The sequence below is a fragment of the Henckelia pumila genome, chromosome 4 (genome assembly GCF_033568475.1).
Source record: "Henckelia pumila isolate YLH828 chromosome 4, ASM3356847v2, whole genome shotgun sequence".
Lineage (NCBI taxonomy): Eukaryota > Viridiplantae > Streptophyta > Magnoliopsida > Lamiales > Gesneriaceae > Henckelia > Henckelia pumila.
Genome location: NC_133123.1, coordinates 75,915,064 through 75,976,011, shown reverse-complemented (window position 1 = coordinate 75,976,011; position 60,948 = coordinate 75,915,064). Strand labels below are relative to the sequence as shown.

The 60,948-nt window shown below is 33.9% G+C and overlaps 2 protein-coding genes across 9 annotated transcripts; one reads left to right on the top strand and one right to left on the bottom strand.

Annotated features, from left to right (window-relative positions):
- Positions 1-438: 438 nt before the first annotated feature.
- Positions 439-4,991, bottom strand: LOC140864708 (coatomer subunit beta-1-like). 8 transcript variants are annotated; one of them, XM_073269028.1, is made up of 7 exons: positions 4,512-4,989; positions 2,804-4,170; positions 2,525-2,579; positions 1,426-1,522; positions 1,283-1,321; positions 893-1,040; positions 439-707 (listed from the first exon to the last, which is right to left on the bottom strand). In XM_073269028.1, exon 2 carries the CDS (start codon positions 3,946-3,948, stop codon positions 2,881-2,883), a length of 1,068 nt encoding a protein of 355 aa, XP_073125129.1. In that variant the 5' UTR covers positions 3,949-4,170; positions 4,512-4,989; the 3' UTR covers positions 439-707; positions 893-1,040; positions 1,283-1,321; positions 1,426-1,522; positions 2,525-2,579; positions 2,804-2,880. The 8 variants fall into 8 exon arrangements, with proteins under 8 accessions (XP_073125129.1, XP_073125125.1, XP_073125127.1 ...); XM_073269024.1 differs by having other exon boundaries at positions 1,283-1,522; XM_073269026.1 differs by having other exon boundaries at positions 893-1,321.
- A 40,147-nt stretch (positions 4,992-45,138) lies between these two features.
- On the top strand, positions 45,139-47,564 carry LOC140861268 (uncharacterized). The gene is made up of 2 exons (XM_073264277.1): positions 45,139-45,306; positions 47,031-47,564. The coding sequence occupies exons 1-2, from the start codon at positions 45,139-45,141 to the stop codon at positions 47,562-47,564; spliced, it is 702 nt and encodes a 233-aa protein (XP_073120378.1).
- The last annotated feature ends 13,384 nt before the right edge of the window (positions 47,565-60,948 follow it).

The window sequence follows — 60,948 nt, the reverse complement described above, 5'->3', positions numbered from 1 at the left end:
AAAAAACGTAGTCTTTGGAAGGATGGAAGTCTGTATGTGGTTGTGTTTATTGGTTTTAAATAGATTATTTATTAATTATATAAAATGTCATCATTATTTGCAATTATATTTTCGAGGAAATGCGTATTATGTCACCTATGCGGATAAGAAGTGCGAATGAAAGTTATGTCTTCATACGAAATGATGAAATTTGTAAAAAAAAAAAAAAATTACCACAAGAACATTAAAACTTACTGTCACATCTCTAAAACTTACTGTCACATCTCAGTACGAGTCTGCTTTGATGTACATGAAACAGTGAGAAACTTTACCCATGTTAGAATTTATTATACAGGCATACAGACCTCAATCCTTCCAAAGACTACGTCTTCTTCACGATGGATTTCAATAAAATTTCGAACCGTCACTAGCTTTGAAACTTGGAGAAAAAATCGCATATTATACTTTCGAAAAAATGTAGATAAAAAATAAAAGCTTGGTTGAATGTCACGTTTCAATCATACAAAAATGTGATTAAAAAAAAAGGAAAATAAAACCAATAGATCTTGTAAACACACCATATGTCTAACTACCGCCGTCCATAAAATGGTATTCACACTTCCCTTGGGCAAATGAAGCAACGGTAATTGGATAGCAAGGGAGGAAACATATATAGCTGCAAAAACAGAGTTGGAAGAAATAAACTCTAACACTGCTTCGCGAGTTACCTACCAAGAAACAAAATTTCAAATCATTAGCTCATTAGAACAAAATGTCAAATCATTAACCCATTAGAACAAGCTCATTAGAACAAAATGTCAAATCATTAGCCCATTAGAACAAAATAAACAAAACTCTGATTGCCAAAAACAAAACTCTGATTGCCAAGGAAAAAAAGGGATCAAAAGTTTACTATGTCAGGATTGCTGAAATATTAACTATGCGATTCTTGAAAACGTTCCAAGAGCAAAATATGTAGCAAGGAAATATCCAGTCCAGCCAATACGTTGGAATGAAGGTATAACAACATTTTTCACCCCATCGATGACAATCCTTGGTTTCTGAAATTCATTTAAAGAAACTTAATTTCCAAAAAAAAAAACATGCAAAATTTTTTAAAAAAAACATCTAAACACAATCATTGGAATTAGTCACACAGAAAATAAAGTTTACCAGTAAACTCAGAGACAAAACTATTTGGTGTTTCCGCTTAGAGAAAAAATGAGTAGAGCTAAATAGTAAACAAAGTATTATGCACAATAATTAGAAATAGTTACACATAAAGGAAATTTTCTGACGGTACCGATGAAACCGGTGACATATATAAGTCTCCTTTCTGCACCTTGAAATGAGATTAATTACAAGCATAATAATTAGAGCTAAATAGTAAACAAAATATCCATCTAGTTAAAATCATTAGAATCAGTCCTCAAAACAGGACAATACCATTGAACTTGGAGACAGTTTAGAAGCCCGCACATATAATTGGCTTCTCAATTTCAAATTCTGCCGCTTGGATTACAGCCACATGAAACAATTAGAACTGGGAATTAAACAAAATATCATTGGAATTAGTTACACAAAAAACAAAAGTTTCCACAATGTCGTATGAATTACACGAAATAATTAGAACTAAATAATAAACAAAATATCATCTAGGCACAATCATTTGAATTATTTACACAAAAAAGAAAAGTTTCCAAGGAATATCAGTGAAACTGTTGACAAGTTGGAACCCCATGAAGAGAGTTGGCCTCTCATGCCTCTCGTTTGTTGCTTGAAATGAGGTTTATTACATGAGAAATTGGACGAAGTGGAGCCTAAATAGATCAAAAAAATTTAGTGCTTAATTATTACACATGATCCTTCCCCGCCACCTTGAAATTTCAACGCTAATATAGCTCGCCCCTCTCGTTTAATTAGTGCTCACGAAATTTAAAAATCCGTTACTAATTCTGACACCGTATACCCAATCTGCACTGGTTAGTTGCTAAACCTGTGCACACTTTCAATCAGAATTTACACGATCAATCACAATTCGATATCAAATATGTATAACATATCCAACCACAAAAATAAAACGTAACAATATCAAAATATATAGATAATTAATTATTTAAATGTCAACCAAATGCATTCTAGTTGAGTTTAACTCATTCTACTTGAGTTTAACTCGTACACCAAAATTAATCTAATATTTTTATATTTATCCATGCAACAAAATGATCGGAGTGTTCCTACTTTAACCTTCCTTCTTTGAAAAGCCAAATGGTCACAATCGGAGTTTTAATTTTTGAAAAAATAACAAGACAGAGAATTCAGGACAATAGCTAGCTGATTGTTGCCCAGTCCTGAAGGACCAAATATTCAAAGTTGAAACAAATACAAAAACATCTCTAAATATATAAAATTATCTCAATAAAATAGCTGAAACAAAAAGGAAGCAATCTTATTCAATTTTTCATCATTTTCTTCTCCAAAATCTTAAACTTATAATTTCTAGCAATCTCCTAAACAAGAATAAGAGATTTGATAAATCATATACCTGAATGTGCAGACTGCAGTACTTATGATATCTGCATTAGTTTCCCCAAGCAAACCTGAAAATTCCAAATAAAATTCAAAATCTTCAAAGTTCTAAAGCAAAATGCTAAGAGAGAAAACAAAAACATAATATTAAGAATAAAACTTCAATTCATATATTCGACCAACAATAACGAACCACGATGCCATAATTTGAATTCAAGATCACAAAATTAGTATTAACACGACTCAAACAAAAAAACTTCACGAAAAAAAATCACGAATAAGACTCAAACCAGACCTCTCTGCTTGAAGATTTCGAACATTGTAGGGACCTTCCCTCCAGATAGGGATGTAAAAGAGCCGAGCCGAACAGTCTCATGCTCGAGCTCGGCACGTTAAGTATATGTCAAGCAATCTTGATATAATTGATACCCTTAACTTTGCATTGGTTTCAATTATTTCTCTAACAAAAACAATCATGTCCATAGCAGAAGCAACATTGCTATCTCCCAAGAAATCCATCAACAGATGGACAACTGTGCTGGCCACTTCAGGGAACTTTATGGCGCAAGAATGTATGGCTTGAATGAGCATTTGGCAGTACTCAACACCCTTTTCAAGATCCCCTCCTTGAGTCTTCATAACTTCCTTTTTCAAAATCAGGACAACCTCATTCACGTTTCTAGGTGTAATCAATTCAAGAACAATATCAAGTGTCTTTCTTTGAATATCAAGGTTAGGACTCGAGAGTGCCCTGAGAACATCCATTATCATATCAACCATAATGTCCCTGTGGGAAGCCTTCAGCTCATTAAGCCGATCAAGCACGATAAGCTTTACATTGTTGTCACTCTGCGACATAAGAAGCTGGCAATATGTATTAGCCGCAGCCCGAATTGCTGTTGGCGCAGATGACAATGATACAAGAGTCCCGGCACATTCATAAATAACGGCAGCGAAAGGGGCATTCAAAAGTGAGATTATGATTTTTATATACTTCCCTTTTTCTGCTTTATTAGTTCTACAAACTTTCCGAATCAACTCCAAGACAACCATCTGTAGCAGCTCTCCCCAGTCAGAAACTCTATCAACATTAGTCAAGAGGTAATTATTTGCTTGATCCTGCGCGCAATTAAAAAGCATCAAGAATGCATTCCGTTTTGCTGATGGACCTTGCTCAGACAAGAGAACCTTCTCGATCGTCTCAGGTGCGTCGACCAAGTGTTGCTCGCCTTGTGGGAGTTTATAAATCGGCATTATGGCGAGTATAGCATTTCGCCTGACATAAGGGTGACGATGTTCCAAATTCGAAAGAATGGATGGGATCAAAGGCTCAAAAATCTCAACCTCGTTCAACCTACAGAGAAACCTCAAAGTCACCCCACGAATGTATTCGTTGGGGTGCTGTAGATTATTCCTCAAATTCTGACAAATCAAGATCATCTCGGGTAAAACTCGGCCCTTAGCATCGGTTTTCTCGATGATTTCTAGGTAAAACAGTAAGAGTTTCTGAATGGTGTGATCATCACAGGGCAACACATATCGAACAATGGTGATGAACAATTGAGGTAGGGTTTCCCCATTAAGCAACTTTATCTCATTGGCAAGCGAAATGAACTAACAATGAGCACGATTTCTCCATTTCCGCCGCTGCCCTATTTCACCCTTTAAGCAAATAATGCAAATCAATCGCACGATGTGTAAAAATCGAAACTTTAAATTCACAAAACTAAAAACAAATCACGAGTAAACACTAGACGGGAAATTATCTTCAGCACTCGATAATCACCAAACGGAACGAAATCAAAATAAAAATCCCAAAATTTCAGATACGACCGGATCCAGCAATAAAATGAGAAGATGCCAAAGCAAAAATTGTTGAATTCATCACTTCCTGGTTAAAATTCACAATTCTAGATAGCTTTAACCCAAAAATATCAGATTTGAAAGCAAACATAGTCATTCAAGTGAGATTAAAATTCAGATCCAACGCCAAGAAATCTCACCTGAGAATAGAAGTGTTGAATAACAATCGGGCAGAAATCGAACGTTGATTTTAGATCTTTTAGTGTTGGGAGTGTTATTAAGCGTTTATTGACACAGATCGCCAAATCTTAGCCGTCGGATCCTAACATGTAAAACCGATTCCATGGGTGTTTATGGATGAACTCAAAAAGAAACAGCCCAGGAATGGGCTATGGGCAAACAAGCTCAACTGGGCTATGTCATTAATAAGCCCAACAATGGAATTTGGAAAGAGAAATAGACCCGAGACCAATTGAAATTATTGGGATCATGGAATGGAGGCTTGAGGCTAAGAACAAAATTAATAGGGTTAACAGATTAAGCAATTGGAAGAGGATGATTGACTTGGGAGGAGATGTAGTGAAGATTATTGCACAGGAGTGCGTTAATAATTTACCAAAATATATGGGCATTTTTTTACTTATGGGCCATTTTTTATTGTTGGCAAGAGGAATGGGCCCCTGGTCCGAATACAATATTTAGGGCTCTGAAGTTAAGGGGTGGGGTAGATGGCAGCCAAGTCAAAGGATCTCACAGCGGACAAGGCTCGGGAAGCAATATTGTGGGGTTGCGCATTGGAGAGTATGAGATCAGGAAGACGTTGGGAAGGATACTGGACCGATTGTTGCATCAAGCCCAAGGATGATATTGCGCGTGACGGAAGAGAAATGGACGAAGGTGGTAATTTCTCTACCATTTCTGCTTTTAAGGTGTTTCTGGAATCCATCTAGTAGAGCTCTCAATACTTGTATTAGGTTGGGCGAAGTTAAAAACTTGGTGGTAACATTGGGAGGCTTGATTAAGTGTTTGGAGTTGATGGATCAGGTGAGTAGATGCAGGTGGAGTTTCAATGGTTTTGTGTATAATGTTTTAATTGGTATGTTGCATGGGGCGAAAAAAGTGGATGATCCCAACAAGAAATGGGACAGAGGGAGGGAAGTTAAAAGTTTTGCTGAAGATAAAAAGGGATATTTCCCTATTATAATTGGATAATTTATGCTAACAAAACATGGGATAGGGAGAAAGAAATTTCCATCTTTGTTGAGGACATGATTGGAAACGTATGGACAATGTGTTCTCTAATATTGGAGAAAAACAATACACTAATTATAGAATGCAAAAAGGTAGTTGGATTCGGAGAAAAGGCTCAAGTGGTTGGCAACAATTATCTAAGAGTAGTGGAAACAATGCATAGAAAAAAAGACACGACTAAGGCTACATAAAAAAGAAACAGCTTCCAAGTCTTAGCCTTGAGGACAAGGCAAATTTTGAGGAGGGCGGTATTGTTACGGCCCAATATGTTATTGGGCCGGATTCAAACCAACAGGGAGATATAAGCCCATAGAAAAATCTAAGAACAATCTAGACGGTGGGTTACCTTGAATAAAATGCAAAGAAGTAGAATACGGAAAATTCATTCACGTTTAATATATTTTGTTCTTACTAGCTTGTGTTAAGGTTCTTACTAGCTTATGCTAAGGGCGAGGAGATTGAATTCATTCTTCTTGTAAAAGGATTGGATCCTTGGCTAGGAAAGTTCTCAGATTATATATATATATATTTCATATTTGGTATTAATAAATCTTTCTTTCTTCACCATTAGTTATTATTTGCATAATTGAACGTGTTAGGAGATTTAGATCCTAACATCCTGTTCATGATATAAATTCGATCGATAGAGAATTTTTTTAAAAAATTACCGAAATTTCGACATATATGAAGACGGTCTACGTACCTATATCAAACAAAGCGCCAACAAGGATATTCTCGGTTTCTACCACAAGGGCCAAAAGTCATGGCTTGCTTGGCTGTGTCCTCCAAGGCTAAGGGAGCAGGCCCAAGATAATATATATTTGATAAATTGGGGGTGGAAGTAAAATTGCGCATCAAGTAGCAATATATACATATTATATATAATTAGTATAATTATTCATGGGTTCGTTTTCGTGACATGAACGGATTTGGATCCTCCTCTATTTTAAAAACATAGCATTAATTAAAGCACATCATCTCATGGCATCTAATAACTTTTTAAATTTATCTGACAGACATTGTGTAAGATTCACGAAATTATCAACTGAAAAATGGGAAATTTAATAATAAAAATGTGACGAGGGAATGAGTGAAATGACATACACTATAACGCCAGTTATATAGTGTTGTTCCGAACCTCCTTCCTGCATCGCAAAGCACCAAAAATAGCCAGACTCGATATTTATGTGGCATGTCCAAAATTTTTGGCACATACTAATAATTCAAGTGCATGAAACATATATATAAATAAACTCACTACGAAAAAGTCCCTCAAATTTCTTCGGTCATACTCGCATTCCCTTCCTCCAAGATACTAATCATAACATGCAAGTAATAATAGTTCAGCATTCTTGTCACATTAATTAGATAAACATACTCATACAGATAGAAAAAAAAAGTAACATTATTTTACGTGTCTACTTAGCTCTTAATTCAGGTGATCTTTGAAGTATATTACAAAAATTCCAGTAAAACGAATTTTGAAATGACATCCATCTTGGTCGTATAATTTCGAATAAATTGATGAATTTGAAATCTATCGATCTAAATACAACCCAAAATTATTGTTGAAATTTGAATCCCAAATTAATGAAAAATCACACATACACCTTCATTGTTTTCTTTTCATTTTTAGGCCCTCCTCACACGCAATAAATTAATGTGTAGTTTTCTAAAAAAAAAAAAAAAAGCAAATGGAATAATTAAAGTTAATTAAAAACTATAAAGAAAAAAAGACTTTATCCACAAATCCAAAAAAATTTATCATTTATTCTATATTTTTGCTCTCCTAGGGAAAACTGTAGTTCATCATTTTGTGATTTTGGTCCTTTATGTTTTCATATTTTAGTTTTAGTCCTGTATGTTATGATTTTTGACAATTTTAGTATTTTTTTTTCTTCGATTTTTTTTCGAAAATGCTTACGTGACACTATACACTTCAGCTCCACATCAGCATTGCATTGGTGTCACATCAGCGTCACATCAAAAAAGGACTAAAATTACAAAAAAAAAAAAGATAACGAATTAAAACTGAAATCTAAAAATACAGAGGACCGAAAACGTAAAATGACAAACATACAGGACAAAACAACAATTTTTCCTAAAATTTACATAAAATGAAAATTATGACTAGAATGAGTTAATCTCAACTAGAATGCATTTGGTTGACATTTAAATAATGAATTATCTATATATTTTGATATTGTTACGTTTTATTTTTGTGGTTGGATATGTTATACATATTAGATATTGAATTGTGATTGATCATATAAATTCTGATTGAAAGTTTGTGCATAGGTTTAGCAACTAACCAGTGCAGATTGGGTATACGGTGTCAGAATTAGTAACAGATTTTTAAATTTCGTGACAATTAAGCACTAATTTTTTTTTGATCTATTTAGGTTCCACTTCGTCCAATTTCTCATGTAATAAATCTTATTTCAAGCAGCAAACGAGAGGCACGAGAGGCCAGCTCTCTTTATGGGGTTCCAACTTGTCAACAGTTTCACTGGTATTCCTTGGAAATTTTTCTTTTTTTGTGTTAATTCAAATGATTGTGCCTAGATGATATTTTGTTTATTATTTAGCTCTAATTATTTTGTGTAATTCATACGGCATTGTGGAAACTTTTGTTTTTTTTGTAACTAATTCCAATGATTGTGTTTGGATGAACATTTTGTTTACTTCTCAGCTCTAATTGTTTTCTATAATTCAAGATACAAAATTTGAAATTGAGAAGCCAATTATATGTGCAGGCTTCTAAAATGTCTCCAAGTTCACTGGTATTGTCCTGTTTTGGATACTAATTCTAATGATTTTTTTAAAAGGAAATACCGTCGGGCGGGAGGTTTAGGCAAACCCCTACCTGTATATAAACATAAATAAATAATACAAGGAAATCCTAAAGGAGGAGGGGGACTAGGAAAGACCTCCTCAAAAGGCCACACGTTGAAAATAGTTACATCCAAACAACTAGGGTATCAGACCAAGACAACCCTAGAAACTGAGTGAATATAGACAAAATATCAGTGACAACTAAAAAATCATAAGCAGAAGTCATCCTGAGTAGCAAAAGGACAGCAAAATCCACGACTCTAGCTAGGCAAATTCCAAACAGACACTGATGCGCGAATGTAGCGCTTTCAACATCCTGAGCTGGAGTAAAAGGTGATAGCTAAGCTATAGATATATCCCGAAAGTCACGATCAGCTGCAGAGTCACCGAACAAAATAGGTCGCCAGGAAAAAGGAAGAGCGGCCACCAACCAACACATCCGGAACAAAAAAGTAGCAGAGATATGGCATAGAGAGCCCAAACCATATCCTAAAAACAGAGTAGACAGGGAGACCAAAAAAAAAAGAAGACATGTGAATCCGCCACCGTCTACCACCATCCAAAAAAAAGAGCCAGACAAGGTAAAACCACAGTGAGCCTGACAAGTCTATCTCCCTGAAAAATCAACTCGGTCGGGGCAGGGAGACTAGCTAAATCCAAAAGACTACGGAAGGATGCTGGAGAGCTAAACCTGCAAAGAAAAATAGATATCTACATATATAAAAAAATGTCTAGGCGAAGCTAGAGCAAGAGAAGAAAAAGAAAGGAAGCCCAAAAGGAACGACCAAAAGCGAGTAAAAGGCTCTAAGAAAACCTAGATCTAAGGTAAGGAATCCCGAATAAATCAGAACGGGCCAAGGCAGCGATGTGAGTGGTTAGAGGAACACCAGTCTCTAACAAACACTGCCTATGGACATGAGCAAGCCGAGCTAGCGCATCCGATACCGAATTTCATTCCCTATAGATATGCGAGAAATGAACCGGCCTACCCGCACCAAACCATGCGTCCTTGACACAATATGGTCCAAATCCCAACGACACCTCCGAGATCAAAAAATCTAAATGGAAATCTGGGAGTCGGTCTCAATCCAAGGGGGAAAAAGGCTAATGATTGTGAATAGATGGATATTTTGTTTACTATTTATCTCTAATTATTTAGCTTGTAATTAATCTCATTTCAACATGCAAAAAGGATACTTATATATGTCACCAGTTTCATCGGTACTGTCAGAAAATTTTCTTTTATTTGTAACGTAATTTTAATGATTGTGTCTAATACTTTGTTTACTATTTAGCTCTACTCATTTTTCTCTCAGCAGAAATACAAAATAGTTTTGTCTCTTAGTTTACTGGTAAAATTTTATTTTCTGTGTGATTAATTCTAATGATTGTGCCTAGATGGTTTTTTTTATTCAAAAAAATTTAGCATGTTTTCTTTTAAAAAATAAGTTTCTTAAAATTAACTTCAGAAACCAAGAATTATCATCGATGGGGTGAAGAAATGTTGTTATACCTTCATTCTAGGGATGTAAATTTTTCCCGTGGGTTCCGGTACCCGTGGGGAAAATCCGAAATGAGGCAGGTTTAGAAGGGTGTTATAGGGTTCGGGGATTTTTTAAAATCACCGCAATGGATTTGGGTGGGTACGAGGATTCTATCCCCATCTCCAAACCCGTTCCGATAGATCCGATAAAAATAATAATAAATTAACATTAATAATAATAATAGTTTTAATTGCATTTAAAATATAGACTTGCATTTCACGTGTATACTGAAAACCTAATACCCAAATCGCATTTTTTTCGGTTCCTCTCTCATCTTGTCGCCCTCTTCGTTCATTCCCTACCACTCGCAATCTCCCAACCGATCGCCTTCTTCGTTTCTTTCTATTTTTAAGAATAAATTTAATATTTCAAGCAGAGCGGGAACGGGGACGAGGACGCGTTCGGGGATTCACCCCATCCCCGCGCCATTTCCATATTCATAGTGAGGACGGGGACGGGGATGTGGTTTCAATCCCCGTGGATTCAGGTTCGGGGATTCACCCCATCCCCCCCATTGATCAAACGATGCAGTGGATGGAAGTCGTCATAGCCATATGGACGGATCACGTTGATGGTGCAAGAGCAATTGCCAAACTTTGTTATGACGCGCTTGGGTTTGGAACTGCTCTGAATAGGTATTTGGTTGAAAAAATAAAATTGAATCATCGTTGTAAGGAGAGACCACTAAGATTTATTAAGTAATACTTCAAAAGATTTTTTAGCTTTAAAAAAGCACAGTCCTTATAAAATTTATTAAGTAATTATTTTATGGAAAAAAAAAACTAAACTAATATAAAATAAGGAAATCATAGAAAGAGACACTACTTTCTTACCACTAAATTAATGTTACTACCACTTTCTCAGGAAACTGCATAAACACCTTGCAATAATTTTTTCTATTTTCCAAGGAAAAAAAAGATAATTATCAAATATTATGATGTAATAAATTATTATAATCGAGTAAACAACTGCAAAAAATATTCTCACCTTTTGTTCATGATATTCTTTACAGCTGCCTACTTCAACATAGCAAGACAACAATACCTACAAAAATTATGACAATGTGACCAAAGCACCCGTGTGAAAAAAAATTATTAAACAAAATTTACATTATTAAAACTCCTAACCGTGGTTATATCAGAGTCCGGGTTAATCGACTTAAGACATGCAAAACTCTTTATATTTTCATCCTTTGGGATAGAATAGTTCTTAACCATGACTTTCAGCAGTCCTAAAATGTGCTGCAAAAAACCATTTATATTAACATCTTCGATATGCATGTATAATAAGTTCTAACATACGTAAAATTACTTAATGTTTCATGTATATCAAAGCACACTTGTACTGAGATGTGACAGTAACCTTTAATGTTCTTGTGGTAAAACGTTTTTTAACAAATTTCAATATTTTGTATGAAGACATAAATTTCATTCGAACTTCTTATCCGCATATGACATAATTCGCATTTCCTATGAAAATATAATTGCAAATAATGATTACATTTTAAATAATTAATAAATAATCCAATTAAAACCAATAAACACAACCATATATAGACCTCAATCCTTCCAAAGACTACATCTTCTTCACGATGGATTTCATTAAATCCCCAATCTTCACTACCTTTGAAACTTGGAGAAAAAACCCGCATATTATACTTCCGAAAAATTGTAGATAAAAAACAAAAGCTTGGTTAAATTTCGTTTTTCAATCATACTAAAGTGCGATAAAAAATAAAAATGAAACGGGTTTAAAAGGGTGTTATAGGGTTCAGGGATTTTTTAAAATCCCCACAATGGATTGGGGTGGGTACGAGGATGCTATCCTCATCTCTGGACTCGTTACGATAGACTCGATAATAATAATAAATTAATATTGTAACGCCCGGAATTATTTAATTTTAATCCGAGAATATGTAATTTGGGAATATTTAGAGTTTTGATTTAAATTCTAATATTCTTAAATTATTTAGGATTGAAATTGAATGAAATGAGAAATTGAGGACTGAATTGCAACTAGGCAAGACTTGGAGGGCTAAAGTGCAATTTTCAAAATTTTAAGTGATTGCTCAGCATGTATACGTGTGTTATGCTTAACATTTCGGACAATTGAAAGGATTTAGAACAGAGCAAATCGATTCCTTCTCATTTCTTTGAAATTGTAATTTTCAAATCGCCGTATCTTTTAATCCGGTTATCCGATTTCGATTCCGAAAGATGTTCTGGAATCCTTGCAAGAAGACCTTCGATTTGATGTAAGTTTTCTTTTAGTTCATCATGATTTGAAAATTCGAAAATGGCAGAGATCAGATGTGGTTATGAATTGTTGCTGTTGAGCTTGTATTCTTTGTTCTATCAAGTTCGGGTTGCAGGATGGCTATCGATTATGTTCTTATGATTTCATCTGTGTATTTGATAGTATATATGTTGATATGTTGAAGAATTAGTGCTGGTTTTGAATCATATACAGCTGGTATAATTATAGAATTGTTATAGTTGAGTTCGGGATTGCCGAGTTTATATCGTTACGCCGCCGAGTTTATGATTTGAGGCTGTTTTGCTATCTTGTATTGAGTTGTGAGGATAGTGAGTCCTAGCTGATGGTTGTAAGCTTTCTCAACTTTGTTTCAGATTTTGTTAAAGACCATTGAGCTCGAGAACGTCATCTTCGAACCGATAGAGTGTTGAAGTAAGGTTTGAAGTTAGTCTCCAATGGAGTTTGAATGGTTTTAAGTGCAGAGTTTGATACAAGTCTTGTGATTGTGTTGTTCAGATTTGGAGCTTGAACTCACCTTGGAATCATCTTAAACTTCACATTTGAAAGGTAAAAGTGAACTAGGATTCGATTGGGATTATAACTCGAGATGGTTTGTATCCAGTTCCCTAAATCATATACTTATTTGCTTATTTGATTTTATATGCTTTTATATGAATGGTTGAATGAGTCTTGATGTTAATGAATGCTATTTTGTTGATATATGATGCATTCATCTTGTAAGACTTGTTCTTTGATTTCGAAATGAACGAAAACGTTCGATTAGACGATTTGAGGGATTATATATGTATGGCCTGGGTGGTTGACTTATCCTAGCGTCTGATTTACATATATAGTGGCTTCAAAGTCTAGAGAAGCAAGATAAGTAGCCCCACCTCGATTGGAAGAGTCTGTGGTTAGTTATGATATCTTCTTCTCGGGATCCCAACCGATGAAATAAGAGAATTCGTTAGAGAACCTTGTTTTAAAACATGCATTGTATTTACTTTTATATCATGAATTTGATATATGCTTTGCTATGCATGTTTAGTTGCTTTTACTGGGAAATATATTTCTCACCGGAGTTATCCGGCTATTGTTGTGTTCTATGTGTCATGGCAATAGGCGGGAGTGGAACAGGGCAAAAGCGATCTTGAAGAACAAGGGATGAGATAATAGCGTGATGATCCGAGTTTAGATGGTTGTGAGCTGTCAATGTTGTGTTGAGTTCAAAGACATGAATATGTTGTAGTTACATATGCCAAGACTTATTGGCTATGAGGTTGTTGTCTTAATAATGTACACAAGATATGAGATGATGTATATTACTTCTTAGGACTTGACTTGATATTGTATACAATATTCCATGTTTGATATATGAGCCTAGTATGTTGATTTTAAGGCTTTGAGATGATCTATTTCTATCAACTTGTATCATGTTAGAATGCATGTTAGCTTATATTTTTGTATAGGCTATGTATGAGTTGATGTTAGATGAGAAATGAATGAAAGAACTTGAGTTTTCAGCAAAATGATCTGTGTTTTTTTTTCTGCTGGACAGATGCCCGCTCGATCGGGTGATTCCTATCGATCGAGCGAGACCTTTATTTCTAAGGCAGTGAGGTGAGCACATTAGGCTCGCTCGATCGGTGAATTTTGACCGATCGAGCGAGGCCAACATTGCTTTCACCCGAGAGTTGGGCTTCATGGCTCGCTCGATCGGGTGTTTTTCCCCGATCGAGCGAGGTGCTTTATTTTAAAAAAAAAAAATTTATTTTATTTAGTCTTTGATTTTTTGACTATTATTTACAATGATTTGATTAATGAGAGATTAGAACTCGGGTCGTCAAAAATATTATTAATTACTATTATTATTTTAATTACATTTAAAATATAGAAATGCATTTCACGTGTATACTGAAAACCTAATACGCAATCTTATTTTTTTTTGGTTTCTCTCTCATCCCGTCGCCCTCTTTGTTCCTTCCCTACCACTCAAAGTCTCCGAACCGGCCGCCTCCTTCGTTTATTCTATTTTTAAAAATAAATTTAATATTTCAAACAGGGCAGGGACGGGGACGAGGACGAGGACGGGTTCGGGGATTCACCCCATCCCAGCCCCATTGATCAAACGATGCAGTGGCTGGAAGTCGGCAAAGCCCTATGGACGGATCACGTTGATGGTGCAAGAGCAATTACCAAACTTTGTTATGACGCGCTTGGGTTTGGGATTGCTCCGAATTGGAATTTGGTTAAAAAAATAAAATTGAATCGTTGTTGTAAGGAGAGACTACTAAGATTTATTAAGTAATTCTTAAAAAAAATTAGCTTTAAAAAAGCACGTTCCTTATAAAATTTATTAAGTAATTATTTTATGGGAAAAAAAACTAAACTAAGCTATAATCAGGACAACATAGTAAGAGACACTACTTTCTTCCCACTACAGTAATGTAACTACTACTTTCTCAAGAAACTACATAAACATCTTGCAACAGTTTTTTCTATTTTCAAAGGAAAAAAAAGATAATTATCGAATATTATGATTTAATAAATTATTATAATCGAGTAAACAACTGCAAAAAATATTCTCACCTTTTGTTCATGATATTCTTTACAGCTGCCTACTTCAACATAGCAAGACAATAATACCTACAAAAATTATGACAATGTGACCAAAGCACTCGTGTGAAAAAAAATTATTAAAAAGAATTTACATTATTAAAACTCCTAACCGTGGTTATATCAGAGTCTGGGTTAATCGACTCAAGACATGCAAAACTCTTTATATTTTCATCATTTGGGATAGAATAGTTTTTAACCATGACTTTCAGCAGTCCTAAAATGTGCTGCAAAAAATCATTTATATTAACATCTTCGATATGCATGTATAATAAATTCTAACATACGTAAAATTACTCTCTGTTTCATTTCATCAAAGCACACTTGTACTGAGATGCGACGGTAACCTTTAATGTTCTTGAGGTAAAACTTTTTTTTACAAATTTTAATATTTTGATAGAAGACATAACTTCCATTCGAACTTCTTATCCGCATATGTGACATAATTCGCATTTCCTATGAAAATATAATTGCAAATAATGATTACATTTTATATAATGTGAGGACTCGGGCACTAATCTCTCAAATCATAACGATTTATACAAGATGAAATACTAAACATTTAATCCAATACATGAATTAAGATCAAGCAATCAAAGGCCTAAATTTTTTTTTTTTTTTAAAAATAACAAGGCCTCGCTCGATCGGTAAAAGTTCATCGATCGAGCGAGCACAAATTCAGCAACTTTCTACCCGAAGAAAACATGGCCTCGCTCGATCGGTTGAAGTTCACCGATCGAGCAAGAATGTTCTATGCAGAAAATTCAGAAACTGTTGTTGCTGTCTTATGAAAAATTTAAAGAGCTTGAAACATTCTAAGCATCTCAAATTCATAATAGAATGATCTAAAGGCAAGCTACAAGGTATAACCAAGCTAACATGAATCTCATACATGCTACTAGTTCCATGTATAAATCACATAATAGCATGCTAATAATTCTTAACACCTATCCAAGGGAATAAAAACATGTACATGCCAACTCCCCAAAAATAACATCAAGACTAGAAGCATAATTATACAAGAAACTTCAAATCCCCATCATAAGATGCTACAACAAGTAGAGTTCCAACTCTTCACATAAACAATCTCAAGTTTACATGTAGAACCTACAAAAAGTAACTCAACTAGATTTCAAGGTAGCAACATTATATACTTCTAGATTAAAAGCTAGTCTCAAGCTTTAATACAAATATCAAAACATGAAAAACTATTAAAGTCTCAACCAATGTTTTAACATCTAAACATTGGAATCCAAATCTAACATGTTTGACAAAACATAAACTTCTTCTAACACCCGAGTCTCCACTCTAATCTCTCAATCTCTCGATTCCTTGCCAAGTCCGACTCGCTTACTCTTCAACCTGATGCAATGCACACATACAAGCAAAACAACAGCCGGATAACTCCGTGAGAATAAATCTAAGTATGAAAGACATCTATATAAATCAAATAGAAATAACTCAATCAAGTAATTTACTATTACAATCAACAATTTCCTTATACCTTACCTGCCAGATATCTTTCAAATAAACTCATTCATTATCATATAGGCTCGAATACGGTTGAAGGTTAAAGGATTCAAGTCTTACAGAATCGATAATTTAAAAATTCATATCATTGGGATCCCGGGTATATAATCAGGCCATAAAAATATCAAGCCTTCCACTTACGCTCCCGCTCGGGGTGGTAAAATCTGATATTCCCTGGACTGTGAACACTATATTGAGAACCGTGGCAAAAGAATTCAAATCAGATCCCTAGCCTCTTGCATATAAGTTCACCACGTCCAATATTTTCTTTTCGATTCTATTTTCAAGGTTTCGAAAGAATTGTGGTTCAAAGGGTTTACTCTCAACTCTATAACCAATCTACCATAACTCAATAATTCAAAGTAATCTATACTCATTAATTTCAAATAAGTATCAAACATCAATCTCAATAAGAAAATCATGTTTGAATCAAACATCTCATATATCAATCAACTAAATCAATTAAGGCAAGTAATTCATATAGATCACATAAGATTAAGTAAAACAACTAATCATGCATGTATGTGATTTAATAAACTCGAAAACCATCACGTTCTCGAGTTATTCTACCTGCCAAATTTAATGTCGAATCATACCTTGATCTTGATCTTTACTTCTCAAAACTCTTGTAACTTCTAAACAACAACAACAAGCTTCTCAAAATTCTGCTCAAACTTTCTTGCTATTCCAAAATCTAGTTGTGTCCAACTTGTAGCTCATTTCAAGTCAATTTCGGTCTCGTCGACTCGAATTCGATACTTTTCAACTCAAATCTGAATTGAAGTGTTTACAAGTAACATATTAGCATTCAAATTTCATCTAATCTCGCAAGTGCTTAAACACTTCAAAACTTGCCAATAAAACCGACATTCAAACCGGTATCGTATCGGTTACAAACCGGCACCGAGAAGTTCTATCTGTTCATTCTAAAAACTTACACATCCTACAAACATTGATATCCACTTCATATCAATATCATTTCACCACTGCACATTCAAATTCAGTACTTGCATTTTTAAAAAATTCAACAAACAAAAATCGACGGCGTAACGGATCGAATTCGGTAATTTCAAAAGCATAAACACTATCAATACTATACTTCAAACTCATTTCCATACTCATTCCAATATAAGGTACACGAAATCAGCAGCCTAGAATTTCCAGAAATTCAGAAAATATTCGATAAATGAAAAACATGTCCAAACGATGATCTTTTTGCGAACCGTCTTAAATATACTATCGTCGTATATACTAGAACACGTTTATACAATCAAATCTTAATTCTAACAAAATCTCAAAATTAAAACATGGTATAATTTAGCCAAACTTACGTCAAAGTGTAGCACTCGAAGCCATGATCGCAAATATACGATCAATTTAAAATTCTACCGGCCGGATCGAATTCTATGAATTTTTGAAAACAAGAATCGACCATGGTTCTTATTTTCTCCTCTCTCTCGGTCTTGACTGGAAATTCTGATGAATTCCATGCCTTATACACGTTTTCATGTATACAAGTACCATGTGTCATCCACTTGCATAAGGAATTGCACTTTGGCCCTTAAGCTTTTGGACAATTGCAAATCAATCCTTGGAACCTTCATTAATCTCTCTCTCGTTCTTGATGCTGCTGAAGGGAACATATACACGTGGAAAGTGTAATATAAATCTTGTGTTGACAAGTCAAATCCCATTTTTGCAGTTTAGCCCCTGAAACTTCGATATTTGCAATTCAGTCCCTGCTCGAGTTTCTTCTTCAAATTAAATCCTCTTTATATCCAAACTCATAATAAAAATATTCAATCTCATAAATATTCAACCCAAATATTTTATTCTTTTAATTTAAGAATCCCGGAATTTAGTTCCCACATATCCGTAAATTCTCAAATTAAATATTTTCGGCTCGGAAATTACATCTCTAATTTCCATAAATTCCAAATTGAATATTTTCCAAATACAAAATTTAAATCTCTAATTTCGTAATTAATATTCATATTTTCAGGGCCTTACAATTCCTCCCTTCTAAGGAATGATTTCGTCCTCGAAATCGCATTCAATCGTACTACTGAATCTCGTAGACTGTAAAGCTGACTGAAGTAATTCTTACTTCAATTCTAAGAGCTTTAGATATCTGTTCTGTTATCTTATCTTCTTCTTATTTCAGACCAAAATCTGTATTGATTATTCATTAGATCATAATGAACTTTATTTCTGAATCAGATATTACTCCGGAAAGAACATTTCTCACTGAACATTCTGTTCAATTTTCAAACTCTGACTCTGTCTAATCTGCTCTGTTCAAATTCGGTACGAATCAATCTTCATATTCTCTGTCTTTTATTAAGCCATATCTGATCTGATCACGGATATTGTTGCAATACCGTTTCATCACAAAGAAACTTCTGCTTTTTCTTCTCATTTCGTAATCAAAAACACGATCTCTATATCAATCGAATCAATGTTACAGGAATTGCAATAAATATGTGACAAAAATCTATCAGTTAGTATCGAATCAGATACCTTAGTTCTGAGAATTTTCTCAAATCTGGATAGTCACCTCAGACAATCCATCGATCAAGGGTGGCATAAGGAAATCAAACACTCAGAACTTCTGAAAATCGATGCCACAATCTACCAACTAAATTTAAAGTCTCTGTCTCGACAATAAATTTCAACAATTCCTGTAATTTCATCATATCACCAACTTCTTAACAGCTAGCAACTCATATCGATGTTACAGCTAAAACAGCGTATTCATGAATCTGACAAATCTATTTCAATACAAATCGCAATCTCATGACAATTTGAGTAATTTCAAACTAAAATTTTCCGCAAAATTATTCTTGTTTCGACTTTAGAGTTGCTAAACTGATTCATAGATCTCTCAGTCTCTTCTTTTCTGCTTCTATTACTGGAAACATAGGTATTGGTAACTCAATTCTGTCATATTGTCTTCCATTTTCTGTTGTCAATACTGATTTCCAAGTAATTCATACAACATTTCCAAACAACTGAATGGATATATAATCTGTTGTAGTGTGCCTCTTCCAGAATGTGATATCTCATGTCCAGATTATCTGGCACAATCAAACGAAGATTCATCTCAAAGTCCAGTATCTCTGATCTGCTATCTTGTCTCATATCTCAAGTTCAAAACAAAATCTTGAATCAGTTGATCAAGAATTCTTCTAATTTTTTTCTTCTTTCTATCTATTTCTCAAGTTCTAGAAAAATCAATCAATCAATCTAAAATTCTTACTGATACTCTGAATCAAATTTTCTATCAGTTACGAGCCAACAAAATCAAAATATACTGAATACATATATCAATTGATCAACAACTCTGGAAATTCATAATCAAAGAAACTCACTCAAGTCAAGGCCATCCAAAGAGCAAATATTCTGAATGACAAAATCTGCTAAGTGAAAACATCTCACTTGCATCTCGACTTTAAGAGAGTGAATAAAATAAGACTCTATCAAGGAATAAGAGCCAATCAAAATCAATCGAGGTCGAAAACAAAACCTCATAATCGATATCAAGAAATTCAAGAGTCATGATCCTATGATATAATAGATTCAGCAACATCAAAGAGAAGGCTCAACTGTAACTGATTTTCATAATTATCTTTTCAGATCTCTAAATTCTTCCCACATAATCATGATTGATCCATAAACTTATTCAATACCCAAAATAAAGCGGAACCTGAATTTGGGAACTCGTACTATAGTTCGAGTAGCACAATCAACTTCAATTCAATCTTATTTCTTTCAAACTATAATTCAGCTTTTTAGACTCAATTGGCTGATATCATCTTTTATAGCCGTTCACCCAGATTAGCACATATCAACTACTTCAGATAAAGGTTCAACATACATTTAATGTAACATAATAAATTATGCAACTATATTTGTATGCAATGCACCCAGATTCATAAATATGCAGGCAGATTAATCAAATCTTATAATTACCTACAGTCTCGTCATCTGGTGCAATTTGAGCTCAATCATCTGTAGATGCTTGTTGCCTAAGGGTTGGATCTTCATTTAAGTTTCTCCTTGTTCCCCCTGGATTAGGACACACTCTCGAAAAATGTCCCACTTGATAGCAACGATGACATTTTCCTAAAGTTCCTCGGCATTCATTGCTAGCATGCTTTCCTCCACAATGAGTACAGTATTCGCCAGCATATTCTGCTTTCTGACTCATACGAAGTTGCTTCAGTCCGCTAGAGCTAGAAGAGCTACTTCCAGACTTCTTAAACTGTTGCCTCAAATGCTGTAACCGCTTTTCACTTCCACTAACACTACCTCCTGCCTCATAACTGCTCTGTGATGACAATTGTGACTGAAAGTGTGGTTGTTCAAAATGCTGAGGCACGATTGAACTTTCTTTCTGTCTCATAAAACCGTCTTCAGCTCTTTTAGCCCTGTCAATAGCATCAACCAATCTATTCGGTCGCCCAACATCTATCCAAGCATAAATTTTCGGATTCAGTCCATTGATAAACAAATTCGTTTGGACTTCTTCATCCCGAATTACGTGAGGAACAAATCGGAGCAAGTTGGAGAATTTAGCAACATACTCATCAATCGTCATATTTCCTTGTTGCAAGTTAACAAATTCTCCTGCTCTATCTTCTCTATAAGATCTCGGAAGAAATTGTTGACAAAATTCAGTCTTAAATACCTGCCAAGAAATTACTATATTGCAGTTGGTATACAACAAGTTTGATTCTTCGTTCATCAGAGTATTCTAAAGATTCAAACAATTGATCAAGCTCATTTAACCAACCTTCACAAACATTAATATCTTCGGTACCTTTCAGAATTGGCGGATTATAAGTCTGAAATCGTTCAAATAGCACTTCCATCGGTGTGAGTGTAGCATCCATCGATTCTGATAGGTTACTACAATACTGATCTGTTCAATCGGAGGTAATTCCTTCACTTGCGGAGTACTGTTCGGTTTAATCTGGGGTTCTTACATCACCCTAATAACCTGATTTACTTCAAAAGAAAATTCATAAGCAACACAGAGATTATACTATTCAAATCGTTAGAAATACATATAATCTCGTGTTTTGTCATATTACACATGCTTACAACTCTTCATGCTATTCAAAGAAACATGCTTACAAAGAATTCAAATATTCATGTGAATTCACATAATCAAGTAAGCACATAATTATTTAAGCATGTACTCAAATAATTTCTCCAAGTAGTAAATCACACTCACATACATTTTATCAATTTTAGTAAAGCAACAATCAAGCCATACTAAAAAAAATGCATGTGACTCGATCTACCCCGCTCAACTTCTATCTTAATCCAAGAACTTACGCTCTGATACCACCTGTTGTGAGGACTCGGGCACTAATCTCTCAAATCATAACGATTTATACAAGATGAAATACTAAACATTTAATCCAATACATGAATTAAGATCAAGCAATCAAAGGCCTAAAAAAATTTTTTTTTTTTTTTAAAATAACAAGGCCTCGCTCTTTCGATAAAAGTTCATCAATCGAGCGAGCACAAATTCAGGAACTTTCTGCCCAAAGAAAACATGGCCTCGCTCGATCGGTTGAAGTTCACCGACCGAGCGAGAATGTTCTATGCAGAAAATTCAGAAACTGCTGTTGCTGTCTTATGCAAAATTTAAAGAACTTGAAACATTCTAAGCATCTCAAATTTATAATAGAATGATCTAAAGGCAAGCTACAAGGTATAACCAAGCTAACATGAATCTCATACATGCTACTAGTTCCATGTATAAATCACATAATAGCATGCTAATAATTCTTAACACCTATCCAAGGGAATAAAAACATGTACATGCCAACTCCCCAAAAATAACATCAAGACTAGAAGCATAATTATACAAGAAACTTCAAAGCCCCATCATAAGATGCTACAACAAGTAGAGTTCCAACTCTTCACATAAACAATCTCAAGTTTACATGTAGAACCTACAAAAAGTAACTCAACTAGATTTCAAGGTAGCAACATTATATACTTCTAGATTAAAAGCTAGTTTCAAGCTTTAATACAAATATCAAAACATGAAAAACTATTAAAGTCTCAACCAATGTTTTAACATCTAAACATTGGAATCCAAATCTAACATTTTTGACAAAACATAAACTTCTTCTAACACCCGAGTCTCCACTCTAATCTCTCAATCTCTCGATTCCTTGCCAAGTCCGACTCGCTTACTCTTCAACCTGATGCAATGCACACATACAAGCAAAACAACAGCCGGATAACTCCGGTGAGAATAAATCTCAGTATGAAATACATCTATATAAATCAAATAGAAATAACTCAATCAAGTAATTTACTATTACAATCAACAATTTCCTTATACCTTACCTGCCAGATATCTTTCAAATAAACTCATTCATTATCATATAGGCTCGAATACGGTTGAAGGTTAAAGGATTCAAGTCTTACAGAATCGATAATTTAAAAATTCATATCGTTGGGATCCCGGGTATATAATCAGGCCATAAAAATATCAAACCTTCCACCTACGCTCCCGCTCGGGGTGGTAAAATCTGATATTTCCTGGACTGTGAACACTATATTGAGAACCGTGGCAAAAGAAATCAAATCAGATCCCTAGCCTCTCGCATATAAGTTCACCACGTCCAATATTTTCTTTTCGATTCTGTTTTCAAGGTTTCGAAAGAATTGTGACTCAAAGGGTTTACTCTCAACTCTATAACCAATCTACCACAACTCAATAATTCAAAGTAATCTATACTCATTAATTTCAAATAAGTATCAAACATCAATCTCAATAAGAAAATCATGTTTGAATCAAACATCTCATATATCAATCAACTAAATCAATTAAGGCAAGTAATTCATATAGATCACATAAGATTAAGTAAAACAACTAATCATGCATGTATGTGATTTAATAAACTCGAAAACCACCACGTTCTCGAGTTATTCTACCTGTCGAATTTAATGTCGAATCATACCTTGATCTTGATCTTTACTTCTCAAAACTCTTGTAACTTCTAAACAACAACAACAAGCTTCTCAAAATTCTGCTCAAACTTTCTTGCTATTCCAAAATCTAGTTGTTTCCAACTTGTAGCTCATTTCAAATTCTACCGGCCGGATCGAATTCTATGAATTTTTGAAAACAAGAATCGACCATGGTTCTTATTTTCTCCTTTCTCTCGGTCTTGACTGGAAATTCTGATGAATTCCATGCCTTATACACGTTTTCATGCATACAAGTACCATGTGTCATCCACTTGCATAAGGAATTGCACTTTGGCCCTTAAGCTTTTGGACAATTGCAAATCAATCCTTGGAACCTTCATTAATCTCTCTCTCGTTCTTGATGCTGCTGAAGGGAACATATACACGTGGAAAGTGTAATATAAATCTTGTGTTGACAATTCAAATCCCATTTCTGCAGTTTAGCCCCTAAAACTTCGATATTTGCAATTCAGTCCCTGCTCAAGTTTCTTCTTCAAATTAAATCCTCTTTATATCCAAACTCATAATAAAAATATTCAATCTCATAAATATTCAACCCAAATATTTTATTCTTTTAATTTAAGAATCCCGGAATTTAGTTCCCACATATCCGTAAATTCTCAAATTAAATATTTTCGGCTCAGAAATTACATCTCTAATTTCCATAAATTCCAAATTGAATATTTTCCAAATACAAAATTTAAATCTCTAATTCCGTAATTAATATTCATATTTTCAGGGCCTTACATATAATTAATAAATAATCAAATTAAAACCAATAAACACAACCATATACAGACCCCAATCCTTCCATAGGCTACATCTTATTCACGAAGGATTTCAATAAAATCCCCAACCTTCACTACCTTTGAAACTTGGAGAAAAAACCCGCAAATTATAATTTCGAAAAACTGTAGATAAAAATCAAAAGCTTGGTCGAATGTCGCATTTCAATCATACTAAAATACGATAAAAAAGGAAAATGAAACGAGTTTAAAAGAGTGTTATAGGGTTCGGGGATTTTTTAAAATCCCCGCAATGGATTGGGTTGGGTACGAGGATGCTATCCTCATCTCTGAACTCGTTCCGATAAACTCGATAATAATAATAAATTAATATTAATAATAATTATTATTATTTTAATTACATTTAAAATATAAACATGCATTTCACGTGTATACTGAAAACATAATACCCAATCTCATTTTTTTTGGTTACTCTCTCATCCCGTTGCCCTCTTCGTTCCTTCCCTACCACTCAAAGTCTCCGAATCGGCCGCCTCCTTCGTTTCTTCTATTTTTAAGAATAAATTTAATATTTCAAACAGGGCGGGAACGGGGTCGAGGACGGGTTCGAGGATTCACCCCATCTCCGCCCCATTGATCAAACGATACAGTGGCTAGAAGTCGGCAAAGGCCTATGGACGGATCACGTTGATGGTGCAAGAGCAATTACCAAACTTTGTTATGACGCGCTTGGGTTTGGGATTGCTCTGAATTGAAATTTGGTTAAAAAAAAATAAAATTTAATTGTTGTTGTGAGGAGAGACTACTAAGATTTATTAAGTAATTCTTAAAAAAAAAATTAGCATTAAAAAAGCACGGTCCTTATAATTTATTAAATAATTATTTTATGGGAATAAAAACTAAACTAAGCTAAAATCAGGACAACATAGTAAGAGACACTACTTTCTTACCACTACAGTAATGTTACTACTACTTTTTCAAGAAACTGTACAAACATTTTGCAACAGTTTTTCCTATTTTCCAAGAAAAAAAAAAGATAATTATCAAATATTATGATGTAATAAATTATTATAATCGAGGAAACAACTGCAAAAAATATTCTCACCTTTTGTTCATGATATTCTTTACAGCTGCTTACTTCAACATAGCAAGACAACAATACCTACAAAAATTATGACAATGTGACCAAAGCACTCGTGTGAAAAAAATTTATTAAACACTCCTAACTGTGGTTATATCAGAGTCCGGGTTAACCGACTCAAGACATGCAAAACTCTTTATATTTTCATCCTTTGGGATAGAATAGTTTTAACCATGGCTTTCAGCTGTAACGCCCAGAATTATTTAATTTTGATCCGAGAATATTTAATTTAGGAATATTTAGAGTTTTGATTTAAATTCTAATATTCTTAAATTATTTAGGATTAAAATTGAATAAATTGAGAATTTGAGGACTGAATTGCAATTATTGCATAGTTGAGGGGCTAAAGTGCAATTTTTATTTCACTTATCAGAATTTGATATTGAGGACTCAGCATGCACGTGTAATCCCTCAAAATATTCAGAAAATCCAAATCAAGAAACCAGAGGAAAACCGAGAACAGAAATTTCAAACTTTTCCTTCATCTTTCAATTGCGATATCTTTTGCTACGGTGATCCATTTTCGATTCCGAAAGATGTTCTGGAATCCTCGCAAGACGACCTTCGATTTGATGTAAGTTTATTCTTTGTTCATCAAGGTTTGAGAATTCGAATTTGACAGAGATCAGATTTTGATATGAAAGTGTGGTTGTTAAGCTTCTATCTTATGTTTTCTCAAAGTTGGGTTGAGGATTGGTTGATATATTATATTCTTGTGATGTTCCAGCTTTGATTTGATCTTTATACCTGCTGATATGTTGGTTTTGAATCTTCAACAATTGATATATATGTGAGAATTGTTATTGATATGTTCGGAATCGCCGAAGTAATACCGATATGCCGTCGAACTCTTGATTTGAAGTGATTTGTTATTGTTTTTGGATTCCGAAGTTGCTGAACTATTGACTGATGATTCCTTGATTGTTATGCTATTGTTTCAGTGCATAAACAGAGTAAATAAACTCAAGAAGTCGACTCCGAAACCGATAGAAGATAGAACAAGGTTGGTAAAGTTTGCCTTGAAGTTCTTGTTGAAGTTTGGGTTGATAGTGAGCAGACTTTGAGATGAGTTTTTGGTGATTGATCTTGTACAGACTTTGACAAGTTCGAAGACATCCTAAACACCATATTTGAAAGGTAAAAGTGGACTATTATTTGATTGGAAATACAACTCGAGATGGTTTGTATCGAGTTTCCTTAAATCACATACTTGTTTGATTATTTGCTCTTATGTGTTACTTTGAGTTGTTGAATAAGTTGTTGATATAATGAATGCTTTGATGATGATATATGTGTTGCATTCATCTTGAATACTTATTCCTTGATTTTGAAATGAACGGAACGTTCAAATAGACGATTTGAGGGATTGTATATGTATGGCCTGGGTGGTTATTTTAGCCTAGCGTCTGAATTGCATATATGATTGCTTCTAAGTCTAGAGAAGAAAGATAAGTAACCCCACCTCGATCGGGGAAGTCGGTGGACTAGTTATGATATCTACTTCTCGGGATCCCAACCGATGAATAAACGATGAACCTTGTTTTAAAGCATGCATTGCTTTTCTTTATATCATGATCTTGATATATACTTGTATTCTTGATTAGTCGCTTTTACTGGGAAATCTATTTCTCACCGGAGTTATCCGGCTATTGTTTTATTGTATGTGTCATTGCAATAGGAGGAAGTGGAACCGGGCAAAGGCGTGCATAAAGAATAAGGGATGAGATGAACATAGCGTGATGATCTGAGTTAGAAGTTGAATGAGCTGTCATGATGTATATTTGAGCCTTGAACATGATCTTGTTATAGTTACTTGCTTCACAACTTAGGGATGATCTAGTTGTGGTTTGGATTATGTTTATAGAACTTGAGAGAGATGTTGTAAATCCTTTGAATTCAACATGTTGTAACTTGATCTTGAAGGGTTGAATATAGTTTCTTGCATATTATGAACTGTTATGAGTATGCTTTAAGGCTTTGAAATGGTTTATTTCTATCAAATACATCATGTTAGAATGCATGGTAGCTTATGTGATTGAACTAGGCTTGTTGAAAAGATAGGAATTGATTTTTGAAGGAGGAAACTCAGTTTTGACAGCAATGGAATTCTTCTGTTCTGCTTCTGGGATGAGCTCGCTCGATCGGTGAATTATCACGGATCGAGCAAGACCATGTTTGCCTGGACAGAAACTTGAAGAAGTGTGGCTCGCTCGAGCGGTGATATCTTGCGGATCGAGCGAGGCCACCAAGTTTTCACCCGAGAGTTTGAGCTTTTGTGCTCGCTCGATCGGTAAATTTTTACCGATCGAGCGAGGTGCTCAACTTTTTAAATTTTTTTTTATTCTTTTGTTTAGACATTGATTGTTGTCTATTATTGTTGATTAATGATTATTGAGAGATTAGAACTCGGGTCATCACATCAGCAATCCTAAAATGTGCTGCAAAAAACCATTTATATTAACATCTTCGATATGCATGCATAATAAATTCTAACATACGTAAAATTACTCACTGTTGCATGCACATCAAAGCACACTTGTACTGAGATGTGATAGTAACTTTTAATGTTCTTGTGGTAAAACTTTTTTTTACAAATTTCAATATTTTGATTGAAGACATAACTTCCATTCGAACTTATTATCCGCATATGTGACATAATTCGCATTTTCTATGAAAATATAATTGCAAATAATGATTACATTTTATATAATTAATAAATAATCCAATTAAAACCAATAAACACAACCATATACCGACCTCAATCCTTCCAAAGACTACATCTTCTTCACGAAGGATTTCAATAAAATCCCCAACCTTCACTACATTTGAAACTTGGAGAACAAACTTGCAAATTATACTTCCGAAAAACTGTAGATAAAAAACAAAAGCTTGGTTGAATTTCGTTTTTCAATCATACTAAAATGCGATAAAAAAGGAAATTGAAACGGGTTTAAAAGGGTGTTATAGGGTTCAGGGATTTTTTAAAATCCTGCAATGGATTGGGGTGGGTACGAGGATGCTATCCTCATCTCTGAACTTGTTCCGATAGACTCGATAATAATAATAAATTAATAAATTAATATTAATAATAATTATTATTTTAATTACATTTAAAATATAGACATGTTTTTCACGTGTATGCTGAAAACCTAATACCCAATCTCATTTTTTTTGGTTCCTCTCTTATCCCGTCGCCATCTTCGTTCCTTCCCTGCGACTCAAAGTCTCCGAACCGGCCGCCTCCTTCGTTTCTTCTATTTTTAAGAATAAATTTAATATTTCAAACAGGGCGGGGACGGGTTCGGGGATTCACCTCATTCCCGCCCCATTGATCAAACGATACAGTGGCTGGAAGTCGACAAAGACCTATGGACGGATCACGTTGATGGTTCTAGAGCAATTACCAAACTCTGTTATGACGCTCTTGGGTTTGGGATTGCTCTGAATTGGAATTTGGTTAAAAAAAATAAAATTGAATCGTTGTTGTAAGGAAAGACTACTAAGATTTATTAATTAATTCTTAAAAAAAATTAGCTTTAAAAAAGCACGGTCATTATAAAATTTATTAAGTAATTATTTTATGGGAAAAAACTAAACTAAGCTAAAATCAGGACATCATAGTAAGAGACACTACTTTCTTACAACGACAGTAATGTTACTTCTACTTTCTCAGGAAACTGGATAAACATCTTGCTTTTCCTATTTTCAAAGAAAAAAAAGAGATAATTATCAAATATTATGATGCAATAAATTATTATAATAGAGGAAACAACTGCAAAAAATATTTTCACCTTTTGTTCATGATATTATTCATAACTGTCTACTTCCACATAACAAGACAACAATACCTACAAAAATTATGACAATGTGACCAAAGCACTCGTGTGAAAAAAATTTATTAAACAGAATTTACATTACTAAAACTCATAACCGTGGTTTTATCAGAGTCCGGGTTAATCGACTCAAGACATGCAAAACTCTTTATATTTTCATCCTTTGGGATAAAATAGTTCTTAACCATGACTTTCAGCAGCCCTTAAATGTGTTGCAAAAAATCATGTATATTAATATCTTTGATATGCATATATAATAAATTCTAATATACGTTAAATTACTCATTGTTTCATGTACATCAAAGCACACTCGTACTGAAATGTGATAGTAACCTTTAATGTTCTTGTGGTTAATTTTTTTTACAAATTTCAACATTTTGTTTGAAGACATAACTTCCATTCGAACTTCTTATCCGCATATGTGACATAATTCACATTTCCTATGAAAATATAATTTCAAATAATGATGACACTTTATATAATTAATAAATAATCCAATTCAAACCAATAAACACAACCATATACTGACCTCAATCCCTCCAAAGAATACATCTTCTTCACGAAGGATTTCAATCAAATCCCCAACCTTCACTAGCTTTGAAACTTGGAGAAAAAACCCGCATATTATACTTACGAAAAACTGTAGAAAAAGACAAAAGCTTGGTTGAATGTCGTGTTTCAATCATACTAAAATGCAATAAAAAAGGATAATGAAACGGGTTTAGAAGGGTGTTATAGGGTTCAGGGATTTTAAAAATCCCCGCAATGGATTGGGGTAGTTACGAGGATCCTATCTCCATCTCCGAACCTGTACCGATAGACCCGATAATAATAAATTAATAAATTCATATTAATAATAATTATTATTATTTTAATTATATTTAAAATATAGACATGCATTTCACGTGTATACTGAAAACCTAATACCCAATCTCATTTTTTTGTTTCCTCTCTCATCCCGTCGCCCTCTTCGTTCCTTCCCTAACACTCAAAGTCTTCGAACCGGCCGCCTCCTTCGTTTATTCTATTTTTAAGAATAAATTTAATATTTCAAACAGGGGGACGAGGATGAGAATGGGTTGGGGGATTCACCCCATCCCCGCCCCATTGATCAAACGATACAGTGGCTAGAAGTCGGCAAAGCACTATGGACGGATCACGTTGATGGTGCAAGAGCAATTACCAAACTTTGTTATGACGCGCTTGGGTTTGGGATTGCTCTGAACTGGAATTTGGTTAAAAAAAAATAAAATTTAATCGTTGTTGTAAAGAGACTACTAAGATTTATTAAGTAATTCTTAAAAAAAAATTAGCTTTAAAAAAGCACGGTCCTTATAAAATTTATTAAGTAATTATTTTATGGGAAAAAAACTAAACTAAGCTAAAATCAGGACAACATATGTAACGCTCCGTTTTTATCTTAATTGATATTATTTGAGATATTCGGTGATTTCAGAATTCGAGATCGGACTTTTTATTAATCAGGGACCTTTTTGCAATTTTTGGAAATTTCAGGGATTAAAATGCAAATTTGGGAATATTTGGAGTTTCAATTTCAATCCTAAATAATTAATACGGGAATATTTGGAGTTTTGATTTAAATTCTAATATTCTTAAATTATTTAGGATTGAAATTGAATAAAATGGAAAGTTGAGAACTGAATTGCAAAAAGGTCCCTGATTAATAAAAAGTCCGATCTCGAATTCTGAAATCACCGAATATCTCAAATAACATCAATTAAGATGAAAAAGGGCGTTACAACATAGTAAGAGACACTACTTTCTTACCACTACAGTAATGTTACTACTACTTTCTCAGGAAACTGTATAAACATTTTGCAACAGTTTATCCCAATTTTCAAGGAAAAAAATATAATTATCAAATATTATGATGTAATAAATTATTATAATCGAGGAAACAACTGCAAAAAATATTTTCACTTTTTGTTCATGATATCTTCATAGATGTCTACTTCCACATAGCAAGACAACAATACCTACAAAAATTATGAAAATGTAACAATGCACACGTGTGAAAAAAATTTATTAAACAGAATTTACATTACTAAAACTCCTAACCATGGTTTTATCAGAGTCCGGGTTAATCGACTCAAGACATGCAAAACTCTTTATATTTTCATCCTTTGGGATAAAATAGTTCTTAACCAAGACTTTTAGCAGTCCTAAAATGTGCTGCAAAAAACCATGTATATTAATATCTTCGATATCCATATATAATAAATTCTAACATACGTAAAATTACTCATTGTTTCATGTACATCAAAGCACACTCGTACTGAGATGTGACAATAACCTTTAATGTTCTTGTGGTAAAATCTTTTTTTTTACGAATTTCAACATTTTGTTTGAAGACATAACTTCCATTCGAACTTTTTATCCGCAGATGTGACATAATTCGCATTTTCTATGAAAATATAATTTCAAATAATGATGAAACTTTATATAATTAATAAATAATCCAATTCAAACCAATAAACACAACCATATACTGACCTCAATCCCTTCAAAGACTACATCTTCTTCACGAAGGATTTCAATAAAAATCCCCAACCTTCACTAGCTTTGAAACTTGGAGAAAAAACCCGCATATTATACTTCCGAAAAATTGTAGATAAAAACAAAATCTTGGTTGAATGTCGCGTTTCAATCATACTAAAATGCTATAAAAAAAGAAAATTAAACGGGTTTAGAAGGGTGTTAGAGGGTTCAGGGATTTTTTAAAATCCCCGCAATGGATTGGGGTGGGTACGAGGATTCTATCCCCATCTCCGAACTCGTCCCGATAGACCCGATAATAATAAATTAATAAATTAATATTAATTATTATTATTATTATTTTAATTACATTTAAAATATTGACATGCATTTCACGTGTATACTGAAAACCTAAAACCCAATCTCATTTTTTTTGGTTTCTCTCTCATCCCGTCGCCCTCTTCGTTCCTTCCCTACCCTCAAAGTCTCCGAACCGGCCGCCTCTTTCGTTTCTTCTATTATTAAAAATAAATTAAATATTTCAAACAAGGCGGGGACGGGGACGAGGACGGGTTCGGGGATTCACCCCATCCCCGCCCCATTGATCAAACGATACAGTGGCTGGAAGTCGGCAAAGACCTATGGATGGATCACGTTGATGGTGCAAGAGCAATTACCAAACTTTGTTATGACGCGCTTGGGTTTGGGATTGCTCTGAATTGGAATTTGTTTAAAAAAAAATAAAATTGAATTGTTGTTTTAAGGAGAGACTACTAAGATTTATTAAGTAATTATTAAAAACAAATTAGCTTTAAAAAAGCATGGTCATTATAAAATTTATTAAGTAATTATTTTATGGGAAAAAAACTAAACTAAGATAAAATCAGGACAACAAAGCAAGAGACAATACTTTCTTTCCACTACAGTAATGTTACTACTACTTTCTCAGGAAAATGTATAAACATCTTGCAACAGTTTTTCCTATTTTCCAAGGGAAAAAAAGATAATTATCAAATATTATGATGTAATAAATTATTATAATCGAGGAAACAACTGCAAAAAATATTCTCACCTTTTGTTCATGATATTCTTTATAGCTGCCTACTTCCACATAGCAAGACCACAATACCTACAAAAATTATGACAATGTGACCAAAGCACTTGTGTGAAAAATATTTATTGAACATAATTTACATTACTAAAACTCCTAACCGTGGTTTTATCAGAGTCCGGATTAATCGACTCAAGACATGCAAAACTTTTTATATTTTCATCCTTTGGGATAGATTAGTTCTTAACCATGACTTTCAATAGTCCTAAAATGTGCTTAAAAAAACCATTAATATTAATATCTTCGATATGCATATATAATAAATTCTAACATACGTAAAATTACTCACTGTTTCATGTACATCAAAGCACACTAATACTCAGATGTGACAGTAACTTTTAATGTTCTTGGGGTAAAATTTTATTTTTTTTTACAAATTTCAACAATTCGTATAAAGACATAACTTCCATTCAAAATCCTTATCCGCATATGTGACATAATTTGCATTTCCTATGAAAATATAATTGCAAATAATGATGACACTTTATATAATTAGTAAATAATCCAATTAAAACCAATAAAAACAACCATATACAGACCTCAATCCTTCCAAATACTACATCTTCTTTACGAAGGATTTCAATAAAATCCCCAAACTTCACTAGCTTTGAAACTTGGAGAAAAAGCCCGCATATTATACTTCCGAAAAACTGTAGATAAAAAACAAAAGCTTGGTTGAATGTCGTGTTTCAATCATACTAAAATGCGGTAAAAAGGAAAATAAAATGGGTTAATAAGGGTGTTATAGGGTTTGGGGATTTTTAAAATCCCCGCAATGGATTGGGGTGGGTGCGAGGATGCTACCCCATCTCCGAACCCGTCCCGATAGATTCGATAATAATAAAAAATTAATAAATTAATATTATTAATAATAATAATTTTAATTATATTTAAAATATAGACTTGTATTTCACGTGTATAATGAAAACCTAATACCCAAATTTTATTTTTTTCGGTTCCTCTCTCATCCCGTCGCCCTCTTCGTTCCTTCCATACCACACGCAGTCTCCCTACCGGCCGCCTTCTTCGTTTCTTTTTATTTTTAAGAATAAATTTAATATTTCAAGCAAGACGGGGATGGGGACAAGGACGGGTTCGGGGATTCACCCCATCCCCGCCCCATTTCCATGTCCATAGTGAGGATGGGGACGGGGATGGGGTTTCATCCCCCTGGATTCGGGTTCGGAGATTCACCCCATCCCCGCCCCATTGATCAAACGATACAGTGGCTGGAAGTCGGCAAAACACTATGGACGGATCACGTTGATGGTGCAAGAGAAATTGCCAAACTTTTTTATGACGCGCTTGGGTTTGTGATTGCTCTAAATTGGAATTTGGTTGAAGAAATAAAATTGAATCGTTGTTGTAAGGAGAGACTACTAAGATTTTTTAAGTAATTCTTCAAAAGATTTTTTAGCTTTAAATAAATACGGTCCTTATAAAATTTATTAAGTAATTATTTTATGAGAAAAAAACTAAACTAAGCTAAAATCAGGACATCATAGTAAGAGACATTACTTTCTTACCACTACACTAATGTTACTACTACATTTTCAGTAAACTGCATAAACATCTTGCAACAGTTTTTCCTATTTTCCAAGGAAAAAAAAGATAATTATCAAATATTATGATGTAATAAATTATTATAATCGAGCAAACAATTGCAAAAAATATTTTCACCTTTTGTTCATGATATTCTTCATAGCTGCCTACTTCCACATAACAAGACAACAATAACTACAAAAATTATGACAATTTTACCAAAGAACTTGTGTGAAAAAAATTTATTAAACAGAATTACATTACTAAAACTCCTAATCGTGATTTTATCAGAGTCCGGGTCAATCGACTCAAGACATTCAAAACTCTTTATATTTTCATCCTTTGGGATATAATAGTTTTTAACCATGAGTTTAAGCAGTCCTAAAATGTGATGCAAAAAACCATGCATATTAATATCTTCAATATGCCTATATAATAAATTCTAACATACGTAAAATTACTCACTGTTTCATATACATCAAAGCACACTCGTACTGAGATGTGACAGTAACCTTTAATGTTCTTGTGGTAAAAGTTTTTTTTTACAAATTTCAACATTTTGTATGAAGACATAAATTCTATTCGAACTTCTTATCTGCATATGTGACATAATTCACATTTCCTATGAAAATATAATTGCAAATAATGATGACACTTTATATAATTAATAAATAATCTAATTAAAACCAATAAACACAACCATATACAAACCTCAATTCTTCCAAAGACTACATCTTCTTCATAATGGATTTCAATAAAATCCTCAACCTTCACTAGCTTTGAAACTAGCTTGGAGAAAATACCCGCATATTATACTTTCGAAAAACTGTGGATAAAAAACAAAAGCTTGGTTGAATGTCGCGTTTCAATCATACTAAAATAAGATAAAAAGGGAAATGAAACCACATAGATCTTGTAAACACACCATATATTCGACTACCGCCGTCCATAAAATGATATTCACACTTTCCTCAGGAAAATGAAGTAACGCTAATTGGATAGCAAGAGAGGAAACATATATAGCTGCAAAAACAGTGCTGGAAGAAATAAACTTCAACACTGCTTCACGAGTTTCCTGCCTAGAAACAAAATGTCAAATCATTAGCTCATTAGAACAAAAGAAACAAAACTGTGATTGCCAAGAAAAAAAAGAAATCTAAAAGTTTACTATGTCACGATTGCTGAAATATTCAGCTATGCGATTCTTGAAAAAAAGTTCCAAGAAAAAAAATATGCAGCAAGGAAATATCCAATCTAGCCAATACGTTGGAATGAAGTAGTGGTGGCAATGGGGCTGGACGGGGATGAGTTTGTCGTTCCCATCCCTGTCACAGAAATTAAAATCCACCCCCATTCCCGTCCCCATCCCTTGTTCTATGGGTTCTTGGAATCCCCAAACCCAAACCCACGGGAATTTAACCCACATCCACGTCCCCATCCCCACTATGGAGATGGAAATGGGGCGGTGATGGGGTGAATCCTTGTACCCGTCCTCGCCCTGATTGAAATATTAAATTTATTTTTAAAAATAGAAAGAAACAAAGAAGACGGCCGGTTGGGAGACTGTGAGTGGTTGGGAAGGAACGAAGAGGGCGACGGGGTGAGAGAGGAACGAAAAAAAAATAAGATTTGGGTATTAGGTTTTCAGTGTACACGTGAAATGCAAGTCTATATTTTAAATGTAATTTAAATTATTACTATTAATATTAATTAATTAATTTATTATTATTATTATTATTATTATTATTATTATTATTATTATTATTATTATTATTATTATTCTTATTATTATCATCGGGTCTATCGGGTCTATCGGGAACGGTTCTAGGATGAGGATAGCTTCCTCGTTCCCGTCCTAGTCCATTGTGTGGATTTTAAAAAATCTCTAAACCCGAACTCGAACCCTATAACACCCCTCCCAACCCACCCCGTAAAAACCCCCACGGGTACCTGAATCCGCGGGAAAAATTGTCATCTCTAGAATGAAGGTATAACAACATTCTTCACCCCATCGATGACAATGATTGGTTTCTGGAATTCATTTAAAGAAACTTATTTTCCAAAAGAAAACATGCAAAATTAAAAAAAAAAATCCATCTAGGCACAATCATTTGAATTAGTCACACAAAAAATAAAAGTTCAGCAGTAAACTCATATACAAAACTATTTGATGTTTCTGCTGAGAGAAAAATGAGTAGAGCTAAATAATAAACAAAGTATTAGGCACAATCAATAGAATTAGTTACAAAAAAAAAGAAAATTTTCTGACAGTATCGGTGAAACTGGGACATATATAAGTATCCTTTCTGCACCTTGAAATGAGATTAATTACAAGCAAAATAATTAGAGCCAAATAGTAAACAAAATATGAAACTACTCAATCCAACTACTACTTATTTTTTTTTTAAAAAAAATACTTGCTATTATATAAATTTATATATAAATACATATATTAATTTAAAATAAAAGTAATATATATATGCTCATACATATAATCACATAAGTTTAAAATAATTTACAATAAAATATTCTACTCATAATGCCACATTTTTTCATGCAAATAAAAATAATCACTAATTAAATTCTTAAATATAAATTCATGCATAAAAAAATATTTCAACTTAAATCATTTATAAAACTTTCAACATAAAATCCATAAATTAATAAAATAAATAAACTTGTGCGTAAAAAATGTGTCATTATTCAAAAATCACTGAAATCTACTAGCAAAGGTCACGGGCTAGTCGACCGTCGAGAACTCATACGTTTTCACCGCCAATCGGGGCTATATTATCTAAATCAATTTCTTGTTCACCTGCACCATTTAAGTCTAGTGAGCTTAGAGACTCAACACATTCTATCTCATAATACCAACATGATGAAAACTTATGCATCACAAAATACATGCAACATACTTAATACTATATATATACATGCATGTTCTTAAAAATCATAACTCATGACTGAACTTAAACATTTCATACATAATCATATCATAACATGTTCATCATACATAATACTTAGGGCATTTCATAATTTAAAATTTTCATGAAGGTTATATCCTTGTTGTATGACGTGTCATGTCGATTGATCAATCTAAAAATCAGCTTACGTGGTGGTGGGATCTCCACCTCTTGCCCCCTTCACCAGGCTGACCCCGGATACGTAGGCAAATAATTATCACATTTGTATGGAAAGGCAATCGGGCCCCAGTATCCCGACCCAAAGTCCCGTGTCATATGAAAAGGGCTCCGGGCCTAGGCATCCCATCCCCAATCCCGTAGGTTTTCACACACCCACTTCAACTCTCTTAAAATATTTTTTCATACCCATAATCATACATATACATCATTCATCATTCACACACGTAAAAATTCTTAATGACCAGGGATAAATGAAGCAAAACAGACTGAACTACTGAAAAACATCATTCGCTCACTACGATACAGACTAAGCCTTCTTACATCTTTCTTATTCATATAAATTTCACTTATTCATGTCTTAAAATGTTCGTAGTTAGTCAAATTTTGATTAATATCAATAAACAAAAATATGAGCAATAGTAAAAAAGAAACATAATTTATTTATATTTGTCTCCTAGCATTACAAATTTGTCTCTAAACTTTCATCTTCCACAATCTTATAAAGACCAGCTAAAACCCTCTGGTATCTTGGATGTGAAGAAATTTAATTTAGAGAACTTAGTTCCTTTATAAGTGAAAAGAAGTAGATGTCGTCAGGGATAAAAACTTCCTCAGGCCTGGTTGTGCCAAGTCTCTGCATATACTTCTCTAGTCTTGCAATAGCTAGACGATAGGAAATTACTAGAACTCTTTTGAGTAACTCTATCTTGGCTCTAATTAATTGTATCTTTGTTGCAACCTAATCTTCACAAATACGTCTGAGTACCTCCATAATTTTATTATATGATTAGTTCTTCTTTTATTGATAAAAATTAGAATATGAAGAACTGCTTGCATGCTCACATTTCCCAATAAAATGACAGGTACTGACAGAACTATGAAGAGATCTTCATTGGAAACACCGACCTCATAGATTATGATCTCTTAATATTCTTTAAACTTAGGACAGACTGCTGCTGAAAAGACATTTCTCAGCAAAAGAAGTTAAAACAATTAGATAAAGTTCAATCAACAACAACAGAATACCAGGTAACTGTACTTCAGCAATAACTAAGGGGGAAAACTAACAGATCAATATATCCAATCAGCCTAAAAAAGAAGAATTCTATTAGTAGAAGCATAGAAAAACACTATTTGAGGGGGATTAACAACAAGTAAGACAAAATCAGTAGAAGAACAGATCATTAGATCTTGACTAATTAATTCATAATATGCTCACCAGTAGAACAATCAACAACATACAAGAACCCCAACATATTAGAAAAATCAATCAAAATATCAAGAGACATCATAACAACATTAAACAACAGTAGATTCATTGAGTTCTGAAGTTTCTCTTTTACAAGAGTTGATGTGTTTGTCAAAAAGGAGAAAATGACAAAGTAACACATTGCTCAAAGTTTTGTTAAACACCAAAAAAGAAAAAAAATGTTAGGAAATCAAATATCTAAGTTTTGGTGTTTAATAAAACAACTATGTACATCAACAATAGTAACAGAAGCCGCAAAACAGAAGCAGAAGAGCTTAACAAAAGAATAGCAGACAATAAATAGAGAAAAACAGAAAAGAAGAAAAAAAACCAATAGAAAAACAAATCAAAAAGAACATAAACGTAAGCAGAAGAGCTTAAAGTAAAAAAGCAAATGCAAAAGCAGAATAAGCATTACAGCAGAAGCCCTCTATGAACCAGTTAAAACTATTACCTAAAGGTCGCTAAGAACAAGAAAACGACTATTTATCAACGGATGTATTTGAATAAAAAATGATCGTTATTTTGCACATATAAATAGAGACCATATCATACAGAAGAATACACCGGCTTACAAGATCTCACACCACCTACAACTTAGCAAAGAGAAAGTAAACACTTTTAGTTGTTGTCTACAATAATATACAGAAGCCGAAGAATACTAGCAATAACCATCTAGACTTATCAGATCTCTTAGGATCATTTTGTGTTATGTGTTGAATTGTACAAACTCTGTAAACTAATCAGTTGAGTGAATTGAACAAAACATTCTTGTAAGATCAGTCGAGAACTGATTTGTTGAGTCTAGGAGTCTCAGTTATATGTGGCAGAGTAAGTCCTAGCTGAGGTGGGGTGTTGCAAGGGTTGTAATACTCAAAGTCTTCTAATAGTACCTCTTGGCAGAACCAAAAAGAGGGGGTGACGGAGGAGCATTTGAGTCTCCGAACATCCAGAAACAAACTACTGTGTTATTTATTGCTTTCTACACTTGCTTACCAATAGAACCACCTGATGCATTCCAATGTCCTAGTTGACCTCTTTCTGCACAAGTATACTTGTTGGTCGACTTTCGAGATCCAGGAGAAAGGAGTGTTCAGTGGTTCACACCAGGGACGTAGCTAGAAATTTTTTCGACCCTGGGCTGACTGCCTTTTAACGGGTTGTTCGTCGTCATTGTACTTCTGTTAGAAAAATCAGCTTATTATGAAATAAATCAGCTTATTATGAAATAAATATACATTAACTTTTTAGAAAATTTTATACATCCAACATATAACAATAAAGTCCCAAAAAAACACAACGAAAAAAAAAATGAAAGATGAAAAAAAATAATTCTGGGAACCATTTCCTTGAACAATACAAGTAATAAGATATAACCAATATAAAAGCTATAAATCGATGACAACACAAATAAATGCAAAACATAAACATAATCTTAATAATAATTTAAGAATTCGAAAAAATATATCACCATAAATAAAACTGACTTATCCAAACAAATAAACTTAAAAATTAACAAATTTTCAACAATAAACTTGGTCATTAGGAAGATATTTAAATTTAACTATCATAGCTATTAACCGATTTTGAGATGAGAGAGAAATAAAAAATTGTTTAATCATTAATGTTATTTTTAATGGGACAATTAAATTTAATGGGATAAAAAAAATTCAATGTGCTAATTAAATTAATGGGCTAAAGACCCAAAAAAAAATTTAACTAGGACTAAAACCAAAAAAAATAAAAAACACACATCAAACCCAATAAAAAATTAAAAAAATATTTTCTAATAACTATATAAAAAAATGACTAGGGACGGAGCCCACCAGGGGTGGGCTCCGGCCCTGGTTCACAATACTGAACTCACTAGCTTCAAGGAACTACTGCCTCTACAAAATTAGCATCAGAACAATAGTAACTCACTACTTTTTTTACCGAAGCAATTCAATCTTGACATTAATGATAAATTTAAAATTAAGAATAATAATGCTTAGTAATAATATTATCAAAATCAAAGATTGACAAAATTTCTGTTAAACCAAAACGATCAGCAGATTGGTTTTATTTTAAAACCTAAAATCAAACAAAAAAACTAAATTAAAGTCGATTATTTTAAGGGGAAATTTCATCAACTACCCTCGTGATATCCCAAATTAGCTTAAATCCCCCTAGGAAAAAAGTATTACCAAACACCTCCCTGTGTTTTCTTATTCCCAGCTCATGCACCCCAATCATTATTTTAGTCAAACAAAATTTTGTGTTGTCTAAAATGGAAGAGTCGATGCTGGGATCAGGGTAGTACCCCTGATGCCAGATCAACGACCCAGATCTTGTTTGCAGGTCAAATCATTTGACCTGCAAACAAGATCTGGGTCGTTGCTACCCCACCCGGGCACTACCCGGGTGGGGTAGCATCGACTCTTCCGTCTAAAATACCCCTCATAAATAACAAGCTCAATTATTTCATTTTCATTATGTTAGAATCTGTCGTCTGCAAAAGGCCCCGGGCAAAACCCTAAGCTTCTCGAAACTTAGCATCGGAGTTGGTAGAGTAAATTTCGGGTGGCATGTTAACTGAATTCTCTTAGCGACCTGTGCGAGGTAGGTTTTTGTATATTGTCTCAATAAGTTATTGTTCTCCTATAAAATTTGTGTTTTGATTTAAAAATTTTCCCTCGATTGAGTTGGGAATGAACAACTCTTATCTCTGCCCTAACATTGCACTTACAGGGTGGAGTTCGGGGATATCTTACATCAACATCTGGATTCATGGTTTTTAGATTCAACCTAGGGTTTTTCAAAGGGGCGGATTTGAGAGCTGCAGAATGAAGAAGAAGAAGTTTTCTATTTGTATATTAAATGTGGGGGCATTTTAGACCAAAAAACACATAAAAAACCATGAATATTTGCAAGGATCCGCGCGTAGTGTACAAAACATATTGGCGAGGGTGCGTGAGCTGGGAATAAGAAAACACAGGAAGGTGTTTGGTAATACTTTTTTCAGAGGGAGATTTAAGCTAACTTGGGATATCACGAGGGTAGCTGATGCAATTTTTTCTTATTTTAATTTGTATACAAATAAAGAAATTTTTAGGTGAAAAATATTTTGTTTTATTTAAAAAAAAAAGTGAATATAAAATCGCTAATATAAATGATAATATGTTGCAATTGAATGAAACGATTTGATCTATAGGAAGATATTTGATTTTAGAAAGAATTTATTTGAACAATGAATTTGAGATGACACTCGTCTTGTGCATATTTTATATTCATCACAATCACCAATACATGTATATAAATTAACAAAAGGTGTTTTTATAACATGTACCCAACATAAATTAATCCAAACATCCAATAAAATGAATTTGAAATAATGGATTAAAATCCTTAATCCAAGGGAACACTTACTGTAGTTGGAAATTTAAAAATTAAGATAAAACTTAAAATGATCACTTATTCACTTGCATGAGTCAAGTCGCTCAATCCGAATATATCGAATAATAACGATTACAAATTCTCATGTCATATATATATATATATATATATATATATATATATATATATATATATTCAAGACTTAGATAAATGAGTTAGAAACCAGTGAATCCACAAATGTTAGGTCTCAAGTTCAACTTTCCACTACCTTGAAAGTAGTCATATTAATTTTTTTGAGAATAAGAATTAGAAATAACACTTCCAAATCTATCTAAATAAATTAGAAAAACTATCTATAATTTACGGAATCGAACCTAAGACTATTAATTAATTTAAGGCTCTCAATCTTAGTCATTGGGCTAAGGCCTCGGCTAAAGTAATCGTATTAATTAAGTTAGAAACTAGTGGAACAACAAATGTTTGGCCTACACATTTGAAAAACAATGTTACAAAAAAGGGCGAGTGACGACCCAAAATTTTCACATTTAATATTTTAATTTATAAAATATAAAAGTTAATTAACAAAAAAACTACTCTCCACCAAATAAAAAAAATTATATTATGGTAGCAAAAATTAAAGTAACTTTGCTTTAAGGTTGTGTTTGGATTGATGGAATTAAATTCATCAACTTGTTTTGAATACTTTTGATAACAAAATTTGAGTATGCGCTCTATATCAAGTTAAGGAATTTCAATCAGAATTGTGTTGAATTTCAAATATATGAATAATTATTCATAGAGTCAAATTCATTTCTCCAAATCTAGCTAATTCATCGATTCAAGTCCAATATGAACGAAATAATATTGTGATTGCATGCATAATCAAAGTAGGCCAAATGAATATTTTTTAGTTGATTTTTATCCTTATTGGGGGCACGTATATTGATTGCTGAACATAATAAAACTTTATTTTCTCTTTTTTTAATAAAATAAAATAATAATAATAATATAATCGGAGATGTGCCATTAAAAAACTTGAAAATTTTATAAGGTGGGTAGGTGACAAATTCCATTACTTGGGTTTACTATATTATTTCACTTTATTACAAATCATACATTATTTTTAATATTAACATAGGCTTTCTAATTAATATTAACTAAATGGCTCTTGTTACTCAAATTTTTTGTAACAAGTATGAGAGCTAATTAATAGTAAATTCTGGGACAACATTAGAACTTGATCAAATTTAAAAGGTTAATTTAAATATGTTCACAAAAGGAAAATTTTTAGTAAGGATTCTGAGTTCAAACAAGTTAAAAAGAAAACGAAATGGTATAAATTGAATCGTCCTAGTCTCCTAGACATTACTAAAATACAATAATATTTAAATTATATTTTTTTGGAAAAAAAAATTAACTAGAGATTTTAAGTACGTACTTATGGGCACATAATAATACAGAATACAGTAAAAAAATTTGAAGAGGATCAAATATCATGCAAGAAACATTTTTGTTACAATTTAATGTAATTAAAGATTTTGGATTCAATTTTTCAATACATTTTCAAAAATTAAATACAAAACACAATAAACGAAAGTTGATTAGCCAAAGTGATGAGTGACATAAACTTCTTTTAATTTAAAAACATCGTGGGTTCAATCTCATGTTAAAGAAAAAACTCCATCATCATAATAAAGTAAAAAAGAGTTGACTTAGGTCCAAAAATCATAATTTAAGCTTTTTTAAAAAATAAAATAAAATTCTATTGTACCAATTAAAATTTGAGTTCTCTTCTTTGAAAAGTACTATTTTTTAAAGATATTGATGAGAAAAAGAATTCGTATAATCTATTAAGACCTTATATTTTTTTTAAAAATATATATAGATAAGGTATAAAATAATGTAAAATTTAGAGTTGAAATAAAAAATTTTAAATATTCAAATTTTACAAGAAATTTATTAACCGCCAGATTCTAAACATATATAAGCAGGGATTGCATTTGTACCTCAATCAATCACTTATTCATGCGTGTCAACACACTACAGCGTTAGTGGCGGAATAAGCACTAATGGAATTTATATCTAATTCGTATTCGTATTCTTTTCTTTTATTATTATTTTTTTTCAAAAAACAGAATTTATATCTAATTCTTACGGGAATTTATTAGGTGGAAACAATTAGCAAATAGAATAAAAGAGTTAGGCATTGATAAATGATAATTAATATTTTAATTAAAATTAAAATATTCAAGCTGATCTATCTATAATTTTCAAGTTATAATGGTTTGAAATTATTTTTATAAATTACGTAAATTAAATTCAAAATTCCAAATAAATTTTGAAGAAAAATTGAAGCATCATCCTTTAACTTCCAGAATAAAAACTTGTCCGAACATGACTATGAGCACCATGGCATATACTATAATTTACCAAGAAAATTCTTCCTGTATATATGCCGTAGTTGATTTCAGCATGTACATTCCAAATTGCAACTTTTTTGCTTTTTTGTTTTGTTTTGTTCTTTTATAAGTATCCGGGTTTAGCTGTCGTATCTTGTGGTGTCACAAATCTATAATCTTGTGACGGATATATAGTTTCGACCCATATTTATGATAACAAGTAATATTTTTGGCAAAAAAATAACTGTTTCATAGGTTAAGATTGAATAAGAAATTTGTATCATAAAATTGATCCGTGAGAAAGTGTAATAAAAGCTTTTGTGAAATAAAAAAATAAATAAAAATAATTTGGTTCCCCCAAGCATCCAACTCGTCTAAACTATACGTTGACAGCTTAATGATAAACACACTGTGTATGTATATAAATATAAAAACACACACACACATATATATATATATATATATTATATATATTAATATATATAAGATTTGATCTCCTGAGCAACTATTGGAAACTACATGCAAAAAAGAATGTTTTTTTATTCTCGTGGTGTGCCGCCATGTTGTCTCACCCATACCATTATAGGGTTTTATTTTTATTTTTTATGCATATGAGAAGCCTATGCTCCTTTTTCTATGTATATATATATTTCGAACCATCAACCCAAATTACATCACATTCAACTACACAAAATAAGACACACAGAGTGTGTGTGAAACAAAATACAAATTTTTTCGAGTAAAAACTAGTTAGTGAAATGGAATGGAAAGATTGGTACGCAGACATAATACTTGTGCCATCGGGTTTCTTGATTTTCACCAGTTATCACCTATGGGTGTGGCATAGGGTCCGATCCCAACCTCTCACCACCATCATCGGTAGAAATGCCCGAGGCCGTCGATTTTGGGTCTCCGCCATCATGAAGGTACTCGCAATACTGTTATATATATGCTTATCATGTATACGTGTATATATATATATATATAGTTTTTTTCAAGTGCCCACCTATCATGCCCACCAATGATGTGGCACTATTCTATTGGACCTACAGTTTATCACATCTTTATCACATCCAATAGAATAGTGTCACATCATTGGTGGATATGGTGGTGGGCATAGTAGGTGGGCACTTGAAAGAAACTATATATATATATATATATATATATAAAGTTTCTTTCAAGTGCCTACCTATCATACCCACTACCATGCCCACCAATGATGTGACACTATTCTATTGGACCTACAATTTATCACATCCAATAGAATAGTGCCACATCATTGGTGGGTATGGTGGTGGGCATAGTAGGTGGACACTTGAAAGAAACTATATATATATATATATATATATAGTTTTTTTCAAGTGCCCACCTATCATGCCCACTATCATGCCCACCAATGATGTGGCATTATTCTATTGGATGTGATAAAGATGTGATAAATTATAGGTCCAATAGAATATTGTCACATCATTGGTGGACATGGTAGTGGGTATGATAGGTGGGCACTTGAAAGAAACTCTATATATATATATATATATATATATATCACATGAAATGAAATCGGAGCTGATCAATCACCAAGAATTTGTAAACAAATGAATTCAAATCAAGTTATATATCACGTTGCACTTAAAATTGCATAAATATCTTTAATGTATTTTGAAAAGATTTTTTTCAAATCAAGTGGAGGGATAATTTTGTAATTTCATGTGTAGTGTGTAACCCAATATGTAAATCAATGTGTACATGTAGCATTTTTCTATTAAAAATATTGACATATACACTTTTTAATATTTTTACTTGTACAATGTATCAAATATCGATTTGAAGATATATTTCAACAGTATTCATTTACCAAAAAAAATTGACTTTGATTTAAGAAACTTAAGGAAATTTATAGACATAGTGGAACATGCAAGGTTGCTCTCTTTTATGAATATTGAATGATATTGAGCTTACGTATTGTTCGAAAGTTTGGATGGTTTTATTATTGTTAATTTTTATTACATTAATATTAATTTCATGCGTTCTTTCACACACAATATATATATATATATATATATATATATATATATATATATATATATATATATATATATATATATATATTTATTTATATATGTGTGTGTGTGTGTGTGACGTTTGTCATCAGTTTCTTAAAATAGTATTCCAAAATTAAGGGGAGAAAAGTATTAATTAATTCTCAAGTGCGCCATGCGAGAAAAGGTATTTAGGTTAAACGAATCTTAGTGGCAAAATCCCACGTACCCATAATTCGATCCAAATTCATTTGTACCACTTACACCATCAATAAGTTGAATTTCTGCCCAACTATATATATATATATATATTTATCAATAATATTAAAACTGAATGTTTTGTACGAGAAGGTTTTTGTCATTGCGGTTTATCTAACTATTAAAGGAAAAGGATGTTTACATTAGTATAGAGTTGTTCATTTTACCCGGTGCATTCCGAATGGTATTCGTTATAAAAAAAAGATATGAAAACTAAATACTTTGGGAAAGGAAATTTAACTATTAAATTTACAATTAATTTCCAATCAAAAAGTGATAAAAAACATAAGTTTATAGATTTTATTTGCCCACGAGAACTTGGCATAAATTTCTCATAACATGTACGTACGTAGGACAATGACAAGAAGAACATACTGGCCGTCCAAACCCTCCGCAACACGATCATGGGGTCTACGCTCATGGCCACAACATCCATTCTCCTCTGCGCGGGACTCGCCGCCTTTCTCAGCAGCACATACAGCATCAAGAAACCGCTGAACGACACCGTCTACGGAGCCCACGGCGAGTTCATGATGTCGCTCAAATTCGTGACGATGCTGCACGTCTTCCTCTTCTCATTCGTGTCCCACTCGCTCTCCATTCGGTTCACGAATCAGGTGAACTTCCTCGTCAACTGTCCCAGTACTCATGAAGATAGACTGGGCCAAACAGTACTGAAGCCGGAGTACGTGTCCGAGTTGCTGGAGAAGGGTTTTTGGCTGACCGCAGTGGGAAACCGGCTGTTCTACGCGGCGGTGCCGCTTCTGTTGTGGATTTTTGGACCCCTCTTGGTTTTTCTATGTTATGTGGTTTTGGTTATTGTGCTTTACAATTTGGATTTTGTTTTCGTTGAGGATTGTAAAGTGGAGGGTGAAATGGTAGTGTAAGACGATTAATAACCATTTACGTACACAGAATAATAAACTCAATTATAGTTGTACTATAAAAATAAATTTAAAAATTATTATTTTTTCAATAATTTTTAAAATTATTATTTTTTTCATTTCTGAAATAATATAAAAATAAATTTAAAAATTATTTATCATTTTTTTATCTTAAACATTTTCAAATCATACAAATAATATTTTCTAGAACAGAGTTATATAAAACAATAATTTCATTAATCATGACATGATCACTACGGTAAAGTCGAATGTCTTATAGCCATCATAGGTTAATTATATATGTTTACTGCAAACCATCATTGGCCATTTTCGGCTATTTCTTACTCTAGGGACGTTGTATAGATGTTATCTACCAAGGATATGTTCCATTCCCTTGTACAAGTTTGGTCTTCACTGTCAACTAATATTTTCTAGGAAAATGTTACATGTAAACGTAGTGTTATATATTATGTTACACATTTGATTTAAGGTTACAAAATTATTCCTGCACTTTATTTGGAGAAATTTTTTTTTTCAAAAATGCATACAGGATAATTATGTAATTTCAAGTGTAACATTCCGTGTACATGTAGCATATACATTTTTAAAGCATTTTGAAGATTTTAAGATTAGGTTGATCATTTATGGTTATGCTTAAATTATATATGTGGATGGCATAGGGGACAGGTTTGGCCAAACCCGAAACCTGCCCCATTGCACTTTATTTATGGGTTTAGCAAATGGTGTATGGGTTGGGGAATGATATCAGTATTTGTAACGTCCTCGAAATCACGGGGATGCTACTCGACAAACAACTTAACATAAATACGGAAGCGATAAAAATTCTTACCATTTAAAACCTACATAAAGCAACCACAACAATGTAAAAGGTTTAACAAACCCCAACATCAAGACCTCAAACATAAAAACTCGTTTCTGGCCAATACCAAATACATCGTTTGATGCTCAACAAAATCTTAAAACAAACACGACTCCACACACTCATGCATCTCCCGCCGGCCCGACCTATTCTCCTCTTCATGTCCGGCATTAAACTCATCAATATATGCATAAATATCATCCTCATTACCTGCACCATTCAAGTATAGTGAGTCTAAAGACTCAGCAAGAAAATGAAATAAGAATCGTGTGAAACTAAGACGTGAAATGACACTACATCATGAACTTAGCATATTACTATCATGTGAATGAGATGATATATATGAAATTGTGGCAACTTGAGCCGTATTTGGAACAATCATCCTTGGAGCTCATCCCTTGGAGTCATTCCCATCATCATTGAGCTGTGTTTGGAATGGACACCCCCGGAGCTCATCCCGAAGGGCCATTCCCATCTTGAGCCGTATTTGAAATGGTCATCCCCGGAGTCATAATCCCATTCCCATTCCCATCTTGAGTCAATTACCATAGTCATAATCTCATTTTCCTCCACAACGTCACATACAACATCAAAATTATGTTTTACATGCAAGCACGTAACACCGTAACGTCGTCGTTCATTCTCATACTTTAACATCATCATGAACATCATCATCATCATGTATTAATTCTTAAACTTCCATTTCATGATCATAAAAATTTACTCGATAACTTCATGCATAATTAAAATCATGGTTGCATATTGAACATAGCTTTCATGAATGAAAAAGAGACATGTATGTGCATACTATACATAACCGATCACGTGAGTCATTACGTACGTCCCAGACATTCAAATTTGAAACTTTTTACATGGAAACTCTTAAAAATACTTAAAACACCTAAAAATATCATAAACATGAATTTAGGACTTAAAAAACATACATGAGAAATTAATAGGATAGAAGATTCCTCGCTTGACCGGAAGAAAATGCCCGCGCGCAAGAGTACGGATTGTTTAGACTCAAACTCTATTTTATGTTCATATTTAGGAAAAGTGGTCAAATTAAAGGTTTTAGCTCTTTTTCTTGGCTTTAAACTAACACTAATTTCACCCCAATTGGATTTTTTAGTAAAATGTTATGCTTGTTCTACCAAAATGTGTCAATGTAGAAATTTGTTATAACCACCCAAACCAGTACCACACGGACCTTTATCATGACCCCTACACGGATCCAAGCACGGACCCACTTGCAGACCCTGGGCCACCTCCATGTCTAGGTCTATACATTTAAGTTTCAAAAGCCGAAGGCACATGGACTGTAGTAGCCCGGCTCCATTTTACAAGATTAATTAAGTAAAAGTGGCTAACCATGGATAAGGGACTTAATTTGGAATTAATTAGATAATTTATGGAAATTTGATCAAGGTGGGTTCGGACTGTCCGAACCAAGATTAGAGGATCCGAACCACTTTGGAGGCATGACCATAGTTAGGAGGATGCGGGGGAATCGGACCGTCCGAACCCAAATTGGACCTTCCGAACCCAGTTGGGCCATGCAAGGGTTGAGGTGTAAAAACTGACAAACACGTAGCAAGTTCGGAGTGTAAAGATCAAGAAATTTACATGCATGCAATTTCAAAAGCAATTACACCAAGAGTTATGTAAGATTAATTATCTCAATTAATGTTGGCATTAACTCAAGAAGTTGGAAAGCCAAAGGACAAACCATGAAACTCCCATCATCAATTATCATTATGGACATGATTAAGGACTTTTATGACCATTAAGAGTGTCCTTTCACCTTCTACTAAACCTCACCTATAAATAGAGCTCAAGGTTGAAGGAATTAGATACACCAAACCCAAGCTTTGCTCTCTCCATATCTCACAAAATTTAGTATCTATAGTGGTCGAGACTCTGCCTAATTTTCGAATCTGGAGTAGCTTGTGTTCAAAGCAAGTAGTCGAGCAAGAGTGCTGTTGAAAGTCCTGATTGAGGTGTCATCCAATTTCGAGTTAGAGTTCTGACCAAAGATCCAATATACTTCAATTTTTGTGGGAATCAGGTAAGTGGGTTTTGTTTCTTTAAGCCATCTTTGTTTCAATTCGATGGAAATCATTGGGTCTTGTTTCTATTGGACTCTTTTTGTTAATTTTGATTCTCTAAGCATTATTCTAAGAAACCATCGAAATCTTTGTTTGAGCTTATTCTTGTTTGAAATCACCAAGTATCCGTTTCAAGTTTTGATCGTACACTGTTTGTTTTATGTCCTTTGACTCCGTATATGTTTCGTTCCACATGAATCCTTTGTTATGCTTCATTTTGAAGTACCTTATGATTCGTTATGCATTCCTTTGCTAAGCCTTTATTCAGATTCATTATGTCCTTTTCGTTCCAATTGATACCCATGTGATATGTTCGTTTGTGATGATTCTGATTTGAATAATGGCGCATTGGGAAAAGCCTGTGAGGGAAAAGGCCCCAAAGGGAGCCCAAAACCAGTAAAAGCCCATGGTCATTATGATAAGATATGAATAAATATATTTTTAAAAGAATGATGTTCCTGTTTTGAAAACTCGATCGTACGATTCCTCTGTTATGCAATGAGATCTTGAAATGCACTGTTAGGATTCAAATTAAGAAATGGTAAGGAAATTCCGAAAACATGATATGATAAGGCCCTGATGCGGTGAGTTATAATAACCGTTTAAGGCCTCGTCCCCTTAGAGGAGTAACAATTAGGGACTGATCAGTAGCCAGGATTAACGAGATGAATAACAGTGCCATGTATAAGTTATGATTCGGTTATAATATGTCTTGATTCTTGGTTTCGTATTCTGTTTGTCTCCTGTCTTGACTCCTATTGAATTCGTATCATGTATATATATTCGATATTTGTGTGTACGATTGGCCCCCACTTGCTGAGTGTTTCCCAAAACACTCACCCATTTACTCTCCCTCCCCAGATAAGAATGAAGATGAGTTAGATGACAAAGGACAGATTATGTTATGGGGTTGGTGATGACGGATCAGTTCAAGTTGAAGAAATATTTTTCTTATTTTAAATTTCAATTTCGCTTCCGCATTGTCGCACTTGTGTTTTTCTATGTAAAAACAGTTATAGTTTATGAAACAGACTGGTTTTTGGCAAGATTTGTACTACGAGGCTTGTTGTTTCAATGTTAAATTGTTAAACAACGCCGATGTCAACTAGGCCCGATTCCGGGGCGTGACATTTTAGTGGTATCAGAGCCCGCCAGGTTCCATAATCCGGATGGGAAGAGCTTCTTGCTGAAAAAAAATAAATAAATAAATAAATTTCAGTTGTGAAGCATCCCTAGTTCAGATAGACCAGCTGGGACAATAGACCAGTTGGGAGAGAAAGAATCCGATAAGACAAAATAGCTGGCTAATATAATAGATTTGTTAAGAGTAATCTTATTCTAGAATGAACTTCAATTTTGTTCTTGAACGATTTATGGGATGTGCAAGTACTCCAATCAAGTTAGCTATAACCCGACACCAGTTAGCGCAAAGAACGTGGATGAAGAAGATCCAATTGAAGTATACATGCCTGAAATGCGACATACTAAGATTATCACCAAAAGGAAAAATTTTTAAGTCATAGATCTGCCACACAATATCTTGTGTGTTTAACTAAGGAGAAAACATTTTAGTGTGATTCTAGTTAAGAGAAACTCAGTTAGATGAATTTAAGTTTGAACTATCTAACTATTGGAAAATATGGTTTTGAGATATATGAAGATAAGAATTCAATTATTAGTGATTTATCCAATAGGAATTTGGTTAGGTAATCCTCATAGACAGAATTAAGAAAAGTTCGGCTAAAAGAAGCATGCCGATAAGATGGGTTTTAGGGAACTTGATGGAACCAATTAAGGTAATTAAGTAAATTGGGTTCATGATCTTGATGGGAAATTAAGAATGATTCACTTGGGAAGATGAATTACTTGGGGACTAGAAATTAAGATTGAGAACAAGAATGAATCACTTGGGATCTAGTAAGTAAGATTTAGAATGAGAACGAATATTTTGGAGACAAGTAATTAAGATTGAGAGTGAGAAAGAACCACTTGGGAACTAGTGTTTATGTCTGATATAAAATTTAAGACTGATATTTTGGCCTTAAGTTAGATTTATTTTGGGATTATTAATTAGCATACATGTTTGATATAATTCTTTAAGCCATGATTTTTTTTGGAATTTAAGTTAGACTAACATGATTAGGATATATTTTGATTTCAAGGATATATCATCGGAATAACACGACAATAATTTTTGGGATAGAAACTCTAATTCTGCTAATTTCCTTGATTTCTTAGGCTTCCAATTCACATGAATATCTTCAAGATTTTCAATTATAAAAGATATTTAATAACCCGATTAAATGATCATTCCAATCCATTTTTATTTTCTTAATTTGGAAGACAATGATTTCCAATTTTGAACCTCCTTATACCATATTTTCGAATTATAGTTAGTTAATTTGAAAATGGAATTTTATATTCTCATAATCCTTGATCAAATTCAATCAAGAATTGGGAGATGATTATGGTCATACTCCAAGGAAGATTTGAACTCAATTTAGGCATGAATCAAGGCCATTCAAATCAATATTATTATCCTACCAAATTAGTCTCCCTTAGGCACCTATATAAATCACTTTTATAGATGAAAGAAAGCACACCAAGCAATAATTTTACCCAAAATTTCGAGCAAGCCCCATCCTATTCCTCAAGCTCACTTTCGAGAACATGGCAAACCAAGCCAACGCATTTAGGGGTCTCGAAAATGAAATTGAGCAACTCAAGAGTACTATCGCGAGTTTGCTCCGTGACAAGGATGAGTTGAAGGAGGCTAGGGACAAATTTTAAAGAGAAGCGAGCCAACTCGCTTTTGATAAAAGATTTGCAGAAAAACAACTCAAGGATTACAAGGAAGAGTTGCAAGAGGCGCAAAAGTATGGACTCCAAATGTTGACAACTGCTGAAGCATGGTGTGATCATTATAAGATCGCAAAACAATTAAGAGATCAACTCCAACAGGAATTTGATGCATACAGACAATCAATGGAAAACCAGGTGAATCAATTTGGAGTTGATAGCCAAAATTTGGCTACTCAAGTTGTCAATTTACAAGGCCAAATAGAGAACTTGCAGCAGTTAGTGAATGCACGAGTGGAAGGAGCAAATGAAGAACCTATAGATGGAGAAATCGTAGATTAGGATGTCATCGATATTCTATTTTTCGTTAAATTGTACTCCAACCTTTCCTTTTGAATTCTATGAAAATTAATAAATTTTGTTTTGATATATCATTGAAACCTATTTTTAGATAAAACATATCTAGTTAGCAAATCATGGAGGAATTCTTGAAATACATTAGTTGGAGACCACGATTTAAGTTTCGAGGACGAAACTTCAAATAAGGAGGGTGGAATGTAAAGATCAAGAAATTTACATGCATGCAATTTCAAAAGCAATTACACCAAGAGTTATGTAAGATTAATTATCTCAATTAATGTTGACATTAACTCAAGAAGTTGGAAAGCCAAAGGACAAACCATGAAACTCCCATCATCAATTATCATTATGGACATGATTAAGGACTTTTATGACCATTAAGAGTGTCCTTTCACCTTCTACTAAACCTCACCTATAAATAGAGCTCAAGGTTGAAGGAATTAGATACACCAAACCCAAGCTTTGCTCTCTCCATATCTCACAAAATTTAGTATCTATAGTGTTCGAGACTCTGCCTAATTTTTGAATCTGGAGTAGCTTGTGTTCAAAGCAAGTAGTCGAGCAAGAGTGCTGTTGAAAGTCCTGATCGAGGTGTCATCCAATTTCGAGTTAGAGTTCTGACCAAAGATCCAATATACTTCAATTTTTGTGGGAATCAGGTAAGTGGGTTTTGTTTCTTTAAGCCATCTTTGTTTCAATTCGATGGAAATCATTGAGTCTTGTTTCTATTGGACTCTTTTTGTTAATTTTGATTCTCTAAGCATTATTCTAAGAAACCATCGAAATCTTTGTTTGAGCTTATTCTTGTTTGAAATCACCAAGTATCCGTTTCAAGTTTTGATCGTACACTGTTTGTTTTATGTCCTTTGACTCCGTATATGTTTCGTTCCACATGAATCCTTTGTTATGCTTCATTTTGAAGTACCTTATGATTCGTTATGCATTCCTTTGCTAAGCCTTTGTTCAGATTCATTATGTCCTTTTCGTTCCAATTGATACCCATGTGATATGTTCGTTTGTGATGATTCTGATTTGAATAATGGCGCATTGGGAAAAGCCTGTGAGGGAAAAGGCCCCAGAGGGAGCCCATGCGTGGGAAAAGGCCCCAGAGGGAGCCCAAAACCAGTAAAAGCCCATGGTCATTATGATAAGATATGAATAAATATATTTTTAAAAGAATGATGTTCCTGTTTTGAAAACTCGATCGTACGATTCCTCTGTTATGCAATGAGATCTTGAAATGCACTGTTAGGATTCAAATTAAGAAATGGTAAGGAAATTCCGAAAACATGATATGATAAGGCCCTGATGCGGTGAGTTATAATAACCGTTTAAGGCCTCGTCCCCTTAGAGGAGTAACAATTAGGGACTGATCAGTAGCCAGGATTAACGAGATGAATAACAGTGCAATGTATAAGTTATGATTCGGTTATGATATGTCTTGATTCTTGGTTTCGTATTCTGTTTGTCTCCTGTCTTGACTCCTATTGAATTCGTATCATGTATATATATTCGATATTTGTGTGTACGATTGGCCCCCACTTGCTGAGTGTTTCCCAAAACACTCACCCATTTACTCTCCCTCCCCAGATAAGAATGAAGATGAGTTAGATGACAAAGGACAGATTATGTTATGGGGTTGGTGATGACGGATCAGTTCAAGTTGAAGAAATATTTTTCTTATTTTAAATTTCAATTTCGCTTCCGCATTATCGCACTTGTGTTTTTCTATGTAAAAACATTTATAGTTTATGAAACAGACTGGTTTTTGGCAAGATTTGTACTACGAGGCTTGTTGTTTCAATGTTAAATTGTTAAACAACGCCGATGTCAACTAGGCCCGGTTCCGGGGCGTGACACGGAGCGTCCGAAATCAAGATCGGATTGTCTGAACTGTGCATGTAGTGACGTGTCTCGCATGCAAGGATCGGACCATCCGAACTCCCAGATCGGACCGTCCGAACTCTTGCTGAAAGATATCTCTTCAAATCTTCAAACGCTTGCTGACATGGTTCGGTCCATTGGAATCTTTTTCCTTGTCGTAAGATTTTGAAGAATGGAAAACCTTTGTCTACAGAATGAGAGATAAAGAGGTTTAAGGCTGTTATTCTTCCTGTCAACTCATGTATTCCTTTTACGCTTCGTGGGGGTTTCATGCCTAGAACAGCTTTAATATTTTCAGGATTCGCCTCGATTCCTCTTTGTGAAACCATGTAACCCAAAAACTTTCCATCTCGCACGCCAAAAGAGCACTTTTCGGGATTCAATTTCATCTGATACTTTCTCAAAATTTCAAAACACTCGGAAGGTTCGCTACATGATTGTTTGCTTGGATGCTCTTAACTAGCATGTCATCTATGTAAACCTCCATGTTCCTTCCAATTAAATTTGCAAAAATTTTATTCACCAATCGCTGATATGTGGCTCCGAAATTCTTGAGTCCAAAGGGCATTACATCATAGCAATAGATTCCACGATCAGTGATAAAACTTGATTTTTCTTGATCTTTTGGGGCTAGGCCTATTTGATTGTACCCTTGGTATGCATCAAGGAAACTATGCAACTTGCAGCCTGCAGTTGAATCAACCAAAATGTCTATGCGAGGCAATGGGAAAAGATATTTTGGGCAAGATTTATTTAAATCGGTATAATCTATGCAAAGACGTCATTTCCCTCCGGGTTTTGGGACCAATACGACATTGGCCAACCATTCTGGGTATGAAACTGGTCTGATATATTTTGTTGCTAAAATTTTTTCAGCCTATGCAGCGATATGTTTGTTTTTTTTCTGGACCGAAAGATCTTTTTTTCTGCTTGACTGGTTTCATTCGTGGGTCCACATTAAGATGATGAAGTGCGAATTCCGGAGGAATACCTGGTAAGGCTTCATCACCCCAAGCAAAGACATCGACATTGTGTTGCAAAAAGTTTGTCAAAACTTTTTCCTCTTCTACTGGCAAATCTGATCCGATCTTTATGACTTTCTTTGGATCTTCGGGCATTATCTCTATGTATTTAAGTGTGTCTGTGGCCTTCATTCTCTCTTGATCTTGTGAGTCTCCCTCGATAAGGTGTATTTTGTTTTCATCCTTATCATAATCAAGCTTTTGCCTCTTTCCTTTCAATGAGTCTTCAGAGGGACCTGACTGTCTATGACTTTCCGTAGAGTTCCGTAGGATAGATGCATGACATTTCCTTGCAAGCCGACTATCTCCAATCGCTTCCCCAATTCCGTCAGAAGTTGGAAATTTCAATTTCAAGTGATACGTGAATGTTATGGCTCAAAACAAAGAAGAGGCCTTAACCACTAGGAATTTCACCATTTTGGTGGTTCGCTGGGGATATGATCCTAGAGAGAGTGGTAGTGTGAGTTCTCCCGCTGCTTTAACTATTCCCCGGAAAACCAGACGAGAGGAGTTTTCACTGGCATCAACTGTGTGTTGCTTATTCCCATTTTCTGGAATGCCCCGTAAAAAATGATATCTGCTGAACTTTCGGAGTCCACTAGTATCTTTTTTACCCAAAAATTAGAAATTGTTGCGGAAATTATGAGGGCATCGTTGTGTTCATCTCGAAAAGTTTCCAAACCCGAATTTCCAAATGATACCTCTTCACTTGGTCTTGAAATCTCATGTACTTTTTGGGTGGAGACCTGACTTGAGGATGAATAATTTCCCCTGACTACACGAGCAAGATTTTTCCGTGCACGATTTGTATCACCGCAAGCAGGCCCTCCAGTTATAACAGATATTGTGCCTCCCGTAGGCATATTCACTCCCTTCTGGTCGGGTTTTTTGCTTGTGTCACCTCGCTCTTTTCGTTGTTCATGTTGACGGTTGTCATCATGGTGCTTGTTATCTCGCTGTTGATTACGAGACTTATCCACATAATCACCCAAGTATCCTCGCTTGATTAACTTTTCTATCTCAGCACGGAGGGTGAAACAATCTTCAGTAGTATGCCCTTTATCTTATGGAAACGACAATACTTCTCCGATCGTTTTCGCTTAGGATTCTCCTTCATCGGGCGAGGGGGTTACAATAACCCCTGTTGTTCAGCCACTGTCATTACGTCTATCAGACGTGCATTTAGGGGGTGAATTGTATTCGGGGACTTTGAGCCGTTCGTCTATCTTCTTTTCTTTTGATTTCTTGTTTCTCTTCATCCCTTCTTCTCTTCCCCAGGTATCGTGTCTTGATAGACTCTTATATGAGGATATATTTTTCTGCCCTTTCAAGTAATTCTTCTAGGGTGGTTGGGGGATTCCCTGCTATCGACTCTTTGAACTTTCTGTGTCGGAGGTTTTGTTGCATTACTCCTGCAAACAAGTCATGGTTAACGTGAGGAACTTCATGGACGGCTTGCGTAAACCGTTGTACATAGTCCCGTAAGCCTTCCCCTTCCTTTTGAATGATTGTAAACAAATATGCTGCGGTTTTCGGATACTTTTTGTTGATCGAAAATTAATGGAGAAAATGTTGAGTTAACTGTTCCAAATTTTCAATGGTTTCGGAAGGTAGTTTGTTAAACCAAGAAAGTGTGTGCCCTGACAGAGTGGTTCAAAATATCCTGCAGTAAACAGCATCACTTATGTCATATAAATCCTCTTTCGCATAAAATTTGTCGAGGTGATCTTGTGGATCACCTGTTCCCTCATATTCTGGAAGATTGGCGATTTTCATTCCCTTGAGCAATGATTTAGCTAGGATAGCTGTAGTGAATGGGCTGCGTCTGGCACGTAGAATTGCCAAGGATTTTTCTTCTTCATTCAATGGGGTGCTCTGAGCTTGACTCTGGGCTTCATCCTCTTTATGGGTTATCTTATTCTTGGAATTAAGTGGTGGAGTTTTTGCTTCATTTGCTGTTTTCTTTTGTGCGTCATCTTTCGGGTTAGCAGTGAATAAATCATTTTCGTTAACTATCTTGTTGGCCTTCTCATTTTGTTGGGACTCCAAGAATCTTACTAACGCTTCGCTCGCAGCGCGGGCGGCGGTCTCCTCTAACATGGTTCTCAAATCCGCCTGTGTAATCTGCATTGTCGGTTGATGTGGTAGTCCATCATTTTCAGTATCTTGAGAGGTATGCGGCTGATTATCCATTCTCAGTGACGAAGTAAACAGGTTCCCACAGACGGCGCCAAGCTGATGTAGCCAAAAAATACAAGTATTGGTACGTAAGGTCTTTAGGCTGAACCTTGCGACGTAGAGCACTCACGTAGCGTAAGGTGAACCTTGCAGTGTAAGGTAAACACGTAGCGTAAGATGAACCTTGCAACGTAAGGTAACACACGTAGCGTAAAGTGAACCTTGTAGCGTAAACTGAAACTTCATGGATCATCACCTGCATCACAAACAAATGTCAGAGGCGCCGGGTGGTTCCCTGGCGTAGGCATTCCGTCGCTCAAGTCAGCCAAGAGCACAATGATAATCTCCCAAAATAAGAAAGCTCAAGTTGAAGAGAAAAATGAGAATGTACCTTGAATATGGAGATGCTCATCTATTTATAGAGTTTAGGAGTGCTTAATGGGCTTGGGCCCTTGTATCTTGGGCTCAAGTTAATATTTAATAAAATTGGGATTTTAACCCATCAATATATATCCTATTCATGGTAGCTAGAGACCAATCGAGAAGTGTTTAGGTCGCTAGAGCAACATGATGGACAAATTTAGAAAATTTAGATGAGGGAATGCAAATTATAACATTATTATTTTTTTAAAAAAAAACCTTATATTTTTATTAAATTTATTTTAGAGATTCATCTAATTTATCGGTGAAAGCATCAATATATATCCCACTTAATCAATGTGGAGTGTGTTCTAAACAAGGTATTAAATATCGTTTATATAATATTTAAAAGTAAAAATTAGATGAACATCATATCTAAGGAGTAATATTTGTATGTATGTCATCAAATTTTTAAACTAGTTACAAAATAACTAGCAAATCATGCGATTTTTGAGCGAGGAAGTTGTATATATAAGAGATTAAATATCATGTTACTATTAATAAAACCTCAATTTCAAATAATTAAGTTAAAGATTTCCAATTGTCAATGTATGAGTCATTAAATTTGGTAATGATTCGAAATGTAAATGTAATCAAGAAAGTCGGGAATTCAGAACTATTATGTATAGCATGATCGACAATTGTTACGTACGGATTGAATTAAGCCAATGAGTATCATGAACTGATATAAAATAGTGAATCTTCATATAAAAATGGTCTGATATTCCAGCAATCACACATCAAAATAAGATTGTGCCATCTCTACAATTGGGAGTTGGGACATAATATCTAATTAACGTAGAGACCAATACATGAAAGATAATATTTGTTTCTATATTAATCATGTGATGGTGCATGATTCTTAAATAGGTTGATTCTCGTTGATTTTTTTCTTCTTCTTTTTTTTTAAAAGAAACCGTCTAACTTCATCAACAAACGATGTCCGATTGTTATGTTTATAAATTAAGGATAGAGATTTTCCTCGTTAATGTATACGAGGTTGTGACTTGTGCACGCGGATACTATTAACCAAATATTCTTTAAATTACTGCTGATTAAATGAGGAGAAAAAATTTGTCGTTTATCTTTATTTTATTGAAATGAATTTTTTCCTGACTTGTAGAGACGGATCTAAAGCGGCTATCCTGGGCTGTATCCCGCCAACTCCTCCCTTTAGGCCCTAACACCCTGATCCCTATAACAACGAAGAAAGTGGTTTTTTTTTTTTTTTAAAAAAAAGAGGATTTTATATGTAATATTAATATTTTGTATGAGACAAAGTCCATCCGCTTTCAACATGTTGACAATACAATATTTTTTTATTTAACTTATATATGTTTTTTTTTTTTTTTGAAGGAACTTAGATATGTATTATAGTAATGTATCATCTCATGTTTATACATTTTTATTTTATATATAACAAATATTTGCTTTTTTGTTATCAATTCAGTCTATCATTATTCATTAGGCTTTTAATTTTTTTTTCTTGTTTTCAGGTGTTATAAATTTTGGATCTAAATATATAGTGATGGGGTAAAATCTTAAGAAATCAAAAGTCAAAACAATTTTTTCCACGTCTCATTCATTATAATTTAGTATAAATAATAACAATTTATTATAATTATATTATATTATATTATAATATATAAATGTGTATATGAAGATGAGACGGTTAGTGACAAATAAAATCCCTTTGATTCAGCTTGTTTTGATTTTATTTGTTTTTATAGCCACTA

Bases quoted from the DNA above. Each gene is read 5' to 3' on its own strand.
- LOC140864708 (XM_073269025.1), bottom strand. From the start codon at position 3,948: ATGATCTTGATTTGTCAGAATTTGAGGAATAATCTACAGCACCCCAAC.
- LOC140861268 (XM_073264277.1), top strand. From the start codon at position 45,139: ATGGAATGGAAAGATTGGTACGCAGACATAATACTTGTGCCATCGGGT. The intron at 45,307-47,030 runs GTACTCGCAATA...GTACGTACGTAG, and splicing joins GGGTCTCCGCCATCATGAAG to GACAATGACAAGAAGAACAT.